Source organism: Aulonocara sp. 'chitande type north' Nkhata Bay, linkage group LG1 (assembly GCF_057382095.1).
Source record: "Aulonocara sp. 'chitande type north' Nkhata Bay isolate Kocher_YH1m ecotype deep benthic linkage group LG1, A_spYH_male_GT1.1, whole genome shotgun sequence".
Lineage (NCBI taxonomy): Eukaryota > Metazoa > Chordata > Actinopteri > Cichliformes > Cichlidae > Aulonocara > Aulonocara sp. 'chitande type north' Nkhata Bay.
The window spans coordinates 3,837,500-3,909,056 of record NC_141344.1 but is presented as its reverse complement, the minus strand read 5'-3'; the positions used below and the strand labels follow the sequence as shown (position 1 = coordinate 3,909,056).

The window sequence follows — 71,557 nt, the reverse complement described above, 5'->3', positions numbered from 1 at the left end:
ATTAACTAATTACATTAACTAACTGTGTAATACATTTTGAAAACGTATACTTTGAGTTTATTTGTCTTTTCTCAAAAAGAAAAATAACCCAACAGTGTGTGTAATCTGCTCAGTGTAACCCGAAGATGTATTTATACGTGAATCACTGAATTAAGAAGGACAAAGACCATAAAAAAGTTTTGCTTTTCTCCTGAACACAAAGGGTTAGAATTATCACTACTAATGACTTAGGTGCATTTTAAACTGAGCCAGACTATTTGTTATTCGCTGCTTCCAGGATTTATGTATGGCTAGGCCAACCTGATTCTGGCACTGAGGAACACCAGACAAGTCCAACGTGACAAAACTCTTCTCGAGTTCAACACATTTCATTCACCAAATGCTCGATGTCTCAAATGAAAATGAATAACAGGAGAAAATGACACCTTCACGAGTAGGTCAGAGTTTTTCAGATTTTCTGTGTTTTATTGAGGACTAGCTTGGTGCTGAAACCTCTCATATGTGACATGCTCAGTTGGCAGCGATGGTCTGGTCGATCCAGGCACGCAGCTTGGTGACACGGGCATAGACTGCAGGAGTGGAGGTAGAGCAAGTTGAGCTTCCCCAGGACACAATACCAACCAGAGTCCAGGCTCCAGATTTCTCACAGACCAGAGGACCACCAGAGTCACCCTGAGAAATAAGAATAAATAAGACATTATAAAAAGCTAAATGGTAAATGGACTGGTTTTCTACATTATCTGAGCACTCAAAGCACTTTACACAACTTGCCTCATTCACCCATTCGGCCACGCCCTTTTGTCAATGCTCTTTTGATGCATCGGAGCGCAGCTTTGTATGTTGCCGAAGGATATTTGGCATGCAGACTTTAGCAACCAGGGCTCAAATTGTAATTGTAATTGATGGAGGTCCCACTCACCATGCAGGAGGAGACTCCGGAGGCTCCAGCGCAGATCATCAGATCAGTGACTTGGCTGCCCCAGTAAGACTGGCAGTTAGTGTTGGTCAGCAGGGGCAGGGCAGCCTGCTGCAGACGGGGTGGTGTGTTGGCAGCTGCAACACACACACAAACACATCAGACATTAGAGACTTTTTTATCATGCTCTATCATTCCTCGTGTTTTAGCACAACTGTTAAAGCTCCACCTGGTGGTCTCATTACAGTCCAAACCCACTTACGGTATATGTGATTGTTTGGAATGAATCCCTATCTAATAATTGTTTAACCGATCAGTGTCTACGAGGACATAATAACAAAGAATAACAGGTGGGTGAGCTCTTACCGTTGTAGCGGGTCAGACCCCAGCCAGTGGTCACACACTTCAAGCCTCCGGGGAAGTTGTCGGAAGTCTCGGCCACACAAACTGGGGAAACACGTGTGCCCAGTTGGGCAGGGGTGGCCAGCTTGATGAGTGTGATGTCGTTGTTGATGGTGTAACTGTTGTAGTTGGGGTGCCTGAACACCTGTTGGGAAGTGACATCGTTATGAGCGGCCAACAAACCCTGACATGTAGCTATGCGATGAAAGCTGATGCAGTGTTTCACCCACCTTGCCGGGAGCCAGGGTCTGGATGTTCTCGGCATTGGAGGAACGGTCGTGCTCTCCGAGGATCACACGGTCGGAGGTCCTGCACAGAAAAGAACAGAAGCATGTGGGCATTTCTGAGATCACCACATTACCTGAAAACTGTTTTTACTTAGTTTTATTCTACCCCAGATACACAGCAATGCCCTCTAAACAAGGATTCTCCTCATCAAACATGACTCTACGTCTTAATTGGAGTTTTCAGTCAAAACCAGCTTAAAGTTACCTGATGGTGCAGTGAGCAGCTGTCACCACCCAGTTCTCATTGATGAGAGAACCACCACAGAAATGGAAGCCGGTGTAGTCCTGTTACAGCAAAATGAACATCAACGGTTAGACATTTCCATCTGATTGTGTGGTGAGCTGTGACAGCGTCTTTGTTTCTTCATTTACCTGGAGGGACACCTGCCAGGGCCAGGAGTGAGGCACTGCCTCCTCACCGTTCACAATGCGGGCGTAACCGGTGATGACAGGACGGATGGCGGGAACTCCGCACCCTGGTGACATCAGAACATCAGGATTATGCCATTAATGAAAATAAAATTAATGTAACTGTCACATTGGCACTAACTGTAAAATTAAACAACATGTTTCACCCAATGAGCTGTAACATTAGAGAGTTTGTCTCACCGTAGGCGGTGCCAATGAAGGCGAGACAGGAGAGGATCCACAGGAAGGCCATGGCTAGATCATGTCAGGGCAACCTATTGGAGGAGCTTTTATACAACAGGGATATGGTGTGATTGGATGGAACCAGGGCTGTTATAGGCAACATCTTATCAGTGGACAGTGGGAGTTTTAGCAGGTGATGCTGACAAGCTGCAAAGTTTGATTTTCCAATGTGAGGGACTAAGACTTTTACATGTGAACCATCTTGAGGTCTTCTTGAATTCTTCTCTCAGCCTTCAGTGCTTCTCCAGCTTTTCGTGTTACCTCTTTCTGATGGTGCTGTCATTCAGTATTGCTTTGTCTGTCACTACAACTGTCTTCCTCTGCTTGTCCATCACTACTATGTCTTCTTTGTTAACCATCACCTGTTTGTCTGCCTCTGTCTGGAAATCCCACAGGATCTTAGCTCGGTCATTCCCGACCACCCTAGTGGGTGTGTCCCATTTTGACCACTGGACTTTCATGCCATACTTGGCACACATGTTCCTGTATAATATGCCAGCAAGTTGATTATGGCGTTCCATGTATGCCCTGCCTGCTAGCATCTTGCACCCCACTGTTACGTGCTGGGTGGTCTCAAGGGCATCCTTAAGGCCCTTCACATAGGAGTGGATGGAATGGAATGGTCTGCGCTGACCACTAGTTGGAGCAAAGGACCCAAAATTTGTGTTGCACTGGCTGCTGCACTCTGCTTGCATGCCATGTTTTTTTGCAGCCACTCTACCAGATGAGCCTGCTCCTTGTCATTACCAAACATGCATCTCTCTGACTTTATATCCTCTATGAGAGATCGTGCCATGATTAGTGCCTCCATGCTGTGTAGAATTTCAGGATGTCAGCCACTTCCTTTATCTGCTGGTGCATCCTGTGCCGGGGCCTGTCCTTCTTTCTGGGGATCCTTCAGGTAGCCATAATGGGCGTCATAGATGCTCATGGAGTGCAGTCTGCTTCTTCAGCAAGTTGGCGTGCATCAGGCCTGGTGCTTTATACTGGAGACCCTTTCTTTGATGTCTGCCCCCGTGATGGTTGCTATGGTCTGCTCTTAGACCAGCCATTATGAGCATTGACTGGCCAAGAGGTTTTAGCTTGGCTTGCTGTATAGTTGGCTAACTTCCTTCCTTCTACTTTGATATTCTCCTTCTGCTTGTCTGTAATGCAGCATTCACATCCCTCACATTGTTTTGGTAACCGACTACAGGTTTCAGGTTTCCAGCTTCGCCACAATCTGTTGGGTCAGCCGCTCTCGCTCCGTACTTGGTGCTCAATCTTGGGTGGGGATGAAAGTATCTCCCCCCTGACCTACTAGTTGTTTTGCTGTCAGTCCGTAGCTCCTGTTTTTAGCTGTTTAACGTCTGTTGTTGCCTGACATTTACTTTTTCATGGGTTACATCAAACATTAGTCAGTGATTCCTGACAAATGTTAGTAAATGAGTAAAGGAAAATTTTAAAATAGTGTTAAAATAAAATAAAACTATTTAGAAAATCTAAATCCTCATATATATTTTTTGTTCCCACTCTTGATCTTCCTCCTCTTATTTTTGTGAAACTAATACATTTTTTGATTTATTTTTAACTCAATTCCAAATGTTTGAAATCAATTAACAAAATGTAAAAAAATGAGGGCATAAACACAACCCATACATTAATAGCTAAATTATTAATATTCACAAGACTAACTGCTGCACTTTTTACTTCTATTGAATTTATTTGTGAAATTTGAAAGCAGAGCTGCATGTTTAACAAAACTGTTTTTTTTTATATATAATTCACTTAAATGTAACATGTAGATTATTGCTGTTATTATTTGTAAATGCATCTGTAAGAGCTCTCAGTTGATTGATTTATTGAACTTTAATTTTTTTTTTTAAATTTGGGATTGAACTAATTCAAGTGTGTTGTGTTAACATTAAAAACAAACTGAAACAATTACTTTAGTTTCACCGCACTTCTTTAGTATTTTTGTCCACTCTCATGTTTCCAGTTGGTTCCTGCTGTTATCTGGGTATTGACCTCCATTTTTCTGAAACAGGTGTGCATTTCCCAGCATTGAGTGTTTATCAGCAGCAAGTTCTGACATCAACATTCTTATTATTCATTATTAGTATTTCTTAGTTAGTATTGTTAGGATCTGATCAGATGATGCAAAAAAACAAAACAAAGCAAGAAACAAAAAACAAGCAAATACACAAACATCTGCCCTAAGATGCACTAATGGGTTTTGAAGAGTTTGTGTAATCATTAACATGTTTAACCTATTTAAACAGCTCTGAGAACCTGGATAGTTTTATTGGCCTGAGTTAAAAATGAAAGAAAAAAAAGAAAAGTCATGTTTATGTGACAAATGAAATGAGTTCCAGCTCTGCAAGCTTTACGATGTCAATTGCTGTTTAGTTTTTACAATGAAAAATCGATGTGGAACACCTTTTAGCCTTTTCATGAGATGCCATTTTTTGTGTGTGTCTTGTGATGAGTATAAATAACTGAACTGGATAGATGTGAAGTGAATACTTCAGTTTGAAACATCCTTCAAAGGGAGTTTTTATCTGTTATTGAAATAAGTAAAACTGTTTGGAAAAGATGAATGTTGGTCCTCGTGTTTGTTTTCTGTCATCAAGAACAAACTGAACATCTAACTGGTAATCAGCAGAGGCGGCTAACACAGACACACTCACATTCACAACAATGGGCAATTTGAATCACCAACTGACCTAACCCCGCTGTAGCAAACTGTAGCTTATTTTGGTTTGTTGTTTGTTTTTGAAATGAAAAAATATTGTCACATCTATTCTTTATAGCCTGTAGCACATTTAAACAACAGACGCTCACCCAAAGTCCTCATTTACATTCCAGGTCTCTTAATAAACACAGAATCAATATATAAGAAAACTGTGTTGGTGTTCATTGGGCAAGATAACCCCGAGTTCGCCTCCAAAGCATCTGTCATATAAATGTTATGTAAAAAGCACCTATGTAGAAAAAAAGTGTTTGTATGAATGTGTGAATGACGCATGTTGCATAAAGTGCTTTGAGTGCTCAGAGTAGAAAAGTGCTGTATAAGAAACACTCCAATATCATTTAAATACAGATTGTGGTTTTTAAATGTAATTTTTTTATTTGGCCACTTACAGTGAGTCAGAGGCAACTTAAGCATATCTACATAATTACCGCAAGAAGACACAAAAGTGGTTGAGTAATTAAAAGTGATGAACTTGAGAATTACTGCTTTGGGAACCAAATGGTAGTGTGTCGAGGTTTCTCAGACCGGCAGCAGAAGCATGCTAGTATACTGTGTGACTCCTGTTCACAGCTCTGAGTGACTGCTACTGTTTCTGATGCAGTTTGGTTTTTGGTTTTTTGGGATGTTTTTTTATTGTTGTTGTTTTGAGGGGGTTTATTTGTTCCATTGTTTATTTTGTAACAAACTGGCACAGTGGACTCTAAACCAAATATTTAAAATGCGATCAAAGTCAGACTTTCAGCTTTAATTGTTTTACAAAAATTTACCATGAATGTTTTAAGAAACCAGCAAATAATCCCATTTTCAGAGGTATAGAATTAATGGAAAAACTGACTGACATTATGACTAAAGAAGCAGACAATATCTGAAGTGTTGAACTTGTCTTTTATAGCTTTTCACTATAATTTTAATGTAACCGTAAATATGAGATGTTAGTGCAAGAGAGGGAGGCCATCATTTTCCTGAAAACGGAAATAAAGCAATTTAAAAAGAGCAAGAACAAAATTTTAGTCGCTTGTCGTGGCAGGTGTAACACTATCAACAACTACAATCAAAATACGCCTGTGTTAACAACATGGTGTGAACTACTGTTTACACGTTTCAGTTATTAAACACAAAACTGAAGACAGAGAGACTCACAAAAAAGCAGCAGCTGACGGGAAGAAGCGCAGCATCGGTGATGTCCGTGGGTTCTACGCTTCACTCATCACAAAGGATTTTTTTATTCAAGTATTAAAAACAGTTCTTATGAAATTACTATTATTATTGGTTTGTTCAGTTAATTGTGAGGCTATTAAACTGGGGGACTACGTCTATATCTATCCACTCTTTGGTTTACTTAGGCGAAAGTATAAAATCTATGGCTCTGTTCAACAAATTATAGACTAACTGTATGTTTCCCGACAGTTTGAAGGGAGCCAAAGTTTATTAGAAATTAAATCAGGATTCTATTTTACTCTGGAGCTTAAATTTTATTTATACAGCACCAAATCACAACAACAGCCGTCTAAGGCGTTTTATATAGTCAGGTAGACCTTACAATGATACTTACAGAGAAAAACCCAACAATTATATGACCTTTGGCGACGGTGGGAAGGAAAAACTCCCTTTTAACAGGAAGAAACCTCCGGCAGATCCAGGCTCAGGGAGGGGCGGCCAGCTGCTGTGACTTACAACCCTCAGTAAGAGGTGGAAGCAGGGCTGAGTATACTTGCGTCTCCTTTAGAGTACCTGGCCTTCTTGGTGCTTGGAAGGTGCCCATCCAGACTCCATTACGGACATCGGGGGAGCATGCTTGGGACAAGCGTAGTCTGAACCCGAGTGATGTTCTATTACTCAGCTCCTGTGTTAATAACTCTTATTGATAAGGAAAACCATGTTCATGCTGCAGGTTGATTTTGTAATCAAACCATCAAATGTCTTGGACACTCAGCTAGAGAAAGGGACTGTGCTGTCAGCTGATCACCACCTAATGGTGACATGGAGCAGGCGCCAAGTTTTATTTTGCAGGCATTTTAATCTGTAATAAATATGTGAAACTGTAAACAAATACTTTGATTCCTTTGGAAAAGTCTGTGCATCTCTGGAAACTAAAGGTGAGCGCATTGTTGCTTTTCTTTGTAATGTTTTTTGTTGTTGTTGTTTGTGTGTTGTTTTTAAATGTGCTTATAAATAAATCAATTGATGTAAATATGAAAAGATGCTGATGTTCAGTCTTGTTCACATGTTTAACATACTACAGTTTATTAATAGTGGGGTTTTTCTCATGTTATTTCTTTTTAGGCCATTTACAAAAACACTTTCTTGTACAATGTCTTTGTTAAAGAGTGAAACAACTTACAAAGAAGACACACAAACATACGCAAGAAACACACACATGCACAGCCCTAATCTGCTTTTAAGACTGATGTAGCTAATTTTGTGGAAAAGTAATCAAGCTGACATGCTCACATGCTGTATGGTGTGGGCGTCTGAGAGAAGGGCGCCATGCTGTGCTGCCCTTTTAAGAAGTGATGAAATATGCTAAAGCAAACTCAGTAAGCAAAGTAGATTCAGGCTCTGCTGAAAGAAGTCAAAGTCTAACACAGTCTCTGATTTTCAGGTTTTTTATTGTCATCGATGACCTGGGTCCACACTCTGATGTCACACTTCTGGGGTCTTATGGGGTTTGTGGGTGTCCCTGGTGGAGGAGGTTTAGCTGTTTAGCTTTTAGTTGGAAGCCAGGATCTGGTCGACCCACCCACGGAGCTGGGTGACTCGGGCGTAGACAGCAGGAGTGGAGGTGGAGCAGCGGCTGCTTCCCCAAGATACGATACCAACCAGAGTCCACACGTTGTCCTTTTGACAGACCAGAGGTCCGCCAGAGTCACCCTGAGAAAGAGAGTAATGAACAACAAACAAGACCAACAGGTACGTGGAAGCGTCCAACACTAGAACGGGACAAAGCGTGTGTGAAGAAAATCTGGAATGGTTTCCAGGTGGGTGGGCGGGTCCTTACCATGCTGGAAGTGGCACCAGCTCCACCGGCACGGATCATGACGTCAGAGATGTTGCTGCCCCAGTGTTTCTTGCACTCCGCGTTGGACAGCAGAGGCAGGGCGGCCTGCTGTAGGTTATTGGGAGTACTGGGAGCTGTGGGACAGTAACCATGGAACATTTTTGTCATAAATGCCTGTCACACTGATAATACACAGTTTGTCTGATAATATTTCTGATGGAGAAATACGTGAACCACAACTTTTCCAACTTGACAATTTGAGCAGAATTAACTGTTAGCAGAACGTTTTTGTTGGCTAAAGAAAGAAACTGCAATAAACTGCACTGAGGGTTAAACTCAGACTGCCCTCTCCTCCTGTGCAAGACATCTCACTGTTGTAACGAGTCAGATCCCAGCCGGTAGTGACGCATTTCATGCCAGCAGCGAAGCTGTCGGTAGTGTCGGCAAGGCAGACGGGAGACACGTTGGTGCCCAGGCGAGCAGGGCTGGCCAGCTTGATCAGGGTGATATCATTGTTGATGGTTTGGGGGTTCCAGCTGGGGTGAGTGAAGACCTGTGAGAAGTATGGAGGGAGGGGTTAGATATGGGAAAAGTGCATGCTCTGAAAGCTCGTTGGTTGATGATTGGTTCTCACCTTGGCGGGCTTCAGCACCTGGATGTTTTCAGTGGAGCCATAACCCTTATTGTGCTCTCCAACAATCACATTGTGGTAGGTCCTAGCAGTAGGATAGGAATGCAACTTTTAAATGTCAAAACACACAATGAAAAAGTGTTATTATTCAGTCCACAGACACGCTATCCTCATACCACAAATACCTGTTGAAAGGGAATTTATCCATAGCAGTCCAACACAAAAGCAACGTTGTCTGTCTGTCAGACAAAAAGTCTACAATAATCAGCTGTTTTAGGAATTTAATAAGCCAACTGTAAACCTCGAGCTGTTTTTATGGGTTTGTATGTTTGTGCAGAACTGAGTCACACAAAGGAAGTCGCACTGTCGGTTTGAATAGATGCATGATATTTGTCTGACTCGTTTTTTAAACTTTTGCATCTTAAGCAGCAACCAGCCGCAGACAGATGTGTGAGCTGATGTGCTGAGGTTTTCTCGTGCTGACCTGACGTTACAGTGAGCAGCAGTCACCACCCACTGCTTGCTGATCAGAGATCCTCCACAGAAGTGGAAGCCGTTGGTTTGCTGTGAGGAAAACAAGAGCAAACTGAGATAATTGTCATGGTCCTGGGCCATGTTGGCCCAGTGTTCTTAGTTTCCTTGTATGTTTGTATTTTGTTCCTTGCTTAGGCCATGTTTTCTGAGTTGCCCTGTTGTGTTGTTCCCTAAGTGTTTTCCCTTCATGGCTTTTCCCCCTGTGTGCCCTCTATGTATTTATGAGCCCTCGTCTCCCTTTGTGGTTGTTTCATGTTTCCCCAGCCCGTTATGTCTGTGTTTTCCCCGTGCTCTCTCTCCTCCTGTCTGAACCTCTGTGCACTTCCTGTTTACTTTGTGACTCTCACGCCCGTACATGTCATGTTCAGTTCACCCCGCCCTGTCTCGTTATGATTATCAGTGTCACCTGTGTTCCCCGTGTGTTCCCACTTTCCTCGTTAACCCTCTGTGTATTTCTGTCTGCGTCTCCCTCTGTTCAGCGTGACGTCGTCCCTCATGCCGTGTGTGGATCTCCCTGTGTCTCTCTGTGAGTTCTTAGTTTGTGGTTTCCCAGTTTAGTTTAGTTTGTATATTTGTTCTGCCAGCAAATAAAGCTGAGTTTTGAGTTCATTCCCTCGTGCCTGTGAGTCCTGCATTTTGGGTCCTACTCCTGCCTGCCGCACGGCGATTCGTGACAATAATGAAGAAGAAGAAGGAGAAGAAGCTGCTTGCGATTGCTGAGGTCAGCTGACTCACCTGCAGAGACACCTGTCAGGGCCAGGAGTGAGGCACTGCCTCCTCACCGTTGACAATGCGGGCATAGCCAGTGACCCGGGGAGGGATGGCAGGGGTGCCACAGCCTGAGGTTTTGACACAAAGAGAACAAACCAGCAGAGTCACACTGACCGTTTGAAGTACTTCAATATCTAACTGCACAGTAATCTTTGCAACTGAGAGCTGGTCATCTCACATGCAGTTACTGTGGCCCGCCTAAACTAATAATCAACTTTTTATTAAAAAAATAAGTTTCACAGATCTTCTAATTCATGCAGCAGTTACACATTTAACTTTTAAAAAGTAATAAAAGTGCAGAAAACTTGAGTCAAACTCAAACTTTGAAAGAAAACTGAACCTGGCACTCTCACCGTAGGCAGCGCTGACAAAGGCGAGGCAGGAGACGATCCAGAGGAAGGCCATGGTGGTCATGGCGATGAAGGGTCAAGCTGCTGTTTTATCCCTGCAGCGTGTTGGACCGTAGCCAATCAGAAGTGTCTTACAGTTTCCTCCTCAAGTTATCAGAGCTCAGGCGATCGTGGGATTCTCACGACCCTGACGAGCAGCTCTGTGATTGGCTGAAAAACGTAAAAAACCAAAATGTTGACGACTGTTTTACTCGGGAACATCTATAGGTGCTCATGTAGTTTTATCAAAACCCAAGTTTGTTAAATTAAGCAGATGGAAAATTCAAGAAAACGATGAGAAACGAGGCTGAAAACAGGTTTAATTTCCTGCTGTTTAAATACAAACAATGTACTGCAATCAAACCAAGTATATGGAGTGTATATATGTTTAATCAAAACCAGATTATATACAGAAACGAGTCATATTCAGCAGTATCTTAACTGCATTTTAACTTGTCTTCATAGTATATAGTTATCTTTATTTGCTTTGCTTTGTGTTTTCCATCATGTTTCTGTATTTATCTCCTGTTTAAAATGCATACGTGCTCGCTCTGCGGTAATCTACCGCTGCTTATAAATGTAATCTCGGAATAAACGCGTCTCGATATGACATATTGTTTTTCTATTAGTGGAGCTTCAGTTTAGAGCTGGAACAACGCAGCTCAGTGTGAATGAATCAGCTTTTGATTTGAGTGTGTCGTGCTTGCTAAATCCACTTGGAGTAACAGATGAAATAAATAGAATTTCTATTGAATAACAGAGCACCAGATATCTGTGGTCTAATAAAACTATTAGGCACCCATCACTTTATTTATTGGGAAACAAAATGATTCATGTTTCTGTGAATCAGATACTACACAACATTTTTTTTTTGTATAAATTAAATGATAAAACCCTTTTTGTACCTTGATTAAGAGTGCAGTATTTATTTATTAGTCTCTTTTCCCCTGTCATGTCTATGTTATTCTACTAACACTGTTAATGCTTTGTTTAACCTTAAGGCTTAACCTTTTAATGGAGAATTGCAGGGATTAAAACATCATTTTTATGATGCTAAACAAGATAAATTCAATTATTTTAACCTTCAAATCACCACAAGTGGACATTTATGACTCAGCTGTATGTTAAAATGTGCTGTTGTGATCATTTAATGGGAAAATGCTCCCTGTCAGTTTCAGTTTTCACAGGTATTATATTTTATTATATTAGTGTAGCTAAAATTACAGGGAGTATCATAGGGTTTGTTTGTTGATTGATTTGCTTTGAATTTGTTTAACTATTTTAAAATTTGTCATTATTTCCACAGTTATGGTTTAATAAAGTGTGAAGTAACAAACTATGCAGAAAGAGTGGGACTAATTGTTGTTCATCAAACTTTTACCTGGTCACATATTCATATTATAAATACTAGCCAAAGGTAATGAATAATTTACTCAAACTTGCCATAGGTTTTATCATGTTTTCACTAGTGATACATATAATATTTGTTTTGTAAGAAGTAACTGACACAGACTGTTTAAATAAATGTAAATGTGTTTGAACAATTTGGTTTTTACCTCTTTTTTTTGCATAAATAAAATAAACTCCCCTCCTTTAGTTCATTAAAATATCTGGGTTGCTTAATGGTTGAGCAAACAGTCTATTTCCACCAGGCTGACGGTGCACGCTGCATATTTAGACAGTACAGTCGGGCAGCTGTGACTCTGACATGTTGCTTTTGTGAGATTATTAATAAGATGTGAACCAAGAAAAGTAACACATTTAAAATTAGCATTAAAAATATGAACATTTTAACTGCCAAAAGTTTCTGTTGTTTCAAGTTTTTCTAACACAAAAATGTGAATCACTTTCATACAGTATCTCAACTGACTGGCTTTGGTTTAAAATTCACTTGATTCAGTTCTGTTTATCTGGACCACAGTGTTTATTTGGATCTCTTTTTTTAATTCTGCCTGGGCTATTAAAGTGCTTCACCTCAGAATATCAGGATCCAGATCCAGCCTCTGCTGGTCCTGAAAGTGTTGCTGTGAAACGCTCGATTGTCAGCACCTGAAGATTGGGAAACCTTGTTTCCATGCACCAGGTTAATGATTGGTCAGAGTGAGGCAGGTGGAGGAAGATCACTCATTGGTTCATCTAATCTCAAAGGCTCTATGACAAACATTTTTCTCAGCTTTTTGTACTTTTTGTACTTTTGCCGAGGACTGCTGTATCACTTCTCCTGAAATCCACCACGATAACTGCAGTAAGACTTCTCTGACACCAGGGGGCAACACGGAGTCAACAAAGACTTCAGCCACGTTGGATCCTGCGCGCTGCGTGTGAGTCTTTTAAACTTTCTTAATGAATTTGTAATAAATGATGAACATTAACATTTTTTCCTTTTGTTGTTGCTCCAGAAAAAATGTCACTGCAGTTAAAATCTTTTCTTTTTCAAATAAAACCTGTCCCATAACCAATTATTGTTTTTATAAATGTATAAAAACAATAATTTATAATTTATAATGTATAATTAATTAAAATAATTAATGAAAGCAAAGAGAGAGACACACACAGAGACACACACACACACACACACACAGAGACATAGAGACACACACACACACACACACACACACGCACAGAGAGAGACATAGAGACACACACACACACACACACACACACACGCACACAGAGAGAGACATAGAGACACACACACACACACACACACACACACACACACACACACACGCACACAGAGAGAGACATAGAGACACACACACACACACACACACACACACACACAGAGAGAGACATAGAGACACACACACACACACACACACACACACACAGAGAGAGACATAGAGACACACACACACACACACACACACACACACACACACACACACGCACACACACACACACAGAGACATAGAGACACACACACACACACACACACACACACACGCACACACACACACACAGAGACATAGAGACACACACACACACACACACACACACACACACACACACACACACACACACACACACACACACACACACACACACACACACACACAGAGAGAGAGAGAGAGAGAGAGTCTGATTAAATCTCCTGAAACGTTTTCTAAGAAGCTCACATGCAGCAAATTCAGGAACTTCAAGATTAATTAAAACTTTAACAAAACAAAGTCAAAAGTTAATGATTAGTCTGGTTGTCCTCTAATTTAAGTCCCATTTATCCTCTTTAAGGCCTTTGAGGTGATTTCATGTCAGCCAGAATAGCGTTTTAAGGGCATTTATGTCCTGATTCCTTTTTTTTTTAGAGCTTATGACTCCTGGGTTCTCAGTTAAGAGTTTTCTTATTGGATAATGTGCTGAGTTTCAGGTAATGTTTATTTTCTATTATTTTTCTGCTTTGGGTCTTTTAGTTTTGTGTCTTGTTATCTTTGTTAGGCTGCGTATCTCATGTTAAATCTCCTTTAGTGTAGGTTTCATGTTTTGCTACTTCAGATCTTATTTTGCCAGTTTCTCATCTTGTGTGCCCTCGGTTCAAACTCAGGGCTTTCTTGACTGAGAAAAACAGAAGCTATAGATTCAGGAAAGCCAGACAAAAAAAAACCTTGGGGCTGGTTTATCTAATCTCTGTTTGGAGGATCCCTGCCTTTAAACTCCTGCAGGAAAAACTGAGCAGCAACCTCTGGATCTGAGAAATTAAGCCAAGTCAGAAATGTTAGTAACTGCAGTTCCTCCAGGGCCTACTTGAAGCTGCCTGCCGTCAGTCTCTCATAGATTCACTTGTCTACAGGAGGAATAGAGACTTTTACAGCGTGGTTCAAAACACTAAGTTTTATTGAACTTCTAAAATTGAAATAGGGGTTACATTAAGGTCAATTTAATGGTGACACACCCCCTCTGTGGCACAGCATTTTTGCACCTTGTTCCAAATATTAAGACATTCTATTGTACAAAAGCCAGCACCACTTACAGGGCACTTTCCTAAAGACTGGCTTTTATTCAGTGGCTGCAAAGAAACCAGAGAAGTGACAGCCAACCTTTTGCTGCCAACTCTTTCCCCAAATGGAAGAGAATGAAAAAAAAACCTCTAATAAATAACACATTCTTTAAAAATCTGCATGAGACATGATAATGAGACTCCTACAATGGCTTAAAATTGTTAGAATTGTCAAGTGTGACTCAGAAGAGATGTGCCTCTCTTAGGGTGAACGGGTGAACTGAGCTCAAAAGAAGCAGCGCAAGTAACAGTTAACAGCAGTTTTAAAGGTCAGAAATGGGGGATAAATAAATGTAAGACCATAACCGTAAGCTTTAGCTTTTTTCTGTGCTAAACTAAAACCGTCGTGATACTTCACACTCTGAGTTTGTCAGCAGCTGCTTGTCAACACCCACATTACTCTTTCAGTAATCTCATTTATTCTAGCTAGAATTTCCGTTGTTTCTGGAAATTTGTAGAAATTAATTTGAGAGAAGGCGGCTCAGTGAGCTGAAAAATGACATCGGCAGTTCGTCGGAAGTAAAAGCAAATGAGGAGAGTTCAAAGCACCGACTCAGCACTTTGTCTTGTTCATAGAAAATTGAATTTTGGGCTCACTGGTGATCTGACACGATGACTCTTGTCAGTAAACACAAAGTGGCACCAAACTTTACTGCAGACAGTTAAAAGATTTATTCTGTTCTCTGTTAGAACCAAAGTGAACCACAGGTGTGGGGTTTGAATGTGTTGGAGCATTTCTGGGTAGAGTCGGCACGTTCGCCTTGTGCCTACTTGCATCGTTAGATGAGTTGGTCATTTCAAATTGGCTTTAATATGAATGCAAAACATGAATGTCACTCCCTGTCCAGGGTGTACTCTGATTTTCTTCCTCCAAACCATCTGGGACAGGCTCCAGGCCCTCTGCAACCACCCTGAATTGAATGAGTATAAGAAAAATGGATGGATAGAGCAGTCTAAATGTTTTTCAACTTTGAATAAGGCACTGTATAGTATAATTTGATTCAATTAAACTATATAGATAGCACCAAATCACAGCTACAGTCACCTCAAGGCACTTTATATTTTTTTAAAATACAGAGAAAAACCCAACAATCAGGTGATACCCTATGAGCAAACACTTGGTGACAGTGGGAAGGAAAAACTCCCTTTTAACAGGAAGAAATCTCCTGCAAAACCAGGCACGGGGAGGGGCGGGGCCATCTGCTGCGACCGGTTGGGTGTGAAAGAAGGGAAACAGGACAAAGACACGCTGTGGAAGAGAGCCAGAGATTAATAATAACTAATTAAATTCAAAGTAGTGAATAAACACATAGTGAGTGAAGAAGAAACATCATGGGAATCCCCCAGTAGCCAAAGCCAATTGCACCATAACTATTCAGGGTCACCTGGTCCAGCCCTAACTATTATCAAAAAGGAAAGTTTGAAGCCTAATCTTGAAAGTAGAGATAGTGTCTGTCTCCTGAATCCAAACTGGAAGCTGGTTCCACAGAAGAGGGGCCTGAAAACTGAAGGCTCTGCCTCCCATTCTACTTTTAAATACTCTAGGAACAACAAGTAGGCCTGCAGAGTGAGAGCGAAGTGCTCTAATAGGGTGATATGGTACTACAAGGTCATTACGATAAGATGGGGCCTGATTATTTGAGATGTTTTTTTGTTTTTTTTTATGAGAAGGATTTTAAATTTGATTCTGAGAGCCAGTGAAGAGAAACCAGTATGGGTGGAATCTGCTCTCTCTTTCTAGTCCCTGTCAGAACTCTTGCTTAAGTGTTTCAGATTAACTGGAGTCTTTTCAGGGAGTTTTAGGGCTGATGATAATGAACTACAGTAGTCCAGCCTAGAAGTAATAAATGCATGCACTAGTAACTAGTGTCATGGGAGACCACGGCAATACCATCCAGAGTAGGGCTGGGTATCGTCACTGATTTCTAGAATCGATTCAATTCCAATTCACAAGGTCCTGAATCGATTCGATCCACGATTCGATTTAATTTGATTCGATTCAATTTGATTTGAATCTGGGAGATTTTGCCTCAGTCAGAAATATTATAATTCAGATCATTACATTTACATATTTTTGTATCTATAAAAAGGAAGCTGACACTTTCGAGACTTTATCAAAGCTGTGAGCATCACAGCAGAGGCCTTTGTGTCAAAGTAGCTGAAGATAAAACACAGAAAAACATGAAGCTGATTTTCCTGGCCTGGGATTTTATAAAAATATTCCACAGTACATCAAAAACGAAAGAAAACCATTAATCAGCATATGAACATTACCTCGGAAGTTACAACGGTTTTATTAGAGACACGGCATTTTGCATTTTGCATAATTTTAAAAAGTTTAAATTTGTTCAGAAGCCTGTTGAACGGCAGAAATTAGGTTTTCTTTTTGGAAGTAAGTAAAAGGAAAAAAAAGAGAGAGAGAGCTGTGCATGAAGTGTGGTGGAAGCAAAACAGCAAACGTAAGAGGGAATCCATGATGATGTTTATGTGAAGCGTAGTTTGGATCTTCTTTTGCTGCTGGTTCAGTCAATATTGTTTGGAGAGAGATAAAACTAAAAACGGCGTGAACACAAAGCGCGGACCCGCCGAAACATCAGAATCGGCGAGCTGTCGGCTTTCAGCCCCGACCGTGTCCGTGCCGTCGGTGAGAAAGGCGACATCTCACTGATTCTGATCGGCGGGTCGGTGCTTTGTGTTTACGTCTTTGTGCAGAATCCGTGTTCCTGCTCTCATTTACTGTTTTAAATGTTTGGTGGTTGTCGAAATTTTGTGACGTTTCACCTGAGATTCTGGAATTTCAGGCAAAATACATTTATATAAAAAAATCGATTCAGGATTTTAATGAATCGATATCACGTTATCCAAGCCCGAATCGATTTTAATCGATGAATTGATTATTAAAACCCACCCCTAATCCAGAGTATCCCAGAAAGTTGATTTTGTTCATTTGGGCCTTGCATTTTCAGTGGTAGTGGCTTTGTCACCCTTCCCAGTGGCTTCTTCAGTCGAGACACAAATGAAGATGAAGATTTAACTTTCTGGGATTTCAGCACGTTTCTATGATTTTTAGACCCGAGTACAATAACCTCAACAATCAGAGGTCATCCAGGTCTTTAGGTCTTTAAGACATTCCTGCAGTTTAGCTAATTTATGTGTCGAGTCATGGAATAATAAATCTGGGTATCATCTGCATAGCAATGAAAATTAGATTAGATTAGATTAGATTAGATAGAACTTTATTAATCCCTCGGGTGGGTTCCTCTGGGAAATTCGATTTCCAAAAAAGCACAGCACCGACAGAAGTTACAGAGTTACAGAATATTATATATATATATATATATATATATATATATATATATATATATATATACACACACACACACACATATATATAAATACAGAGACAATATAAATAAAATATACGAAGGGGATAAATAGAATAAATAGGAATAAAAAATAAAAATACAAGTGAATTGCACATTTCAAGTATTGAGTCTATTGCACTGTTGACTATTTACAAAAGTATTGCACAAAAGGTATTGCACAGTGAGGTGAAGAGGCACTACAGCTTAGTTGTTCCCCCCTCCTTTGTCCTCCTGTTTCCTGTTTCCCCTCCCTCTCCCCTCCAGGGAGGAGTTAAACAGTCTGATGGCGTGTGGGACAAAGGAGTTTTTAAGTCTGTTAGTTCTTGTCTTTGGGAGAAGCAACCTGTCACTGAACAGACTCTTCTGGTTGTTAATGGCCGTGTGCAGAGGATGCCCAGCATTGTTCATAATGTCCAGCAGTTTCTTTAATGTCCTTTTCTCTGCCACTGTCACCAGAGTGTCCAGCTTCATGCCGACCACAGAGCTAGCCTTCCTGATCAGTTTCTCCAGCCTGGATGAGTCCCTCTTTGCTGTGCTGCTCCCCCAGCACACCACAGCATAGAAAAGTACTCCAGCAACCACCGACTGGTAAAACATCCTCAGGAGCTTCCTGCAGATGTTAAAAGACCTCAGCCTCCTGAGGAAATACAGTCGGCTTTGGGCTTTTTTATACAGGTGCTCTGTGTTGCATGACCAGTCCAGTTTATTGTCCACCCACAGCCCGAGGTACTTGTACTTGTTGACCACCTCCACCTCCTCCCCCTCTATCTGAACCGGCAGTAGACCTTCTCTGGACCTCCCGAAGTCCACAACCAGTTCCTTAGTCTTTGAGGTGTTGAGTTGCAGGTGGTTTGTGTGACTCCATGCGACAAAGTTCCTCACCAGACTTCTGTACTCCTCTTCCTGATCATCCCAGATACACCCCATGATGGCCGTGTCATCTGCAAACTTCTGAATATGGCATAATTCAGAGTTGTAGCAGAAGTCAGAGGTGTACAGGGTGAAGAGAAGAGGGGACAGCACAGTTCCCTGTGGTGCTCCTGTGCTGCTGACCACTGTGTCAGACGTGATCAGCAGCACAGGAGCACCACAGGGAACTGCGCCTTCTAATTATACTGCTGAAGGGAAGCATGGATAATGTAAACAGAATTGCTTATTCGCTGCTGCTTTTAAATTAAAATTGATTAGGTAGTAGAAGAGATTTAAAGAGTGTAGCTGCTTTGTGTATGCCCATCTTCAGTTAAACTGTAGTCACATGCTGACCTCCTGACATATGTGGAGCTCTTAACGATGGAAAAGTCTGTCTTTAAGCCCTAGTCTAGTAGAAATCGCTCATATTCTGAGTCCTCTCTGAAGGGGTGTGAAGCAACAGGGTGTTGGCTTTCGGCTGTCGATGGTCCTGAAAATGAAAGCATCCACTGCCTGTTTTATTAGGAAAGTTATTATTATTTATTGATTTACTCATTCACAGCTGAAAAGGTACTCCAAAGTGAGCAGAGCTTAAAAACCAAAGGTAACATCACGCTCAAATGTTGCACACTATATCTTTATTAAATGTTTCCAGGAAATACACATGGCTGGACTGCTTCTGAGAATCCTGCCTGATCAATAATGATTATATTTGAAGTGGATAACAAATGGTGGCCGGGGGCTGGGGGGGCTTGTTTAAGCTCTTCTTTGTGCAGAGATGAAAATAAAATGTCAGAGTCAATCTGTAGATTTGTTGTTGGCTTGTTTTAACCGGAGTCAAATAAACAGATGATTCAGTTCAGACCGCAGGTCATCAGGGACTCAGCCTCTGTTTCCATGGTAACTGGTCTCCAGCTCTTGATGCTGACTGTAAGCAGGGGCCTACAGCACATTACCTATATGATTCATTTTGATTTCAGCATTATAAGACCTGTGATTTGTGTTTTCCCCAGTTTGCTGCTGCAGGCGTGAAGCTGCTGCGGCTCCTCTGATTGACTTCGTGACGTGAGAACAACATCAGAGTGAAGATAATGAAAGCTGGCAGGGGAAATGGCCCAAATCAGCGGTGTTCCTGCACTCAGAAAAAAAAAAAGAATTTCATGTTTTAATTCAGCAATGAAAGCTCTGAAAGTTTTACAGCATCAGAAAAGCAGAGTGTGGTAACAGAACAGCAAAAGAACAAACAAAACAAAAAAAAGATTTCATGTTTTAAACGGTAAAGACTAACAGAAGCGCCGGATTTTACTTTTATGTACCCCCCATTCTAGTAAAAACAGTCAAAGCTTGGACACATTGTGTTTGTTGGAGTCCTGGAACATGCAGCATTCAGAGACTGAACCAGTGCCGAGGCTGGTACTGGTTCCTGCTGCCATTTAAATGCTGTTGCTCTACTTCGCGCTGCCCCTTCAAAGGAGGAGACTGCTGCTGTGTTTTTGTCTCCACTGACGAATGGCGATGCCTGAAAAGACGCCTAATCTGTCAAATTTAATTTGCAAATGCAGCATATTATTAATATTCATCTGATGCTGCAGCCACCAGCATGGCTCTGTTTTATATTTCAGAAAGTCCAATCAACAACAGCTCCTGAACAGTCAGTGGTATCTAAAGAGATTTTAAAATTCTTTCTTCCTGTCTCACAGGCAGCAGGCTCTGCAGGAGCAGCGTCTCTCCAGGCCCCATCATTTGTTCTTTTGAATTAATTAATTCTTAATGCATGCAAAAATTTGGTTAATCACATTATGTTTCTTTTGAAATCCTATCCTTTCAGTTGTTGTACAGCGGCTTGAACAAGAATTTTCCTCCTTCTTGATTTATTAGTGTTTTACATATTTGTCATACTTGCATGCTTCAGATCAAACAAATTCTAACGTTAATCAAAGATAACCTGAGTAAATACAAAATGTAGGTTTGAAGAAATCTATTTCATTTATTAAGGATTTTTTTTACCAAACCTAGCTGGCCCTGTGCGAAAGTCACTGCCCCCTTATACCTAATAAGTGGTTGGCAACAAAAACTGCAACCAGACATGTGTGATAACTGGCACTGAGTCTTACACATTGCTGGTGAGGAATTTTGGCCCACTCTTCCTTGTAAATTGTTTAAATCTAGCCACACTGGAGGGATTTCAAGTATGAACGGCCTATTTAAGGCCAAAGCATCTAAAATGGTTCGGAGTCAGACTTTGACTAGGCCTCTCCAAAATCACAGGTGGATGTGCTGGTGTGTTTTGGGTCCGATGAAAAACCCAAGTGCACTTGAGCCAGACCTTCTCTGACGTTTTGAGGAGAGAGAACAGAATTCATGATTCCATCAGCTGGAGCAAGTGTCCAGGTCCTAAAGCAGCAAAGCAGTACCAGACCATCATGCTACCACCACCAAGTTTGACTGGTGGTATTATGGGTATGTTTATGAAATGCTGGATGTGTTTTTATGTGTGATTTGAACTCAAAAGGTTCAGCTTTTGTCACATCAGTCCAAATATTTTCCAAACTTGGAGATTTTTAAGATGTTTTTTGGCAAATGTGAGACAAACCTTTGTGTTCTTTTTTGTGAACAGTGTTCTTTTTTTTTACCAGGCTCTTTCTTATTGTTGAATCATGACCTCTGACCTTAACTGAGGCAAGTGAGGGCTGCAGTATTTTAGATGCGGTTCTGAGTTTTGTGACCTCCTGAATGAGTCGTTGATTTGCTCTTGGTGTAATTTTGGGAGGCTAGCTACTCGGGAATAAGTTCATCACTGTTACAAGTTTTCAACACTTTTTGATGATCAGATTGTTCAGAATGAACAACGGGCTGTGAGGTCAGTTCCTTGACATGATCCAGGAACTGACCTCACAGCCCGTTGTTCATTCGGTGGGCTGGTTTCCGATGTTGTGCAAATGTCCTGTTTATAAGGCTGGGGAAAGCTGCGGTCAGCTGAGAACAAAGAAGTCACTTGGATGAGTGACGAAACGTTTCTGCCACTGAAAACGCTGCGTCCAGATGAACAGAATCAACCTTTGGGGTCTTCACCATGGCTCACTGGAGTCTCACAGCCTTAGAAATGGCTTCGTAACCCTTTCCAGGCTGATAGATGTCACTGACTTTCTTTCTCAGTTGTTCTCGAGCTTCTTTAGATCAAGGAATGATGTTTCTTTTTGAGATCTTTTAACCTACAAAAATCAAAAGCTCTAAGATATCAGGACAAGGGTAAATATTTTTTTCATTCACATAATATGTTCATATGTTTGCATCTAATTATTTTGCTTACTCCAAGATATCAGTGCATTTATGATATGTTTACTTTCTTCATATGTGGTTTGTTTGTTGCACAGTGGTGTGAGTTATCTTTGAGGGAGCTGAGCTCACAGCTGGCTGCTTAGTTGAACTAATTTCTGAGTTATTGCATCTTTTTCTTCTTCTTCTTCCTTTGGGGGTATTCAAAAGTAAGGACACTAGTGTCATAATAAGCTGCAGAGAGGACCCAGCAGGCTGGTTGAACAATAATACGTAAGCTTTTTATTAACTAAAAACTAGAATTCCCAGAAGGCAATAAAAACAGGAATCCTAGAAAGGTTTGACGTAACAAGGGAGAAACAAGAGTAAGATACGTCAAGAACAAGCAGATAAATGTGCACACAAATGCACAGACAAACACAGACAAACACACCACTACCACCTCTCACTCACAGTCATGTTATTAAATGTCTGATGCCATAAATCAGACAGGAAATGAACCCTGTCATTGGTAAACATGTTGTCTGATCACCTTCTGCTTTGTTGATTACGTCAGGTTTTAATCACATTTACTCTTCATGAGAGTGCTGTCAGCTGCATGAAGAGAAAAATATAGTTATCAAGTGGAAAAAGCATCAGTGCATCTGCCCATCTCAGACTCCCAGTGACTGTCAGTCTGTCTGTGGCCTTCTCGGCCTTCAGCTCACTCATTACTACTGACAATACGTTTTTTAACTGGGTTGAAAATACACAATTTGATTGTTATTAAAGTTATTCCATTTCCTACAAATGTTTCCTATAATTGTATGTATCTCTGACAGATGAATAAAATTCTGTTTCCAGCAGCAGGATGGAGTGCATGGCCCTGACTCTGAATGAGCTGCACTGATGATGTGATGTTTAACAGGTCCTGCCTGAAGGTTGCAGGTTTGTTGGAAATACAAAAAGAAGAAGAAGTGTGTGTGTGTGTGTGTGTGTGTGTGTGTGTGTGTGTGTGTGTGTGTGTGTGTGTGTGTACACACTGGTCCTTTTTAATTACATGAACAATAATAATATTAATCATGGTGGCGCTTTCAGGCTCAGCTGGGTGAGCTGCTGCTTAAATTAATCTGTTATGCTAGCGCTGCCTCTCCCCGGTCTGTCACCTGTGACATGCGTCAACTTTATCAGGAAAGCATTACAGCTCTGCAGCAACTTCTCAAAGCTTCCACATTTTCAGTTTTAATTAGTGGAACAGTGACTCCAGGAAGTGGGATTTGCTGAATTTTAAAGCCCAGTTCATAAGTGATAGGCTCATTTAAATAAAACCAATTTTCCACTGCACACAAATGACACGTGATTTTTGATTTCATGTTACAGATTCAAGTTTATTTATCTGTTGCTGCAAAGTCACAACAAACAGGAGAAACATTTTCACCACACATTAGAACAGTTGATTATGACTGCAGAATATTTGTATTAGCAATTTTAGTAGCATTATTCTTTAAAACTAGCTGAACAAATTATGAATGAGCTCTTTTTAGTGTCAAAGAAACATGAGGGGTACTTCCCAAAGTGGGACCTGCACAGGTCCACATGTCCTCCTGAGTCATGCTGCTCACTGCGATAGCCAAAGATATGCTAAACTACTCTGAACCGAATAATTAATCTAAGCTTGCACTGCAAGAACTAATCTGGGGTATGTGTGTCGAAGGTTTTCATTATGAAATTGTATGAATTAATGTAAGTTATAGTTGAAGCACAGAATTCAGCTGAAGCTCACAGTGACTTTACTGGGCAGGCCTATCCTTAACCATAATTCGTAACCTATGAAAACACTTAGTTATATTTAGAGTGCACACTTTTAATTAAAGGTCCTGGTCTGTTAACCTACTTTCTTATTTTGTCTTAACTTCTTTCTCTTGTTTTCTTTGCACTGGGGGGTACAGCTGCCGAGGGAATGAAAGGAGCAGATCGGTACTGGCTGTTAAATACATGAAGTTATGAATGGATTGTACCAATTTTTGCGATATCATGGGTGGAAGAGATGATGAAACTAGTTACTTTAAATATGTTGTTCATATCATTTGACTTAGTTATTTAGATATTTTGGGTTTGATAACCATTAAGTGAAAGTAATAATTGAAAAGTAAGTTATTTTATTTCGTTTTTTGTAATCAGGTCATGTATTAGTGCGTGTCACCAATACGTGCTCAAGTTTATCTGATCAACACGTATTCAAGCTCCCATTCTTCTCTTGGATGTTAGGTGAGTTTATCTGAGCAGTTAGTTTATTACTCAGTTATATGTTAGCACTACAATGTAAGTTTTGTTTTGTTTATCTCCTTTAAAAGCTCCACCAAAACCAAAAATCTGACTTTTTTTGTTTAATTATTTTACATTTTCTGTAAAAAAATTTTTTTTAAACTACATGACTTTCCTCATGCTTGACCAGCTCAAGTAACAGTGACTGACTGATGTTGCACAACATTAAATTAAGTAAAGTTTTGTCCAAATATAATCTTATAAGCTGTATAAAAGTATAAGTATGAAAGCATAAAAAAAACCTTAATTACACAACAATATCTGTGTTCATTTAACATAAACAGCACTAGCGAGGCTGGTAAATATAAAATGGTAACTGACCCATTCAGAGCACCAGGTAGCAGAAACCAAACAGGTCCAAAAGTAATGAGGCAATGCGAGAGGAAGTGATATGTTGATTCATCAACAGGTTTTAACCTGGGTTACACGTTTATTATACTAGGAAAAAATATTAGGAACACTTTTCAATATGCAGTGAACCACCTCCTACTGCAACTTTAATGAGCATAAAAGAACAAAACTGGAATCTGTGCTGTTGTTTTGGGTTTCATTAGACTGCGTATGTGTTCTTAATAAAGTGGTTGGTTTAAAATATGGATTATTAACAGGCCACGGCTCCTACTTAGTTCTCCACAGCATCCTGAGCACAGGTGTGTTGCTCTGAAGCAGAACAGTACTTTTTCTCAGGCTTCTTGGTTCAGTAAAGACTGCAGGTTGAGAAGCACTCGTAGAAAATGTGTGATGTAATGTGTGATAATGTTATCTCACCAGATAAAACATAATCTGTGCGTGCAATGATCCACAGTTAGACTTATCAGCACGAGAGGATTTTAGTGTAACCGAGTTTAAAAGTTTAAAAGTGATCAGATATAGTCCGATTTTAGACTCACAGAAACTTCGTTTTTTAAACTAAATATTGACGTGAATGAAACGCTGTGGTGACTCATAGCAGACAGTAAAAGCTCAGCGTGTACGAAGTGCCATCGAAATCAATCGAACTTGAGACACGCCTCGAAACTTCTGAACGGGAAATGGCAAACAAATTGCTCAACAAAATAAAAGCCTCGTTGGTCAAGACAGCTGGGAGCGACACAGAAAGTTTTGAGGAGGAGAAACATCACGAAACCCAGGTCACTGATATTCTGTTAGTTATTAGGAGAGAAAAACAGATACGAATAAATAAAAAAGCACTTTAAACCTATCAAAGAACATAAACAGAATCTATATTGTATAAACATGAGTTGATACAAAAATGGACAAAAAATAATGAGGAAAAAGCACAAAATATCAAACCAACTCTTAGTAGTTCAGCTTCATTCCTGCTCATTTTTGCAAAAGGTCGAACTCTTACACTCCACACTCATAGCGTTTAACTATATAAAGTGACCAGAAACCTATTATACAAGAATATACAGTGACAACAACAAATGCCATGCACTTTAGTCTCTACATCACAACATGTTAAAAAGTGACATTATCTCTGGGACACAAATCTTTAAAAATATGCATCTGATGTAAATAATAACAGGTCCATAGTTTTTGTTTTAAAAAGTGTTGTTTGAGTTTCATAAAATGTTTGCACACACACTGCATTGGAGCTTTTTTATTTTTTTATTTGCATTACTCCCTAAAAAGTGAACTTTTTGTTTTATAAATAATTTCAATTAACTAAATATCTCCTGAGCTTTTAAAGGAATCTGTTGACATCTTTAAGATGTAAAATTTCACCTGCTTTTTGTGCCTTCACTCTAATACTGTTTTATGTGCTCTGGTTCTCAGTGACGTTTTGTTTTGTTCTTTCTCAAGATGAAATGAAGATGCTTTGTTCACTGCTGAACATCTAGGTTCTTTATTAGCACGAATAAAAGTAAGAAATAGAGGACTACCTTTTGAATAACATGGCTTTACTTTGAAGTCCCCGGACAGGAAACAGCCTTCAACGTTTCCCTAAACTTGCAGTGTTTCCAGGAGTCCTCAGAGTCTCAGAGCTGACTCCGCTGCTGGAGGTGTTTGATCGGGATCATGGAGCTGGTCTTTCTGTCAGCCTGTCCCTCTCTGCACCTCTAACCCTCCAGCTGCCCCACTATGGCGCTCCCGGTAAACGACTCCTGCTCCGTGCCTGACCTCCCCGAGTTCAATCGGTCAGAGGACGACGGACACACACCGGAGTCGGTGATTGTGCCGGTGGTGTTCGGGATCATTTTCGTGTTGGGGGTGGTGGGGAACATTTTAGTGCTAGTAGTGATAGGGAAGGTGGGGTACAGCGCAGGTGGGGGAGGCGGCGGTGGAAGTGGAGGAGGAGTTGGGAGGCGCTCGCTTAGCCCGACCAACATCTTCATCCTGAACCTGAGCGTGGCGGACCTCGGCTTCCTGCTCTTCTGCGTGCCCTTCCAAGCCACCATTTACACTCTGCCGGAGTGGGTGTTCGGGGCCTTCCTCTGTACGTTTGTACACTACATCTTCACCGTCAACATGCTTGTGAGCATCTTCACGCTCGTGGCCATGTCCGTGGACCGCTACATTGCCGTGGTGCGCTCCAACAAATCTCTGAGCGTCCGGAGCCCAAGGAACGCACTGGCAGGGCTGTGCGTCATCTGGACGATGTCTCTGGTGTGCTCGGTGCCGGTGGCCAAGCACCAGGGCCTCATTAGCTACTACAACGGAACTTTCTGCTGGGAGGACTGGGCCGGAGCCTCCAAAAACGCCTACAAAGTGATCCTCCTGGTGTTGGGGTACCTGCTACCGCTGCTCCTCATCAGCTGCTGTTACACTAAGGTCAGTTCAAAATAGGAGGCATTTAACGGGGTAATGTTTGACTCCCAGCTGCAGTAAAACAGGCATTAAGAACAGAGCAGAAGGTCCAAAGGCCGTGCACAAAGTCCTGCAGATCATAAAAGCTGTGCGTAAAAACGCGCGTGAGGCGCGCACTCACCAGCACCGGTGTGGCGCTTCAGAATAAAACCAATTCAATAGGTCAGCTTAATGTGGGTCACATGTGATAAACCGATATGACCAAACTATGATAACATCATACAAAATACCCAGCTGAAGTTTCAGAATAAACGCACCAGACGCAGGTAAGAAGCTTTTGCTTCATCGTAATGATTATCGAGACATTTCCCAGAGGTTAAATATTCGTTTCCCCAACTGTTTTATTTAAATGAAACTTAACATCAAATATGGTTCATTTTCTTTAAACCAGGCAGTAAAAACATCAGCATCCTAGACCCCTGATAACCGGTTTAATATCCATCCTCTGCATTTAAATTTATGATCAGACTGTCAGAGATCTGTGAGCGTCAAAGCTGATCTGTTATAAGTCAGTCATAAATAACCGTTCAGCGATACCTGTAGCAGTTATTATCAGTTTATGTGTAAAATATTTTCTGATTCATTCATTAATTGCTTTAAAACGCAATTAATCACATTTTCTGCTAATAAAAGTCTGGAATCCAGCCAAAGAAAAATCTCTGAACACGTTTGCACTGTTTAATAGACAAATAATACAAAAATATTAATTTTACATATAAATTCAGTTCTGATGGGTTAACCATTTGCTCTCACTTATTTAATAAACAAACAAAACTTACAAAATAATAAGTATTAAATGAGTACAAGTCCGTCCTTCCATCAGCTTATCCCCTTCAGGTTCACAGGGGGGCTGGAACCAATCCCAGCTTGCCACTGGAATGTGAAAAATGTATTTATTTTATTGGCGAAGTGCTTTTAATACCTACAGATTGTTGACTTGAACTACACATTGATTAGATTAAACAGATTTAAAATGAACATTTCTGTTGCTTCCTGAAAGTGGCTGTAATTCGGTTACCAGGGAACTAATTAATAAATAAATTCACAATAAATTCCAGGTTCATTTATTTGGATTTTTTTCACGGTTAAAGTCACTTATCAGATAAAAGTGTCAAGCTGAAGTAGCACAGAGTCAGTTTGTGTTTATGTAACAGCCGACTGTCACAATAAAAGTCCTCTGGTGTGGCCTGTGACTTCCTCCAGCTGGCATCTAACTGTGTAACTTTAACCTTCAGCTGCTGATATGAGTACAAGTTGACCAAGTTGATGCATTTGCTGTTTACAGACCAGTTGATCCGTTTTTGATAAATCATTAAGAAGTATTTCCTTCAAAATTAATCTGTCTGCTCTACTTTTTCTCTCCAGATTTTATTTCATCTCCATAAAAAAATGAAGAACATGTCCAAGAAGTCTGAGCGCTCCAAAAAAAAAGTAAGGGTCTCCTCTTCCTTCTGTGCTGCGCTGCATGCAGGGAGACCAAGCATACGATTACCTTCTGTGGAAGAATCACTCAGTTGTAAATGCATTACACATGGCTCGTGAATTAAAAAGGCTGCAGGTGTTCCAGCTTTTATTTTTAATGAGTTGTTGGAAAGACAGCTTGCTGTTTCCTGTAAGTAAACTTTCATCCAAACTGGTAGGGACTATGGGTCTGGTACTGGTACAGCAGCAAGCCAGTGCACAGTATTATCAAACCATACAGGAAAAAGAGAGAGTCAAAACTGAAAACGAGCACCAGCGGGCTGTTTGAACACTGTTACTGTTACGATGAAGAGATGCTGAGGAGGATTCCCTGTAACAGGATGATTGGCAGCTGTATTAACTGTAAGAAATGAGTTATTTTATATGAAACTTTTGGCTGCCAGGCTATGTTTTTTTTTTCTCCCAGAATATAAACAGGTTCTTTAATTAAAAAAAAAAGGAAACAGGTTCATTATGAAGAACTGGCTCATCTTAAAAGGTTTTGCCTGAAAAAGAAACTTATGAGCTCCTCTAAAACAATAGCAGCTGGCACTGAAGGTGGTCTTTTCTTCTTGGCGCTGTCCTCTCTGTCTTCTTTCTCTGTGAGCCACATGGAGAGAACAGTTACGTTTAAAGGAGAGATAAGAAAAGGAGCATTAGCAGAGCTTGAACGTTGATCTGTTTTTCTTGCAGGAAACACAGCTCAGTTCGGGAGATAAAGAAGCTGTAACAGGGATGACGTGGAGAGGGTAGTTTTAAAAAAACAAATAAGAAAAAAGTGGTGCCTACCTGAATGCACATGCAGCCATCTTGTTTTATCAGCAAATATTTTTTTGTTTTTGCATATATTTTGTTTTTTAGAAATGCATATGCTTATAACTCTGGTGCTTAGCATATAGAAGTGATTCACAAACTAGAATGTTTAGTGGTAAAAAGGAACCGCATTCATTTGAAATGTGGGGAAACATTGCCCATCTCGAGCATCTCTTCTGGAGCATGTTGCCGCCGTGTTTGCATGGGTTCTCTAGCTTTTTATCTTCTCTACAATAAGTTGTAATCCTTAATTGAAACAGCATCTGAGTTGTTAGAGCAAAGAGTCTGGTGTAAGACAGCACCTGTTTCTTTTAGGTCTGGTGGACCTCCCCCATGGCATTTCATACTACGGCAAAATAAATAAGTAATAGATAAACAATAAAATATCAGAAAATTTGTGTTTTTTCACTATGTACCATAAAAACGGATAATTTTCACATTAACAAAAAGCAAAACAAAATACAGATTCTGCCAGTTAAAAAATGTCTGATTGTGGATTACGGGACGGTCTGCGTAATGTGCTAATAGAACTGTTTCTGTAATTTTACACATTTATTTCTTAGAATTTAAGCCCAAATCAAATCAGCATTTCTTTATAGAAAAAAAGAGATGTATTTTTGAAATTGGACTTCTTTCCCTTGTATTAGAATATCAAACTGATTACATCTGTACTTGAACATCAGTTTTCTGTCACGCTGAGGAACTCTGAATGTCTTTTCTCTTTGCTGGGGGCGGGCCAGTTAGCGTCTTTACCAGGCATGGCTCTATGAGGGGGATATGTCTCCTTTTTCAGATTGCCGACACTTTGCTTTCAGAGACTATGCCAGGGGCAATTGTCACCAGCAATACTGATCTTGGGATTAATTGAGCAAGGACACCCCCATCACACCATGATAAGGGTGGAGAGGTATTTGAAACTAATGAAGTTGATTTTTGTTATTCTATTTAAAATGTATGCTTTGGTCTGCATAATATGGAACCTCAGGTTTAAAGCCACTGAGGGAACAAGAAAAAATCAATATAATATGATTAAACATCACCATCACAGTCAAACCTGTTCAGCCAGCAGCTCAGTTGTGTTAGCTCACCTGCCCCATCATGTAGGTCATAGTTTGCCCAGAGTGTGACAGCTGTGGAGCAGTAGAAGTTCAACATGACAGGTGTGGGCGACAAGCCTCAAAGATTGAGTTACTTGGTCCTAGCTGGCAGGCGACAGTGTGCAGATCTCCCGTACCAACAGATCAGAGAGACATTAGCTACAGGCAATTTACAACAAAATATCTGCTGCTTCTCGGGTCAGTGGAGCAGGAATAAACGCTACTGGGTAAATATTTAGACAACAGGACTAAGAATAGAGGAGATTCCCACAAAGTCTGAAGAGGAGAGAAATGTTGGGCCTTCATTCACACCAGTTCCATCCTCTGTGGAAACAAGAGACACCATAACACTGATAACAATTATGTAAGCGCTCACGTCAGATTGATGTTTCAGTGTCACGGAAACACCAGCCAGCTGAGTTCTTTGTGAGGACATACTGCTGTATATATAAATATATCCCAGCTCGCCCTGTGGACGGTCTTTATCCTTCAAGCTCGGATCCACCAGACCCAAGTCAACCAGAGGACTCGGGCCTTGAGGGTCCTGGGCTGTATCGTTCCCAGGACTGCGCTCTTCTGGACAGATTCCTTGGATGACGTTTCTGGGATCTGCTGGAGTCAACAGCCTAGTTTGAGGGTCACTGCCCCGAGTGCTCAGATCAGACCATTTTTTGCAATCACCCTCCACATCTCTCAAGCTCCTTTCTCAGTCCTTGGTACTTCTTGAACTTTTCACGTTCCTTCTTCCTGATGTTGTTATCCTGTCTTCCTCTGCTTGTCCACCACTATGTCCAACTGGTTAGCCCTCACCAGTTTGTCCCTCTGTATCTGGAAGTCCCACAGGATCTTGCCTTGGTCATTCTCAACAACCCAAGGATCACCTGCAGGGCGTAGGTCAGGGGTGGGCAATTCCAGGCCTCGAGGGCCGGTGTCCTGCAGGTTTTAGATCTCACCTTGGGTCAGCACACCTGAATCACATGATTAGTTCGATACCAGGCCTCTGGAGAACTTCAGGACATGTTGAGGAGCTAATTTAGCCATTTAAATCAGGTGTGTTGGTTCAAGGACACATATAAAACCTGCAAGGACACCGGCCCTCAAGGCCTGGAGTTGCCCACCCCTGGCGTAGGTGTTGATTGCCTGGGTCGTGTTCTTCCTCTACAGCTCACTCCTCAGAAGTTGCATTATTCTCTGCAGGATTTTGGTGGGTGTGACTTTCCTTGTGGCCTCTTCATGGTCTAGTGATGGCCAAATGAAGCTTTCCGAAGCACTGAAGCTTGTATTGAAAAACGGTTCATTACTCGAAGCTTTTCAACACAGTCCTCTCCGGTGACATCTGGTGGTGAAAATTTTGAAGAGCAGCTTGAATCTGCAAAATAAAACGGACTGCTCAATTATCACTGCTCACTCAAGAGTGGAGTTCTCTCTGATATTGGGCCACCGTTCCGTTGCTTTGAACATGTAATTGGTTTTGTTTTCTCGATTGGGGGGCTGAAAAAAAATGTAATGCGTATCTGCGTAATACATTTTGATCAATAAACTTTCCCTATTTAAACATGCACTATGGTGTGGCCTTTCTTTGCTCATAACTCCTTGATGTTGGTAAATACAATAAGTGAGCAATATATATAATATACATATGATAACACACAGCACATTATGGAGTATGCCCCTGCTGTGAAGTCCTGCCTCCATCTACTTGTCGTTTAATCACTGGACAGCTGGACAGGTTCATACAAAATATTAGATTAGGCCAATTCCTATACATATTTTTGACCTAGGGGTGGGATTGATTGTGAACTGGAAAGGGAAAATGCTTAGGAAGCTGAGTACGGCTGCATCGTCACTGATTTGTAGAATCCTTTTGATTCGATACAGGATCCGATTCAATTTGATTGGAATCTGGAAAGTTTTGCCTCAGTCAGAAATATTACAGTTCTGATCATTTAACAGTATATATCCATAATTTCGTATCTATTAAAAGAAAGCTGACACATGTGAGACTTAATTAGAGATGTAAACAGAGAGTTATGAAACCTGCAGCTGCAGAAGCCAGCGAAAAAAAAAAGAGGCAAACACAGCGCGGACCCGACGACGCACCAAAATCTGACTCTGACGCGTCGGGTCCGCGCTCTGTGTTCACGTTTGTATGCAGACTCCGTAAACCTGCTCCCAGTTACTGTTTTAGCTGCATGGTGTTTGACGACATGTTGTGAGGTTTAACCTGAGATGCTGGCGTTTCAGGCATAATAACGTTAATTTACAAATCGACACGGGATTTTAATGAATCAATATCACTTTATTCAATTTAGCATGGATTGTAATCAGAAAAGCGATAATCAAAACCCACCCCTAATCAAGAACTTGCAAAGTAAAAACATGATCTATGTAAGGTAGCCCTTTTGTTATTTACAGTTAACAAGAGGATTAGTGTTACTGTGCGCTGGCTGAGTCTGTTTCTTTTCTTAGAAATAGTTTCTCCTGCCCTGGAGAAAATCCACTTGCATGGAACAGAAGAGGCTGTGGAGTGCAGGAACTACACTGCAAGTTGGTAGATATGCAGGTATTCCTGGGTCCTGCAGACTATCACCTAAAAACAATAAACAAAATGATTTTCTAAACTGTAGCAATGTAATGTACGTATAGTGTCAAATACATTGTTGTAGTCTTCATTAGCTTTAATTCACATGGAAGTGTTCCTAAAGTCATATGCTGTAATGATATTTACATTATGAAAACATGATTTTGGACATTTCAAGTTTTTCACTTCGGCAGATAAAATGAATTGAGCAAAATCAACTCAAAATATTTCCACACGCCATAACGTCCTCTCTTCCTCGCTGGCTCCATATCTGTCAGTGGAATGATCACCTCGTCGCTATCTGTCACCATCAACACACTCCACGAATCCCGTGGATGATTCACTTCCTTATATCCGTTTGAATCAGGTACCGAAGCAGTTACGTGCGTAATGAAGCTTCGGACGTCACTGGTCACGTGACTTTTGCCAAACGAAGCAAGCCTCGACACAGTGCTTCTGAACCAGTGTGTTGTTTTTTTTGACACACGCTCCGGAGCGTCAGCTTCAAGCGGGCCATCACTATCATGGTCTTCATTTTCCTATTCCCAGGCACTTGCAGCTGCCCTCGATGTCTGTGTAAATTTCTGGTAGTGCAATCCCCTCAGTTCTGGCTACCTTCCTTCTCTCTGTTACCATCTGACTACACATCTGTAGTCCGAATGACATTCTGATGTGATTGCTGTACCTCCTTGTGGTGTGTATCAGTGAATTGATTTCTCGTTCATGTTGGGTTGCGTCCTCATCCCAGATGCTCTTAAAGTATTGCTCTGTCTCCAGCTGTAGTGGGGCTGTTCTCATACTGTTCCCCTACCTTGGATGGTTCAGTGGAGAACATCTGGTTTATTGTCCTAGATTCTATCTCTATGGTATACCAGAGGGATAGAAGCTTCTAAGGCCTCAGATATAGATAGCTTTCAGTACTACTTTTTAGGCACCCCTTAGAGAGGGGGTGCACAGTTGCCCCATCCATCCTCTCCAATGCCTGGGTCTGGCTCTTGGCTGGGTACTGAAGTTTGTCAATCTCTGCTCTCTGCATCTTTATGCATCGCCATGATCTCCGCAAGCATCTGGCCCAGCAGCTGGACCGGCTGTGCGGGCTGCGGGTCTGCCCGTGCACTGCTGGCTCTGGGTCCATTGTGTAACTGACCCATTTAAAAAAAAGGGCCATGGGTCATACTCGAACCCGGGCTTGCTACTCTCAGGCATGTGATATATGACCGTATGCTCATCTAACTGAGCTAAACCACAATTGGAGAAGGCATAGAGAGGGCTTAAGCTAACACATTAAACCGGAGATGGCCGCCGTGTATTCAATTTATTTCAACAAAGTAACTGTATTCTGATTACCACCTTTTTAAATGGTAAGTGTAACAGAATACAGTTACTCATATTTTGTATTTTAAATACGTAACGCCGGTACATGTATTCCGTTACTCCCTAACACTACACACACACACACACACACACACACACACACACACACACACACACACACATATATATACAATATGTGGTCAGAAATATGCAAAACACCCAAAATAGGCATAAATAAACCAAGAAATGTTTCATCAGTTCTTTCCTGTTACAATATTTGTGCAAGGTTTTATGCTGGTGTGACATGGTTAGATAACACACTTGATTAAAGTGTGAGAGCAGAAACATCATATGAATTCACACAAACAAGAAAGACAATAAAACCATGTAATAAAATATAACAACGCATCGTATGACTAAACAACACCTGTGAATTTATTATGTTTGAAATTAAATAAGGGGCTGGAAACTTGGCACCTTTCAGTGCTTTCCATCCGGACTACATTAGTTTGTTTGAATTTACAAATATTTGCATCAACTTATGAAATAAGAGGACCTGTGGAACAGAATCCATCCGTCCATCCTCTTCCGCTTGTCCGATTCAGGGTCGCGGGGGCGCTGGAGCCTATCCCAGCTGTCTTTGGGTACACACTGGACAGGTCACCAGTCTGTGCATTCACATTCACACCTATGGGCAATTTAGATGTGAACCCCACTAACTGCATTTCTTTGGACTGTGGGAGGAAGCCAGAGTACCAGAGAGACCTCCCGCAAACACGGGGAAAACATGCAACCTCCACACAGAAAGATCCTGACCTGATGGTGAACTCAGGGCCTTCTTGCTGTGAGGCAAGCATGCTGCAGTGGTTAGCACACCAAACAACCTTTTCAAAATATTTCTTGGAAAAGTCCTCAACTCCATATTAAGCAATCAGCTGAGATTTTCCATCTGGGCACTGTTTAGTGCAGTTTTGTCTGTCGGTGGCATTAGTGAGTCTGTTGCTCTTAACTTGCCAGGGTTACTGTTATAAAGAAAAACACATTAGTCCAACAGCTCTTTAAAATAGAATCCAGTGTGTCCATATTCAGACGCTGAGCATGCAGTGGACATGTGGCTCTGTACAACCTTTTAGAAAGGTCGTGGAATCTTTAATGCAGCTGAAAACAGAGAGATTGTTTCCATATAAACAGTATAATGTTTCAGCAGATGTTCGGGTTGAGTGCTGAGTCTCATCTCTTCACGTAAGACTGCAATAAAATTTTACGACGCAGATTTAGCTGCAAAAAACAATGATTTCAACACAAGAGTTCAAAAAACAAGAAGACCCGGCATGATTACTTTGGAACTGAGATCATCTCGGAGGACATGCTTTTTTCCATTTCCAGCCTCGCTGTCAGACACGCAGTCAGCTGTTATCTTCAGTCTCATACAATGAAACGCAGACGTCTCGGTCGCTGGTCAGTTTCATCTGCCCACAGTCCTGAGGATGAATAGTTTTATTGATCTTTGTGCAGTAAAGAGAGAAAAAACTAAATCGAATCAGTGTTCGCTGTGTGAACTTTTAAATCAACAACAGATCCCCACAGTACACCTTCATCAGCTGTCTCCTACTTCTTGTAAGGGTCTCGCAGCCTCTATGGAGTTACTCTGTCTCCATGTCTTCAAGAGATTTTCAGGTTTAGCGCTGGCTTTGATTCAGTGATATTCAAATCAGGACTCTGCTTGGTTTGTTGGGCTCAGATGCCTCCTGATGGTGATGGAGGAGAAGTTAAATATACGAGTGAATACATCTTGTAATGCTCAAATATAAAATTAGTTGATGTTTGAAGATGTTTGAAACCCAGGATTCAGCCGAGCACCGTCCTTCACCTGAGAGAAATTTTATTTTTGTGAGACTCAGTTGTGGAAAATGTAAAAGTGAGCGTAGCTGGATTGCTTTCAGCGCTCAGAGTCTGTTTGTACGTCTGAAGTGGACAGACTGTCATCTATCACCTGTCGGCCGCTCTGTTTGGATATATTATAAAGCCCTGCGTATTTTATCATTGTCCATCAGCTAACACACTCACCTGCTTTTGCATCAGACTAGTCTTAAACCCACAAAAGTCGCAAAGGCTCCACAGTTTTAGTCTTGGCTACATCAGCTTTGCTTGATTTACAGTTCAAAGTAATCCTTGAATGTTACACTGGGCCTTAATTCAGGCTTTCAGGTCATCTTCTGTCTGAAAAAAGATGCTTTAGCTCCCTTTAACTGGTGCTTCTTTCAAACAAAAAAAAAGGAACAGCTGTGTGCCTGAGATGATCATATTAGAGATATCCGCCCTCATTGACAGCAGGTGGGAGTGGAAACAAAGCAGTCTGAAGCCTGAGCTTCTGGCTCTCAGGGAGTACTTTGGCCATGTTTGTTATGATCATCTTCAAATGTAATAGTATATATACAGTATGACAGACGTTAAAAACAAGCATAACAAATATTTTTGGGTCTCTCAGACAGAGATTACAACGTGAGAATATTTTAGGACATGTGGGAGTTTTTCTGGAGAGAAGATGACACTTTAACGAATGTTTGTTTTTTTGCAACTTGAAATTTGCAACATTTTCTGAAAGTGTAGCCATGTAAACATTAGTGGTGTGCTTTAGTTTGGAGGATGAATGAAGTGCTGTCTGTAACAGGATTAGACTTTGTGAGAGCAAACAAGAACAAAACAACCCTTTTATGGAAAAGAGCATGGAAACTGTGAACAGTCAGGACACTTGTAGAAATCAAGTGAAGTGAACATTTTCATGAGAGCATAATGAAAGAATCTTTGCAGACGGGATACTAAGTGAGTGTGAACAGATTTTAAAAAAATCAGACATAACTGGGACAAAGCAGTGAGGACTTTTGGGAGAGCGAAAGCTTAATAAATGAGAGCTGAGAAGCTTTTGTTGCCGAGTTGAAGTGTGAAATGGCAGCTGCCTGTGTGGGAGAAGAGGCTTTTTAATTAGATTAAATATTGACATGAACTGAGTATGGATAAATGTGCGGTTCCAGGGTTGTGGGCGGAAATGTGATGTGCTGACTTTGGAGATGAGTCACGGTAAAAATATGACAACAAAAAAATAGGTTTGAAGCTGTTAAGACAAACACTGAACTCATATATATTTCAGGATGTAGTGTCTGGGGATGGGTTATTACTTTCTCTGTTATTACTTTCATTTTTTTAAAGTCAGTTCTTCATTGCCAAAGATTTACAAGAAATGCAGATATTCTTTGAGAACAGCTTGTTAAAGCTCCATCTATAATCAGGCCTATGTTCAGTTTCTGCTGTGAAGTATTTCAGCAGTAAAACAGCGACACACTGTTAAGTGATGTGTTTACCGAGTGCAGGTGAAGTGGAGCAGGATCGGTGTCTGCATTATTGGCCGAGTCTTTGAAGTCCAGACCTGCCTTCTGACAGTTAATAATTAATAGTTATCATCTCCTTGCCCCAAGTTTGGAGATTTTTATTTAAAAAAAACAAAGAAACAAACTTTTGTTTAGGATTTTTTGGTCGCTAGAAGATGCATTTACTGTCCAGTGATTGCCAAGACTTGCGATAGCTTACGGTTTTGTAATGTGGACCTTACACAGTTAATTCACACTTAACCCTGTGACCCTTGGAAACATCACGCGGTTTGAATCTTGCTTCTCAAAAAAGGACAAACTCTGATCTCCATTAGTTTCCAAGTGACTACAGTAACAAGAGATAACATAAAACATGAAAGGTAAAATAAATAGCCATTACCATCTTACGGGTAAAGTACAGATTAAGAAATAGTTCATGAAACAATATTTAGGTCTTTGGTATGTTTCAAAAATATATTTTAAATAAACTATCACAGCGGAGGAAACTCAAAGTCCCAAAACAGACTGGGATGATAAGAGAAGGGCTGACGATGACTTAGCGGTCTAAAAAAGTACCGAAAAAAACTCTAGGCAGATAACTGTGACAAACACACAAAAACAGTCTGACAAAGAGTGATCGTGGACTACTGGAATATAAGCTGGGGAGCCAGCAGGATGAGTGGTGACAGGTGAGTTTGAGTGTAATGCGCTCATGATGATGCAGAGGGATATTTGATCTATCTTGGGTTACTTTTTCGCTGGTTATGGTCATATGGAGCCTAAATTTCTGTTTTATATTGTAACGTAGAGATCCTACGATAATACAGAGAAACCGCCAACAATCAGACAAGTTCTTGGTGACAGTTGGAAGGAAAAACTCCCTTTCACAGCACGTCTTTCATCCTGTCTTCCTTCTCTCACCCCAACCGGTCGCAGCAGATGGCCCCGCCCCTCCCTGAGCCTGGTTCTGCCGGAGGTTTCTTCCTGTTAAAAGGGAGTTTTTTCCTCCCACTGTCGCCAAAGTGCTTGCTCATAGGGGGTCATATGATTGTTGGGTTTTTTTCTCTGTATGTATTATTGTAGGGTCTACCTTACAATATAAAGCGCCTTGAGGCGACTGTTGTTGTGATTTGGTGCTGTGTAAATAAAATTGAACTGAATTGAATTTTAACAGGAAAAAACAGGCTCAGGGAGGTGCAGTTGGAGTGGTTATTGTTTGCTTTGCAATAATCGCACCAAAAATAAGATTTCTGAGAACTGAAAAGAATAAACTAAGAGAGAAAAGCTCTGTATTAAAATAAAGACAAAAATATGGAAAATAATGTGATTCTAGTGATTCACAGATATAATGGTAACATACTGTAGTTAATGAGCATTTAAAAGGGGACCAATTATTCTAATTTCTAGCACATTCATTCATTTATTCATGGACTCTGATAGATTTGCTTTTGTTATTTTATTCTGCAATTATGCTGCCCTGCTCTTGCAGTTTATCATTCACTTTAAGTCAAAATTCCTCTGATTGGCTGCACCTCACAAAGGGTTTTGAACCACAGGTGAGTCAGCCTGCCGTGGTCACAGTCAGAGGCATGTGCCCGAGATGGCATTTTAACAATATTCTCCCTCTAGGACATCACGCAGATCCAATAGAAGAAAAACCTGTCTGAAAGTGAGTGTGCAGAGCAGTCTGAAGCCTGAGCTGCAAGTGGCGGGTTGACGATGGCTGACTCCTCCAGTCCTCAAGTTGAAGCATCAATGGGAAAAATGCCAAACTCCAAATTACCGCTGATGGATCCATTGGAGTGTGTGATAATAAGAAAGTGCTGTCTGAATATTTGTGTAAATGGGTGAAGTGGCTTGTTATTGGCTCAGAGTAGAACAATGCTATATAAGTCCATTTACCTCCTGGCTCGCGGAGATTAGTTGTACATATTTTGGCCTCATCATTCAAATATTTTTCCATGTTTAATATGAACATCCGCCACTGAAAAAGTATATACAGAAAATAAGGAAAGAATAACAGGATTACTTTGAGTGGTGGCGGTGGTGGACTTTAGAGGATAATATTGAGGAATATTAATGGAGATTTGAGGAATCTTTGAGGAGTGTTTGGTCAATATTTGTCGGGCATATTTCTAAGAGTTTGGAAAGTGAATTCACATTGTTTATGGAGTTTTGGTTTAGTATGTGTGGGGAGCTCGGAGAGTATTTGTAAAGTGATTAGGGAGTGTTTGTGGACTATGTGGAGTGTTGGAGAAGTCACTGGCTGAGTGATGGTGATGGTGGAGCACTGGTGAAGTATTTAGACGTTTAGGAGATTACTGCCGGAGTATACAGGGGCGTGCTGATATACTGTACGACTACATCCTGTAGATTCACACATATGTTATCTCTCCCTGCAGACGGCTCAGACGGTCCTCCTGGTCGTCACTGTCTTCACTATCTGCTGGATGCCCCACCACATCATCGTCATGTGGGCGGAGTTCGGCACTTTCCCCCTGACCCAGGCGACCTATGTCTTCCGCCTCGTGTCCCACTGCCTGTCCTATGGAAACTCCTGTGTTAACCCCATCCTGTACGCCTTCCTGTCTGAGAACTTCCGCAAAGCTTGTCGCAAGGTCTTTACCTGCTACTTCCTGTACCCGCCGCCTCCCACAGAAAACGTGGTTCGTTTTCGCATGGAAAACTTCTCCACCACACACTCCACCACCAACATATGAAGGGCCAAGATAAATGACGCTCAGGGTGCTTATCTAGCAGTAAATGAGGGAAAGCTTTTTCTGAGTGGATCTGCTGCAGGCAGGTCACATGAAAATAAGACGGCACGTGATTGGAGGATTTATTCACAAGAAAACAAGAGACTCATCAGAAACTTGCAGAGCCTGCTGGACTGCTTTAAGTTTTGTGTAAAGATATTTCAGATATTGTTTTTAAGCTTTAAACTTAATATTAAAAAAACATTTTGTGATGTGTTGGTTTTTTTATCGAAAATTTTGAAACTTTCATACTTTTATGGTTTTTTTTGTTGTTGCTTTTTTTTTAAATAAGAAGAATTTTTTTCAGACCATTAACGCAACCTGAAATCTTTCAGTTTGAAAATGTAAACTGTCATCATATCATACGGTATACAAACGAAATATACATAAACGTTTACATTTTTCATATTTTTATTCATTTTGTTTGGACTGACCGAGAGTCTAAAAGAAAGACATGCGAGTTTAAAGTAACCAGATCAGTTAAAAAATGTAATTATATTTAAAATATAATAAATAATTCTGCAATTTGTTTTTACAAAAATTAATTAATTACTTAAAAAAAACCTTTAAATCTGTATTTCAGTTTTAATGGTGTAAAATTATTTATCTATTTATAATAATTGTGCTGGTTCAGATTATAATTTCAGTTTTTTATAATTCAGTGTTTTTTATTCATTGGCAACCTTTTCGAACCTTTGAAAACATGAAATCTGAATATTTATCCCGATTCAAATGACATTTATAACATCTGGAGTTTGTTTGTGTCTCACGTTATGAAATTAGGTCTGATTCATTAAAAATGTATTAATAATTAATGAAGCTCGTTCAGCTTTGGTCCACAGTCAAACTTTGTGTTTCCTTTCTTTTAGGGGACAGAGAACAGAAATGACCATTTGGATGTGATGAATGTGTGTGCATGAAAGACAATAACACATGTTTATGGACAATTACTCCACATTAGCAACGTACTACCAATGATTTGACTTAACTAGGCAGTGAGCAAGGTCTGTATTTGATGATCTGTGTAATATTTATAGTGTGTGTAATCACAGGTGTTTGACCACAGTTTCTTTGTGTGTAAATAAAGTATGAACTGACTTCAACAAGCGTTGGACTCTCATGTCTATGTGAAGGGCATTGTCCGACATTTAGTGCCAGTATATGTGCAGAGCGAAGAAGAAAAGAAGAAACATATATATGGCATCAAATGAAAACCCGGCAAATAAAAGTGAATAAAACTACCATCTTTATTAAAACGTAAAAGCATAACAAAGGGAAGCAATTGTAATATTCTGTACTCTCGTACTGTTTGGTTAAACATGGTGATGTCAAGTATATCGCTGTATTCTATTATACTATACTGTGTATACTATACAACAGCGGTCCCCAACCCCCGGGCCTCGGACCGGTACCTGTCCGTGAGTCGTTTGGTACCGGGCCGCGAGAGTTGAGGCTCAGGTTTGAAATGTCTGGTTTTCAGGGTTTTATCGGTTTTCAGCATTAGTTTGTTACCGTTTTTATCGTTAACTCGGTTTTCCTGGGTCTTTTCATGTGTGTTATGAATAAATCTTCTTTTTTTCGGTACTGGTACTAGTTTTATTTTGTTGTATTTATCCGCGACACCTTAAAGGCCGGTCCGTGAAAATATTGTCGGGCATAAACCGGTCCGTGGCGCCAAAAAGGTTGGAGACCGCTGCATTAGACTACACGTATGACCAAACATAACGACATATTCATATAGTGCTTTATTCAATACGCTTTCTATACCTGCCAGCCAATGTGGAATCACCAGTTAACCTAATATAAAGCATTTCTGTAAGTTCAGTAAGGAAGATCTGTAATCAATCATCTGACTACTTTCCTGGGTGTTAGTTCTGTTCTTTACATCACTACCTCTTTCTCATGCTGTCAGCCTCAGTACCGTCATCATTAATCTAGTCAAATCATCGTCTTCTTGCCCACCTTCTTTGAGCCACTCTGCCTCCAATTCACGTAGTTTAAATCTGTGCTCTCCATCTGCAGGGGAGGGGTGGAGATGTGCGTTTAGGGTGTGGTGTCAGGTGAGGCTGACTCACAAACCTGACCCCAATCATCTGATCATGTCTCCCCACTTGCGTATGTCGCTAGGAACTGAAGAGAGAACTGCACGTGGTGTGAAGCTGAAGGAGGGCAGCTTGAAAGCTCCTGCAGAAAGCGATCGAAATTTAAAAACAAACACTGAGTGTGTAACGCTGTGTGAATACGTCCTTTATTATCACATTCTCCTTTTTACACTCGTGGAACCCACCCTCCTTCCCATCTCCACCAGACAGTCGCCTCAATCAGTCAGACCTCAGTCCTCATCTTCACCTCCGTCAGCATCCAGACTCCAGGGGCTCATGTCCTAAATCCTATCACTGCTGCGATTCCTTCATGCCATGATGGGTCATAGGAGTCAAATCACCAGATACATTAATTTCTCCTTCTCAATAAATCAAATTCTTACAAGTGATCTCGCCTTATTGAAATGCATATATGTATAATATGCTGGAGGAAATCTGTGCAGGCACAGAGATCTGATGTTCAAACCAGAACTCTTCTTCCTGTAAGGTGACAGGGCTAAGCACTGCACCACTGTGCCACCCACAGGACATAATGCATATGTCACGTGGGTGACAACAGGAAGAAAAAAGTTAAGAATGTTCAGCATTTGTAAGGGTGATAAAATTGCCATATAAAGCTGTTCATTCCACTCTCTCAGCAGTGCCTGTGGTGACCATGAAACATGAAGCAGTCTCCAGTCCAGAGCCGTACTGGGATAGAAGAAATGCTTTGACACAAAGTTCAAACTAAAACATTTTCTTAAATTGTTCATTACTCAGTGAGAGGTGGTCAGGGATTAAATGAAACAATGTTACAAAACAGGTAAGATTCTTATGATAATGAAGGCAAACGATAAACAGTGAAAATTTCAAGTCTACAGCAAGATTTTATGTTAATTAATCTTATTATTCTAGACAGTTTTATATTTATTTTACTGCAGATTTAATGAAGCACTTTAGTGCATAGCAAGAAAGAACACACGTGGCTTCTGTATGAAACAAAAAATCAGTCAGGTTTCGTTGTGTTTTGGCTTCAGTCCTGCACAGTTGCTATAAACTAATAAAGTAGAAGATTTCGCTGTGCTGCTGAGTTTAAAGACAAATATGTTTTTAATGCAGACACAAAGGAAAGCACCTGATCGTCTCATCATTGAGCTTCTCACTGAGGTAAGACTGTAATGTGTTTCCCTTAAAGTATGAGTTGCCTTTGTGATATATGTTGTTGTGAATAAAACTGAATTCATTTCAAGGAAATTGTTGTAGTTTATAAAATATGATCAATACAGGAGTAAAAAAAGTAGTGTTATTCAGGGAATGCTCATTGGCTAACGACGGGTCACAAGCCCGTAGCCAATGAGCATGCGATCTCTTCAGTTTTCCTTTCTTGTGCTGCTGTCTGTCAAGATCGTGACAGAGGAAACGATCAGTTAGGTTAAGGATACTATGTTTGTTGCAACTGGTTACATTTACTTTTTCTTCTGGAATTTAACAAACCAAATGCAGGAGCTTTGTGTTGGGCAGGAGGGGGGGCTGCAGCTTCAGGTTTAGCAGTTATTTCAGAGTTATTATTGGTTCAGGAATACTGAAGCATCATGCTTGCTTTATTCATCTCCCGTGAGTTCAGAGCAGGGTTCAGTCCTTCAGGATAAACAGTCGTCTGAAGAGTTCTTGGACCTGGTCCTTCCCCGTGTCCTCATGGCCCCCCACTGAACGCTGAAACCAGATCTTTGACGCTGCTGGCTGTACGTGGTGTTTCCTCGTCCTCCTTCTTCTTCTTCCTCATCTTTCTTGGGTTGGCATTGAGACTCTTGGAGCGCAGCGTTGGATACATCTGGTCCTCCCCTACCAGCAGCTCCTCCTCCTCTGCATTATTATTCTGACCCTCCTGTTCATGGCTTTGCAGCTTGGTCTCATCTAGTTCCTCTTTGGATTCCTTGCTGGTCAATTCAGTGGCCCAATTCTGGTCCTGCTGGCCGGGGCTATAGATGATGTTGCTGACATACTTCTTATTGGAGGATGGAGAGCTGCTGAGGGTTGGAGAGGATAAATACTGTGTGACCTTTGACCTCTCCAGAGGGAAGGACACAGCCGCCTCCAGTCGGCCCTTCTCTATGGGTTTATCTTTGTTAGTGTCAGCCGAGTCACGTTGAGGTGAAATGGAGCAGATCTTGGGGGATTTGATGTCTGGGTCACAGGGAGAGATCAGAATGTCCACGTTTGAAAGAGACTGAGTGTCCTTAAGTCCTTGTACCTCCAGAGCTGAGCAGAACTCTTTCAATTCACCTAAAAAGAGAAGTTCAAACAGAGGATAACTGTTTACCTTCATTCTTCTGATATAATGCGTCCAATAAAGACTCATCTCCTGTCCTACCTGTTTTGGTTCTTCCCTCGCTGTTCCCACCTTGCCTCTCTGGACTCTGCTGGACCCTCTTGTCGTTTCCCTCCATGTCTCCAAAAACCGACGTCCTGTCGTCGTGCTCCAGCTGGTATCTGTACAGACTGTACCCGTCAGCGCTGTTGATGCTGCCTTGGCGCAGCAGAGTGCCCGGCTCACACACGGACGATCCTCTGGAGTGCGTGCGGACGAGCTCAGCTCGGTCGACGCCCGCCAGCTTCTCCAGAGCGTTCATCATTCGGTTGGAGAACTCCTCCAGCTGAGCCAGGCGGAGGTCGACCGTCTGCAGGGATGCCTTCATCGAGTGTTCCCTTTCATTTACCTCCTCCAGACGCATGAACATGTTCTCCACCCTGAACACACGACATGAGTACTCAGGGCTGTGATGGCAACAAGTTGTAAGTTATGCTGTCTCACTTAAGTTTCAGTTGCCGGGTAAATCATTACATTTTTGTTTGTTTTTTTTCACATTTAACAGCATTTTAAGTTTTATTCAGTTCTTAACGTATGTATTTTTGATTCTGGCAGTTTTGGTCCTCCACAGATTGCACGCTGAGATGAACACGAACCTTTCAGACGTGACTCTTATTCGCTCGTTGTTAGACGACTGCTTCTCATCATCCTTCTCTCTGAAGTATTCCTCCACACACTGTTCCTCAAACTCATGCAGACTCTTCAGCTCATCTGCATTCAGCACCAGCTCTGAGGGAACACAGCATTTTAAACTCGGCACACAAACACACGTGACTGCAATGTGTGCCTCAGACTGGTAGAGGTGGTTCTGATAGCTCGAGAAATACCAGGATTATGCTGTATTCATACTGAGCCTTTAACCTACTTTAGCTTCTGTTAGTGATGTGCTTAAACATATTACATTTTTAGATATCAGATACTGAAAAAAACTGAACAGGATCCAGAGTTTAAGTTCAGGTTCTGATTATGGCGGTCTCTGTCTTACGCAGTCGTCTTTCGCGGTCGTCGTACTCTCCACCCTCTGCTCTCCGTCTGCAGTGGCAGCACAGCCTCTTCAGTACAATGTAGATGTGGGGGAAGACGATTAGCGGCGGGGGCAAGATGGGGCGGTCATGGAAGGTCATGATCAGCTGATATCGCTGGAACTTCCACACCTGGTTAGAGATGGACTTCACCTCAAAAAAGGTGTTGCTGTGGAGCAAGTGGAGAAAATCTCTTAACTCATTCACTGCCATTGACGTCTATAGCCGTCAATTGCAGTGTATGAGTCAATGGGTTTAACTCATTCACTGCCAATGGCTGGCAGTGAATGAGTTAATTATCACTTTATCATTATATAATCAGGTTTTCAAAGTTCAAGGTGAAGTTATCAACTGGAACCGTGAGCTAACTAGAAAATGGTTTCTAGGTATTTTTCCTTCCCACCAGTTAATAGATTATGGTGACATCTACACAGGAAGTGACATTCCCAGCCCGGGCTATTGTTTTCAGTGCATCTCTACTGTACCTCTGTAGAGCAATTGAGGGGACACACTGCAGATCTAAGCAGTTTGTCCTCAGATGTTTCCTTGGATAGAAAATTTTCCAACAAAATGATTTCCTCTCAAGGTCTTGATATAGACACAGTATAGCACCAATAACATCAACTCGTGTTCCTGCTGCCAGATGGATACTTTGTTTCTATTGATCACACAGCCCTTTGTATCAGAGCAGAGAAGCTAAAAGGTCAAAGTTCATTTAAAAGCTTTGTTAAATTGGAAGTGTGCAAAAGTCTGCTTGGGTCTGAGTGATGAAAAATTTGTCATCAATGGGGTGAACATGAGGCTTCTTTTGGATGTCAGCATGCTCTACAGTCTGTCGCGACACTAATGTTACAGAGTTTGAACTATAAGGGCACAAACAGTGTGTTCATCCTCCAGCTCCGAGCAAATGAGTGAGTATAAGGCCGGGATTATACATGCTTGTGGACATGAACAGCTGTGTACTTGGGCAGTCACCACTTGATAATGAACCTCACGTCACATACTAAGTATGTACGTACGGCAAAGTAAACACTGCCATAATCAGCAGCCAAATGGTTTTTAGGACACATACGGATCATTCTCAGTATTTTGTCCACATATTTTTCTGTTTCCCCCATTTCCCCTTTTTCGACACTGAAACTAAACTCAACTCTTCTTCACTGCATTTAACTTGAAAAATATGACAAGTGTTTTTAAAGTGGGTTTTGTCTGAGTCAGCGTCTGCAACCCCTAATTTCCTTGTCTGCAGTGCAAGTGTCAAAGCTTAATTGACAGTTGTCTACACCTTACAAGGTGTGGATAAAGGCATGCCTGAGGCTGGCTTTGGGGGATGCCAGTTTTTGTCTTTGTGCTCTCTGGGCTGTCATGTGTAGCTCGGGTTACTAACGGATTTAAAATTAAATGTTGTTTCCTCTTTATGTTGTGACTTTTAAGCCACGACGGAACATATGTTACAGCTCGTGTCTGCAACGACTGCTCGGTGTACTGACTTGAAGACGGCAATGAGCAGGTTGACCAGAAGGATGTTGGCTACCAGCAGGTAACAAGCCATGATGGCGGGCGTGAGCCAGGCTCCAGGGATGCAGGGAGGAAGCTTCTTCCCATCTTCATCATATAAGTTTTCTCCACAAGGAGCTGAAACCCAAATACACACACACACACACACACGCATAGACTTGCAGCACTCATTAAATCTGACATAAAGAGTAAACTATAACAATGCAAAAGACAACATCAGGCAACAGCATTTATGAGCAACTGAGTTTTTATGAGTGTTACCAAAGAAATTTTAAATAGGGTCTGTAACACCCACCCTCAGAACCTCCTTGTTTCATAGACAGCACTTATGAAATGACACATTTTTGTGAGGGTAGCTTAGTTATTTCAGCTGCTAAACTCATTTCAGCCTCTTCTGGTTCAATGAGACTGAACCGAAGGGAGTTAAAAGAAAATCAGTGAGTTTAAAAGCATAAATTCAACAAATGATGGTCAGTAGATAATACAACTGAGATTTCACAACACTATGAGATTAGCCTTGTATGACCTCAAATGCACAGATGAGCACATTGACTGTTTGGTTTGAGTGGGTTAGTGCTTTTAGATGCTTACGGTTGATTTCCATCGCGTAAACTGTCCAGGAGCAGCGGAAGGAAAGAAGGAAGAAAAATAATCAGCTGAAAATCCTCAAAAAGTGAAGAAGACTTCATGTTGGAACCACTGAAGGAGATAATGTCTAACAAAGGAGAGGATGACAATCACAGTCACAATGAACACAACAAATCAACTGCAGGGGAAAAAATAAAATTCGTTTGTAGTATCCAAATGATTAATAAAAAGCATAAGTACAGTGAAAGTAAATACAGAGATCAATTGTTTTTGGAGGGAGAGGACAGCAGGGTGTGTGGACTAACTGATAGTTTACAGCATGGAGGGAGGACGGGGTAAGGACAGCATGAGGACAGGGGACTAACAGCTGTCTTACTATGGATTCTAGTCTTACGGTCTATGGAGTCGGCAAACACCTCTCCGTAGATCATCCAGTAGGGCATGTAGAAGATGTTGCGGGCCAAACGCCACGTCGGCTCCTCATCTGGGTGGAGGATGGCCTGCCGAGCTACACCAAAACTCATCAGCACCACCAGCATGATAACCACGAAGTACAACATGTCGATCATCTGGAGACATGTGGGAACACGAGACATTTAACCCAATCAATGTGGACTCTGTGACGATATCAATATTATACCACACGTATAAACAATAACCTGTGTGCACTGCTGGTACCCCACATAAATCTGATAATACAGTGTACATGTAGCTGTGTACTGTGAGGTACCAGTACATCACAGTCCTTTTAAATGTAAGACTATGATTTCCTGGTGCCTTTACAAAAGGTTGTGTAACATTGCGTTGGCCTGACTGTAAGTGCGGTTTCCTAAATGAAAACGTAAGAAGAAACCCACACCAGGGGTCCTACCATTTTGCCGATCATCATGACATAGGGCCCCAGGTATTTGTTTACTCCGAAGATGTCAAGAACTCGGATGTACCAGAAGATGATGTCGACGCAATAGATGACGCGGCCATATCCCATGTAGGGCTCAGGCTCCAGCCGCAGCAGGAACCCAAAGATGAAGACCGAGATAGCCACCAGGTCTGTGATGTTCCAGTAGTCCTCCAACCACACGTTGATCTTCTGCTTCAGCTTCCCAGGCTCGGACATCAGGATCTGACCAAGCAAGTGTTTTCATCCAGGTCAGAAGAAAAGGTCAGAAGTTCATTTTTCAGAGACTGTAAACACGTTACTGTACAACCCGCTTGAACTGTAATGATTTGAAAAGTTTCCTAAAGTATCAATATTGCTAATGTAATTCAGTCTAATGCATTTCTAATGGAACAAAACAATTAAGGATCAAATGTTGTGTTAAAAGTGTAATTCAAGAAGAGACCCTTTAATATGAGATCACCTTTCAACCTGTCAGCTCAGAGGATTAAACCTTTAGGTTCCGCCATTGAGCATAATTTCAGTTGCATTTGGTTACATTTTTTCATGTAGTTTCTTCAGTAAAGTGTAAAATTCTAATTAGGCAAAAATAAAACTTTCTTTTTCTGTTATTAGCTGTTCAGATCTCACCCTGCACCCCGATCAGATTTCATTTTGTCCTCACACCTACTGAGCTCATGCTAACTGTTAATGGCTGTTTTGTTTGTTTGTTTTTCAGGCACAAACTTTGCTTTGCCTTCAAAATTTTAATGACCTTCAGAGCAGAATCCAGAGTTCATAACAAGCTCACACTCAGTCTGAAAATGTAAAAAATAGACTTGTCAGACAAGAGCAGTGTCTGTGTTATATAACACAGTACTGGCATACCAGTATAAATTGCAACTTGGAGCAGCAGAGATAATGTTGTTCTTGCACACCTTCACAGACTGGAAGAGAACCTGATGTGGATCGATTTAACCACCTGGGCCAGTTCTTGTGTAGTTAGGGACTAAAATCTGCTGCTGAGTGAGTGTCACAGAAGCAGGCGGGGGTTAAACAGCCAAGGTGTGTTTGACCTTCACCTGTCTGAATTTCTCCAGGCCCAGAGTGACGATGTAAGAGACGACGATCCACTCTTGCAAAGACGGCCACCGCTCCATCTTCACCAGGATTATGTAGTTATACAACATCAGATACACCAGGTATGAGATCTGGCATGGACAAAAAACACAAGGATCATAGAATCTAAAAGTAAAAATTCAGCTTCTGGATTTATGATGGACAGCTAGAATTGGGAACGTTTCAGACTCTTAGACCTCTGAGTCTTGATGTGCCAATTTATTTAAGCACATAACATTGTCCTTCAGAGTTACGACTCCTGGGAGACCCGGGCAACCCTTGGATAGTAAGTTCATTAAAGATATGGGAAAGAGTACTTAAAAAGTATCAATTAAACCAGAGGGCCGGATTCCTTAAGTGGTTTGCATATGACCCAGAATTTTTGCCTAGTAAGATCGACTCAACATTCAAAACATGGGCAAATAAAGGTCTCACCACATACAGTACGTTGTTGAAAAATGGAAAAGTGATGAGTTTCCAGGACCTTAAGAAAAAGTTTGGGTTGCAAAATCAAGATTTTTTTTAGATATTTGCAACTGAGGGACTTTCTGAATAAAAAGTTAAAAAATCCTCAGTTATCAACTGGGAATGAAGAGATTATATATATATTCGAGAATGTATATAGAGACGGACCCTATTACAAAATTTTTTCCAAATTATATTGTTCACTGATCAATCTACGGGGTGATGATACAAGATATGTTAAAGCAAGATGGGAAACAGAGAGCAACCTATCCCTAACAGGAGAGGAATGGGATGGGATCTGTAGACAGCAGTGGTCAGTAACAAGCTCCCCCTCATGGAGGGAATTCAGTTGGAAGAATGTAATTCGTTATTTTATTACCCCAGCTCGAAAATCCAATTATTCTCAGAATACAACATGCTGGAAGCATTGTGGACATGCAACAGCAAATCATTTCCGCATTTTTTGGGAATGTCCCCATGTGGTTCCATTTTGGAAGGAAATACATAAGGTCATGGAAACAATCTTCCAAAAGAAAATACAATTTCATTTTGCATTATTGTACCTAGGTAACCTAGAGAGTCTTAATCTATGCAAACCGGATAAATATTTGTTCAGTGTGCTGTCGGTAGCTTCCAAAAAGGCCATAACTCGCCTTTGGCTTAAAGAGGATACTCCTACTATAGATGAATGGATTGATGTGATATATAATATTTTTGTTATGGAAAGAATAACTTTTAGGCGAAAGTGGCAGGTGGACTCATTTGACAAATATTGGTTGAAATATGTACAAAATGGGAGGCCCGATTTTGTATAATGTCATTGTATTTCTTGGTTTGTTTCGTTTGTTTTTGTGTTTTGTTTGGTTTTGTTTTGGTCCGTTTGTCTCTTTTGTTGTTGTTTTGTTTTGCCTTGCTTTCCCCCCCACGGTGATTAAGTTGAATTTGTTGTACATGTTGTATAAATAAGAAAACTAATAAAACATAAATTTTAAAAAAACAAAAAAAAACATTGTCTGTTGCAGTTCTGTCAAACACGAAGTTTCAGGGAAAATATTCATAAATGTTCAGTCTTTTTATATCTACCAGATACTTATTTTTATTATCTGAAATGCCCTTTTATATATTTCTCATTTTAAATATTGAAATGTGCACTTGCCGTGTTGAACCAGAACTTGGTGAATGGGGCATTGTAGAACTCATAGATTTTCCTCCCGATAGGAACCCTCTTCCCGTGCTTCTTGTCACTCTCATTTTCTTCTTCATCTCCTTTCTTTGAAGTAGCGTCAACATTAGATGCTGCATCCTGAAACAAAGTCTTAGTTACTCAAACAGCCTGATTTTATGCCGATGTTAACGACACGAGAGTTTTATACCTTGTTTGACTTCTTGTCATCTTTAGTTTTTCCATCATTGCTTCCTTTGGATGAATGATGAGGAGCTTCATCCCCAAGACGAAAGTCCAGGAGCATGATGGCAGGAGGGAAAATAATCCCTAAAATGACCTGGAGACAGGGTGAGGAGGGGACAAAGGTCAAGCTTAACAGAATTATGTTAACATATAGATGCCTCTACTGCTGGGATCCCTCAGGGTTCTATCCTTGGGCCCATTTAATTTAAAAATTATATTTTAACTTGTGAAGTTCTGAAAAGCAAACAAACTCTTAACCTTTTCTGTCTATCCAGTTTCTTTATTCTACCCTTTTCCTGAGAAAACCTTGCTGCTGTATTCTGCTGGTACCTTGAGGCTGTTGCTTTTGCCCATCCTCAGACAGCCCATCCACATGTCGGTCAGCAGCATCTGGCTGCAGGTGTGGGCAATGAAGTCTCTGTGTTTGGCAGCTACAGCCAGCTTCAGGCAGGTGGAGTTGCTCCAGTTTTTTAGCTCGTAGGTCAGGAGCTTCATGGCCACCTGCTCATCGTGTTTGTAGGATTGATCCAACAGCTCATAGGCCAGCTGACCAAAGTCCCTGCAAAGAAAAAGGCCAACACCCTCCTTAGGCTGCCTCACAGTGGATACTTTAAAGCTGGAAAACCAGCATGTGGCTTTAACAAACACAACTGAGAAGGTTTAAAAGATAACAAGGGCCTTAAGAGTATAAACAGAAGCTGGACACGATGTCCAGGATTGTGTGTGGGACTCACTTGGAGTTGTTCTCCAGGTCCTGGTAGATGTCATCCACCAGCTCGCTTTGGGAAGACTCGTGAGCCATGGCCTTGTAGAGCTTGCAGGCTACTAGAGCCTTTGCCATGGCCTCCTCCCCTCGCTGCCACAGGAACAATGCCATCTTTTGGCGCTTCATCAACACCGCCCACACCATCAGTTCATGGAAGGGGTATTGGAACCTGCTGACTTCAGGGTCATCTACATCAATGTCTACTTCCTCCTCCTTTTTCTTGTTCTTCTTTCCTTTCCCCTTTGGACGGGGTTCATCATCCTGCAGAAACCAAGCAGGTCAGCAAGTCTTCCTCTCAGAGCAGATCACCTTTAGTTTTCAGATCTACATGTACATACCTCCATGCCAAGAAGCTTCAGCGCTTTGGGCTGTAAGACACAAGATGAAAATGTGAGTAAATATTAGTGTATTGATGCTACAGCAGATGCAAGGTCATTTCTATCGCAGCTCCACCAACTTTACTCACTCTTTTGAGGCCATACAGGTTGTTATACAGAGTCCTGAAACTCTTCCTTGTGTACTTGCAGCGGTACGCTCCACCCATCAGGAACTCCAGGACCAGTCCAATATCGATCAGTGTGATCTGGTAATCTGGAGGAAGATTCCCCTGAAACACATGTCATTGGATTATGCATCTTTTGTTCAGTCATTCCTCATATTTTCTTTGATTTGCTAGTTTTCTTTCTGCAGATGCAGTGTAGAAGAGCCGATTTCCTTCAGTGAACAGGACACTTATACCTCGTTTTTAAAGGTCGTGAACATATTTTCTATGATGTGCAGCTGCGGTTCTGCCCTGGTACCTTCTGGGGACAAGCAGCCTGAGCTCAAAGCATATACTGCAGTTTAAATATTTCATGAACTCGGTGAATCCAGAGCACGGTACTCACCTTTTTGACATCTCGGACCAAAAAGTGCAGAGTGTTGGCTGGTCCCAGTTTCTGCAGAAACCAACCACAAAACAAGGTGATGCGAATAAAAACAGTGGTGGCTTCTCTGCTTAATACAATTTATACAAATTAACAGATTCACTTAGAGACCAGAGGACGTGATGAGCGGGATGCACGCAGACAGCAGCAGAGAGCTGTTTTGTAATCTGACAATAATGTGGTTAAACCATTGTTTTAAGAGCTTTTATGTCTGTGGATCAGAGCTAGATTAGAGACAGCAGCAGTGATATAACAGAAGAAGGACATTAAGCTGCAGAGCAACGTGTCAGCGAGAGTAAAGTGGTTAGAGCAGAGCTTTTGTTTTGTTAACAGATGTCCAAATTTTATTGAGATCAAACAAGCATGAAGGTATTATATTACAAGGGAAGAGTAACAAATGGTGAAGTACCAAGAAATTGGAGCATTTTCTGCCTGATGTATATGAGCAGTGTCCCTGAGAGAATTAAGATTTTTCAATGCATCATATAAAACCAAAACTTTTTTTAAGGTTTCTGCTGATTCAAACAGTGCAGTTTAATCTTACTCTCATATTCAACAAACCAGCCCTCATTACTGCATCAATAACAAACAGGCAGACTGGGAAAAACATTTGAAAGGTGACATAACATGTATTACCAGCAGGGTGTGCTCAAGCTCCACTGCAGCTCAGTTCAATGCTCTTCCAGCCCCCATTGAAGATAAGATAAAATAACTCTTTATTGTATTTTGAATGAACCTGAGGTTTATGTGTGTGTTACCAGCCTGCTGTGAGCACCAAATAATCAGGGCTCTCACCCTGCTACGTCTAACATCTTGATTCAGGATAATCACACCCAGTTTAACACCACCATAAATCGGTTACCCAGTTTCATTACCCCGTCATAAAATGATGCTTTGTACTGGGTTTAAAATGGGTTATTTCTTTCTGCTGCTGATGGATTTTTATGCTGATTTCATTCAAGGTCATTTTTAATTTTTATTTATCATATAATTCTTGCAAAGAGCACTTTTTCCGTTGTAAATCAACTATGACTCTGCACACGGGAGGTGTCATGGAGTAGGTCCTCCTCTCACCGTGTTGTACAGCTCCTCCAGACGGGGGATGGTGAGGAAGTGGTGGATGTTGACGCCGTTCTCAATCAGAAGTTTAACGAAGTCAACCCTGTCCAACACCAGAGCGTCCAGCATGGCCTGTTCCAGTGAGTTCACCTGTCCCACACAAAAACACCATCATGACAATCATCCCCTGCCACCTGCTTCTGGATCACAGATTTGCCTCGATGTGTCAGTCACTGAGCGGATGCTGGTGGCGGCTATTCAAGATGATAACATCACTTTTAGTCCAGTCTCCTACCCAGTTGAGCAGCTCCAGTTTCCGAGGGTCCGTCTCTTCAGGAGGTTCAGGTTTGCTTTTTCCTCCTTTCCCCTTCTTCCCCCGGGGTTTCCCTTTAGCCCCTCCTGCTGATGGTCGCTGGGCTACCGGGCTCTTTGGACGGTCAGAAGGTGAAGTTCGCACAGGCTGAAACAGAAAGCAAACGCAAGTGGGGAATCAATAATCCACAAACACATAAGTAAAAGACACCTAGGCTGAGGAAGCAGACAAATGGATGACAGAACGCTGATGTCAAAGAAAAAAGTTTCTCTTGAAAGAAAAACAAAGTTTACGGAGTGACTGAAGCTGTTGTATCTGTGAACTCACAGGCCAGTGGAGTCCATACACAAAGATCTGACTGCGAGCAATGTCCACTCTGTTCCAGGCCAGAGCCAAGCTCAGCTGATCAGACGCAGATGCATTTGTACCTGAAACCAGGAAAAAAGATCTCACCCTCAGTTCCGTCCCTACACAGACATGTTTTTGGAATAAATATTAGAAATATGAATGTGTTGCTGTTACATTGACCAATTAAACCATGTGAAATCACTGCGACTCCATATGCTTGAAGAAATTATCTGTATTGCCAGCAACATGTGGCTTTCATGACACTCATTACACCAAATGTCCCAATTTAAGTGGAGAAAAGCATAATTTGCTTTGATGTACTCAGACCTATCAGAGAAATGATCCTGAACTGAAACACAGGCCAACATTTCTCTTAGGCAGTCGCCTGTCTAAAATGTTACCTAACACAACAGCATTAACATTGTTGTGCGCTTCCTTCTTAAAACCCTTTCACACACCAACCTTTGAGCAGAGCTGTGAGGATGGACATCTCAATGTCCTGCTGTCCCTCTGAGCCCATCCTGAACACTGTAATCTACACAATCAACAAAGAAACAGCACAGTGAGCGACACAAACCGCACCAGACACCCAGAGCCTGAGAGGCAAAGCTCAGGGCAGAGAACCGGTCCCATTATAGGTCATCCGTCTCAAATCAATGTGCATCTTCTGCTTTGCTGGCTCCAACTTACTTATAAATCTTATGGTGCAAAGCTTGGACACATATAGACTGATTACTGTGACAATTTAGTTTCATTTATCTAATATTTTTCAAGATTCTTTCTTTGAGTCAACATAAATTAATTTAATGTCAGAAAGAATTGTGCATGCTTTATTTTGCATTTTATTTAGCATCAAATATTAGACAAGAGACCTTAATGTTTTCATAGTACTCATTCATTCACACAGTGACATTTTTAGCCTTTTTGAGATGTTCATGAAAAGTGGATCAGCTGATCATTTAAAGGATTCAAAAAGATCTTTAAAGGATTAAAAATATATGAAGCTAAAATTTCACAGGAATCATCATTTATCTTCAAACTATCTACAATAACAATTTTATGCAAATTGGAGACGATAAAGCAGGTCGTAAAAATGTGATTGAGATGGAATAAGGCATACGTAATCTGGTAAATCTGTACCTGTTATCTCTGAGCCTCCAAGGATCTATTTCCTTTGATCAGATATAAAAGTTGGATGCAGACATTAGATGTAAATGTGATGAAACTGTCAGAATTCCAGATCTAACAGACGTTGGTCTTGATTTATGCAGCAGACCAGGGTCTGAGCAGCTCTCCTGCAGAGGTGGTGTCCAATGCAGCAACCTGAACACAAATGTCTTGTGACATTTGCCAATAATGTTATTTGTATTTATTTTTAGATGCAGGCTGTATCACATTCAACTCTTAATCAACACCGATTGTGCATCTATTTTTTATTTTATTTAAAAAGACCTTAAATGAAAGAATAGGTCATCTGATGACGTCCTCTAATATATTCCAGCAGCATCAATCCAGCCTACTCATGAGGAAACCGTTTGGTTTTTAAACCCCCTTATCTGGCGATCTCAGCTAGACCATTGAGTGTCACTGAAAATGACATTGAAGGCTTCCCAGTGTGGTAAAATATGAAGGACCCTCAGTAAGTGTCAGTAAAGGATGAATCTGGAGTGAGAATCTGTTGTTTGGACATGTGCGGCAGGTTTTCAGATTCGTTGCACTGCTGGTTTCCCCCCCCAATCCCATCTGTATTCTGTTGATTTGGTCTTTGTGCTTATTTACTAATTGATTTACATTCAAAAGGCAGGTTCTTCTCTGGAAGAGATTAATGGATAATGATATCATCACTGGAAGTCAAAATCTGAACAGGCATTTTCACGTGTGTGATTTACATGAGCTTTATTTTCCTCATGTTTCTGACTTCAGGTCATGTCTGCAGACGAACATGTGAACCTGCAGCAAAGCAATTTTAATCTGACAGCAGATCAGTTTAAGTGAATTGATGTTCAGATTTTTACATTTATGGGCAGCCTGCTGTTGCAGCTGTTCTCTGGAAGAAGCAGAGGATTGTGGGATTAAATAAATGGTGAAGGGTCACAGAACAATCTCCACTAAGTGCTGCAGTGTCAGTTCAAAGGGAAACCCTTCATTGTGCAAATGTCACAGTGAACAGGTTTGTATAACATGAATCTGTAATCTGCAGAAACTGTGCCCAACCAGTAGTGTAGGTTAACTTACCACAGTTACACATGTGAGGTTTAAAAGAACTTAAACAATGTTTAAATTGTTTAAGTTCCCCCCCACACACACACCTGAGCTTTTGTCATTACAATCAAGTGTTTGCTCAGTGCTGGTTCAGAGACTTAAGCCATTGTTCTCAAATTGGCACCAACACTTGTGCACCCTGGCATGTAAGGTAGCTCCCCCTGGTTGCGTTCGGTCATCAGGCCTCTACATGGCTTTAATTCTTTTGCAGGGTTGGACTGTTACAGGACACCCTGCCCTACACAGTACAAAAGAAAAAATGGTGCATAGCCAAGACGAAGGAAAAATAAAAACCAAAATCTGGCGCAGACAGTTTAATTTTGAGAAAAATTAATGCGTTTCATTGTGAACTCAAATCACAGTTTGACATTCGGTTGTTGTCTTTAGTAAGTCTGCAGCATATTCATGCACTCCTGAACCACTCCGATCCAGGCAGGGATTATTTCGTCCCCAACAGTAACACAGTGTATGAAGGCAGTAGGGCTGGTTTGTGATAAATGACTGAGACGAGATGGGTTGGGGATGGAGATCAGGTTTATTAATGAACTGATGAGGACATACGTGACAGACAAATGCAGTTATGAAACCCCCCCCCCAAAAAAACCCCACACACCTTAATTTCAATTTGCCCCCAACCTACCAGAGCTCTCTTCTTCATGCACTCCATCACCATGAGGAAGATCTGCTGTGCCTGGCTGCGGCTGTAGTTGAAGGTCTTCTGGATGGTGACCAGCAGCTGGTCTTTGACACTCTCACTAACCAACCTGCGCAAGAGAAACATCCAGGTAGCCACATTAACATTAAACTGAGGAACGCAGAGGGGTATAACGATAAAGATATTCCATATTAAAACTGGAAAACTATGAGCGTCTCACATGATCTGATAAATTGAATTATTAGTAATTGTGCATTTTAGAAGCAAATGTGATTTTCTACATGACATTGTAGTCTGGCTATTTAACTTCAATCTGTCGATGACAATCCTCAGTGATTGTATCAATACCATAACTGCCACCAGGTGTGATCGTCTAGTTAAGCCTGGCTTTTACGTTCGTTCAGCTCACCCATCTTCCTCGCAGTATCTGTGAGCAAACGAAAGGATGTCTGAAGCTCGACCACTGCCATCACAGACCACCACTGGGACAGGGGGCTCCTCCTTCAAGCTCTCCAGTGTGATTGAGATAACATTTGGACCACCTTCTACGATTAGACAGACCACTGGGACCCCCTGACCAAGACCTGAAACCACCATACACAAAAATAAGTTCTAAGGCCAACTTCTATCAGCATCTGCAATTCAAAATAATGACCTTTAGCATTCAGTGATTAGCTTCACTTGCACCAATTTGGTTTTCCTTTTCTGAAGAGTCACTCATTCACACAGAGTGCTGTGCAGCTTTAGCATTGCTGAGCCACCCACCAGAAAACTGCTCTCATGCATGGTCTTCCACCTTTATGCAGGACCACGTACCCAAACCCAGCACCCCTTTCACTCTGGAACTGCTTTCTAGCCATGCATTGTGCTCAAACTAAAAATGGTTTGTTAAAGACAACATTTCTGCCACAAGTAGTGTGAAACAGCCGCCTCACTTAGACTTACCTGACTCGATACAGTTAAGGTTTGATAGAAAAAAAAAAAGTCTTGATTTTCTGGTCATTTATGGTGGCCTCATGAAGTGAGAGGTGACAGCTGAGCTCCCCTTTGCTGTCCCTGCCTTACAGACAGCTCCAGGCATAGGATGACAAAGGGAAACCCACAGGTCACACAGATTGATGGACTGATAAGCTTCAGACTGACACTAAAAGCAATTGTGCATTTTGGGTAGGTCACATGTTTGACTCACGTGTGTTGATTTTCTGCAGAGAGATATGCTTCTCCAGCTGCCGGCGGAGGCGAACCTCAGCGCCGTACTTTCCACACGTCCCGTTATCAGCAAGGATGAAGTGGGAGTGGCTGCTGTTCAGGACTGACAGCTTGCTGAGCGGGTTGGACATTGTCTGATAAGGCCGGGTCACCTAAAACATGAAACCCCATGTTTCACCCAAGTGAGGAACAGCACATTCTGCTGCCAGGTGTTTTACTACATAAATATCTGCAAACACTGTCGGCTTAGACTCCGTCTGGTTTGTCTTACATCTCTCCCAATCAGGTCTTCTTTGTTCTCCACAATCCCCCATGGTGCAATCCCGATAGCACAAACTTTCCCTCTGGACTTTGAAGAATGGTCTTTCAGAGCATCGCCAACATGGCGGATGACTCCTGGGGAAAAAAAAAAGAAAAAAAAAAGAAAAAAAAAAAAGAGAAAAGTCATGATATACAAAATGACTCTTTTTGATGTCAAAGAACAGCAATGGCATCAAGTCATCTTTGCATAAAGAATGAAGGCTGTACCTGTACTGACTCCTCCAGTGAAGATCCAGGCTCCAGTGGTGACAGCAGCTTTGATCAGCCCTTTACCAAAGACCTGCTTCAGCTTGGGAGGCAGGTCAAAGTTCTGGAGGCCTCCATGAACAGAGATGAGTAGTGTGGGAAGCTCCAGCTGCCAGTCCTTCACCATCAGGTGGAGCAGGGAATCTGGTTTGGAGTCAAAGGAGACCCTGATGTACTGCAGGAGGAGGAAGAGGTGTCAGTGCTAGAACGCTACAGAAGCAGTGAAGCTGGCGTGTCACTCCTCAGGCACACTACCATGGCCTTGTTGACATGTCCTCCTCCCTGAAACTCCAGCACCCCGTAGGCATCAGTGGGGGAGACCTGGGTGTGTTTGAGGGCACTCCATCTCTCCGTAGATTGGACTTCCAGCTGGACCAGTGGGGCCCCGTCCTCTTTGGCCCCCAGAGGGATGGCGGTGTGCTGTGCCACCAGCTGACCACAGCTGCACCTGAACAAAAACAGCAGTACAAACAGGTTACAGGCACTGATGTTCATTTACCACCTCACTGTGTAAGGTAACTGTTGCACTGAGCAGAGGGGGAACTGTCGTTTCTACTATAATATGACGAGATGAGAAACTATCATTTCCACTTTAACCATTTTTGCTTTTATAGGATATCAACTCTGCAGACGGGCTTTCATTAAATTGCAGGAACTGAATGTTTTGTGCAACATTACCGCAAATAAAATTTCTGAACCTGAAGTTAAACACTAATAGTACAGGTTCTCCAAGAATTCTTCATAGCAGCAGAACTCACATTATAAACCGGTGGTCAACTCGTTTTTACCATCAAGCTCGTCTCGTTTGTCATTTAACAGACATGAGGTCATATGACTAAAGCACATAATCAACAGCGAGTGACCAGTCACATTACACTGAATGAAGCGATCAGTGTAGAAGAGAAGCAGCTAATAAAGACAGAAAGACTCCAGTCACTGGAAAGCTTTTTGGCTCCTCTGGAACTTGAGTTGCTTGTAACAAAAACAAGTTAGAAAGCCACACTCATGGCCTCAAGTACGACACAATTACAACAGACGGGAGCGATTCCAGAAAACCAGCCTTAATTTACATTACACTCAAAAACCCGAACACCAACGAGCACAAGCTCAGAGCCAAGAACACACAGAGGCTAAGGTGAAAGACTGGTCTGTTTATACAGATGAGTTCATCAGGGAAGTGGAGACAGCTTGGGGAAAAGGGACACGGGTGAAGACAATAAGGACAATCATTAAGGATTAGCTCAAAGACACAAAAGAAAAAGGAAAAAGGAAATAAACTAAACACAAAGGCAAGAAAACAGAGGCTGGAACAATAGACCAAAACACAAAAAATACGAAGAGCTAACTGAAATATCAAACTCCAAAAATGAAAATGAGGGTTAAAAAATTTAAAAGAAAAGAAATAACACAACAAACCCCAGAGGAAGCTGTAATTATAGCTGCATGAGGAGGACCAGCTGATAAAGATCACTTGAAAGTGACTGAACGCAGCTCGTCTCCTCGTTCATAATCATTCTGTCCGGTGAGAGAAATTAAAAAGAAGAGAAAATTCTCTCTCTGAGGTTCTGCACTCGATTGTGTCGTTACCTGCTGGCGTCTTTGCTGGGAATGATCTGGATACATTCCCTCTTCTGGAAGGTTCTGTCGATCCAAGCTCTCTGGATCTGAAAATATGTGATTACGAAGAAACATGAGGATGACTCTGCTTCTCCTTCTTCACAGTAACAAAGTAACAGGTTAACTGTCATCAAGAAAAACATGAAACCGAATGTCCGAGAAACACCTGCTTCCTTTCATCTTCAAAGGAACTTTAATTATTAATTTATCAAATTAAACTTCACTCATCCAACACAGTGATGTTTTTAATTTAAGGACTATATTTTTCCAACTCTACTGATAAATTCACATCATCTGCACAAAGAAGGTAACAAAAGGCAAAGAGACAGAATCATTGTTTTGTCAGTTTGATCATAGAAAATGATTTATTCCACTTTTCCTGCTGTTAATAATAAATAAATAAATAACTATTTGGTGGTGTATCCTAAGGTGGATATTATGGATTAAATATGTCTCACATCAGCAAGATTACAAGATAAACTTAGTCGTGGATCAGAGTAAGTTTTTATAATAAAAACAAAAACTTTATTCAGTCACTAATATAGAAAACTATAAACAGGAAGTCAGCTGAGCGTGTCGGTGCTCTCTGTGGTTCATTCTTGTTTCTGTGTTCAGCTGCAGAATGACTCAAATGAAACACCAAACTGCTCATGTCTGAATATATCTGGCTAATTTCTGGGAGAGTGGAGCTTTCCATTTCTTTATGCACCCAATCCTCTTACCCTCCGTCCTAATCCTGGAGCTGCACAGAAAAACACACGGAACTCCCCTTTAAAGCTCTATTTCCTGTGTGTTTAAATCCAAACAGCACCAATGACTGGTTGTTATTGTGTGTCTGCACTTTGTAAAATTCCTGCACTCTGGATGATGGAGGATTAACGTCCGAACGGCACATGAGCCTCAGCGTCATTGTCTATTTCACGTGAGCGATAACCCTCCACCATCATCATCATCATTATCTTTCCCTCCCCATCCTCCTGACAGCTGAGGAAGAAGAGGAAGAGAATCAGGTAAATTCAGTGATTCATCAGGCAGCAAACGTTCTGTAGAGAAGGAAACCAAAGTTACTGTTCTGGGTTTAACTTTAAACGAAACAAAGACGTGTCAGAGAAAATACTTCAGATGTGAAGAAGTCACAATTAAAGGGCATGATTTTCACATCAGGATGTGTGTGAGAATTCAAATGTAGCCCTCAGTACAAATCCGTCTGATATCCAGTAAGGCCAACATTAGAAATTAGAAAATAACTTTCTAATGTATGCTGCTTTATGTATGCTTGAGCCAGGCAGTGCCCACACCTGCAGCAAACTGAGTGTTTCCAGTAGTAAAAATGCTTTTCAGAGAGCTCCATGTGGGAAAAGTTGACTTTGTTCCCATCAGGATTCTCCCCAAATTGTCCAGAGTTTCCTGTGTGACAACAGCTAGAGGGAGAAATGGTTAAATGAAAGTGGGTGAGCCATTGCCTCTAGCTAGGATTCTGCAGTTGTTTTAGCCTGCAGAATAAAAACCCAGGAACGGAACCAATCCCAAAAAGTTCTGTTCATTTGGACGTAATGATTCAGTGGGAGAAACGTTTCCTTACTTATCCAAGTGTCAGCTGACTGCAGGTTTCCCCAACCTTATAAACAGTACCTTTGCACAATGACTGAAGCCAGCACCACTAACGATGGACTGCAACTGATTCGTGACAACTGTCTGATTTTGTTTTTTCAAACCCAGAAAGCAGCTCGAAATTATCTAGTGGCAATGAAGGATGTCAACCTCAAGAATAGCCAAATTTTATGGTGGACAAAATCTTGCTTCTTGTTCGTTTCTCTTCAGTTTTTTCAGTGTGTCGAGGTCGTAAACACATTGACAGGGATAAACCTAAAAAAGTACTTTTTAGACATTTTTTAAAATTAATCTTTGAACAGATAAAATAGATTTGTTGTACATTCGCTCTATTTCTAACCACTATGAATATCATTCTTACAGAATCTTTCAGAAACCAACAAACCTCTCAGATGCTTCATGTTCAGATCGGGCGAAGAAGAGTCAGAAGTTTGTGTGGACACCAGCAGCAGCCTGCACATCTACTCCAACGTCCAAACATCTCACTCAGTGCTAAACCTGAAGTGAACTGCAGACCCAGCAGCTCTGTGAGCTCCCACTGGCTTCCAGCTCCGCGAGGACCCTGTGAGGACTGGGTCTGGGTGCAGCTCAGCAGATAAGAAAGGAGTTGACTTTATGCAGCTGAGCAAGTTCATGTGACAAGCATGTGAGGCAGCAGGGCTCTTTGTTCGACCTGGTCTCATGACTCCAGGCCGAGGTAATCCTTCTGGGAGTCTCATGACCCATCAAGCTTCAACACAAGAGCATTTTCATGAGCTGCTGGGACCAGACTCAATAAATCTGCTTTTAAAAATCCCCCAAAAACATAACCTCCCAAAACCTCCCAAACCCTGATCCTCCATGTGCTCAGCTTTAAACTGAAACCTGTTGAACCTGCTCCCCCTCAAGATTTCAGTTTGTCTTCATGGAAACTGAGTCCATCTTCTTTGGTTTGAATCGTTTTGCTTCTTTACTCCAGTTTTTACATTTGGTTGCTTTTCCACCGCATCTCAGAGAGGAATTCTGTGCTCTTTTCTTCACTACGGTCACCTCCACACAGGAGTTTAGAAATGCAGAGCCCACTTTAATTCAGGACGGCCTCACCTGTGGACCAACCAGACTTTCTAACATTTTATCATGGCACGAAAAGCACCGCTGATATAACTGCATCTGGATTCTGGGAAACACTCGTGAAAACAAAGTTTGCCTGCACAACAGACCGAACACACATTCAGTTCATATGACAGTTTAATCGATCAGAACATGTACTTTTACTTCTGATACTGTAAATAATACTGATGGACCTCTTCACAGGGATTTTATTGCAGTACTTATACTTGAAAATTTAGTGGAGTATTTGTTCCGTTCTTCTGTGCAATAATATTCTGCTAAAGTACTTTTAAAGTGAATAAAATAAAATCAAGGAGTGTTTTCTCAACGAAAACAGAAAAAAGGAAGGACTCAGCAACAATGCACAGGGTGTGTGAGAGAGGCCTGGAGATTTGGATTATCAGGGGTTTAAATGAGATTAATGCTGTTCAGAGGAACTACTTGTTTGCATAATGAGCTGTTGTATTATGCTCTATTTTATTTCATTCAGAGACAGGAAGTGGACCGCAGCTCTGAACCAATCAGAGAATAACAAGGTAGGAATAAACAGCAAATCTCTTCAGTCGGCACAACAGCAGCACAATGCATTGATGGGGAGGAATCAGCAAAAATCAAACACTTATTCTTTGTTTTTGAACAGATTTAGTGCATGTCACATATGTAGTACCAACACCAGTTGGGGTTGTACAACAATCCCTGGTGGTCTCTAGTTTGCATGTGTGTTTCCATGTGAACTGGAGCCTATTTCAATTTATTTCTATAAATATTGTATGAAAACATATTAAAAATATATACTGATGATAATTCGTTCAACGGTGAAAGCAATATTTAGGAAACTGATAAACCTGTGCCAGAAGTAAATGTGTAAAGTTCTTCTTTTGGACTTGCATCAACACTTAACTGAGGTTCATCGGGGCAGTTGTTACACAATCTTTCTGACAGACACACAAACAGCAACAAAAATATTTCTGTAAGATCTCAAAAAGTAGCATCAAAAAGCTAAAATAAAAACCTCAATGAAAAAATGCTGGAAGAATTTAAAAAGAAAAGAAAAGAAAAATCAAGCATTTGTGCCAAAAATACAAAAAAACCTGCAGTTCCCACGATCGCCACGGGCTTCCGTTTTTTTAAAATGTCCAACTTTACAGCAGAAATTTAAAAAATAATGTTTACAGCCTGCGATGTGAAACAGTTTTGGGTTCTCTTTATATAATACCTACTTCGTATTTCAGTTGCATTAAGGCTCAAAATTGGCATTATTAAGTCTGAGCTGGATGCTTATAAAGGTGGTTTTAGCTGAAATGTTTAACTGGTTACCACTAATTTGATTTACTGAATTGGGTCCCATGCAGGTTTACTATGATGATGCCTTTTGAAAGTTTTCATACAATTATGAATCCATTTTATTAATTTTATCAAACTCATTTTATATATGAGTATAATCTGTGATAAATATCAATATCAAAAATTCTTTGCTCCAGTTTGGGAGAAGGATATTCTAGGATTTTTTTCTAATTTAATTATGTTGTTCTATGAATGAATGTTCTTTCTGCCTTTCTGGCACTTTATCTTACAAAAGGCTTTGTGCAATCCTTTTCTTCCTATAGGAAAAGTGCCTGTCTTAGTTTTTATAAACAAGTATAACCCTCGATGACATTCAGTCAATTTAATTTGTTCCTTTTCTTCATAACTTCTAAAAACTTTTCACAATATGCAACGTTTTTTCCCATTTTTTTCATTCATCAAATTAACGGGAAACTGATTAACTGAGGAGATACAGGTGAAGCTTGCGTCTGACAGAAAGGATCTGGTTCGAGTGTTAAGACGAGCGTGTTACTCATCTGTGCGACGTTGGCGTCTCTGTTTTATTAATTAGACCCTTTGCTGTTCGCACTTTAATGTGTCTGATTTCACAGTCACATGTTTTCCAGGGAAAATAAACAGATGATTGTGTTCATTGAGCAAAATCACATGAAGCCAATGAACCGTGAAGTGAGCGGGCCACATGATCTGAGGAGGAAGAGGAGGGGAGAAGGGCATGAGTAGGTCACATGGTCTGAGAGAAGGTGCTGCTGCTTCCTCCCTGAACCTAAAAACAAAAATCTGATTTCTTTGTTTTGTTCAGATATTTGTCTTTTTGTTTTTTTAATGCTACTAAATGTGAAGTTGCAGTAGCACTTTATTTAAACCAGTTTAACTGTCCTCTAACTGACCTCCAAACCCAGCTTCCTGTTCTGACCCGGGGGGGGCCTTGCACTGTTACAGCCCTCGGTCATAAAAGAGTGCAAAGAGTGATTTCTGTGTTCATGCTGTTGTTGATTGGCTGTCTCCCTGTGGATTCAGTGTCTGCAGATAATTTTCTGTGGAGTTTTTCAAACATTTCTCAGAACAAAACCTCAGAGTCAGATGGAGGCGGTGGTGGTGATGATGATCTGGGGCCCGTTCTTCGTACCTCGCTAAGTAGGTTAGCCGGATTAGATTGTTGACGATTTCGCGTGATCCTGGATCAGTCGGTTCCCCGAAGCTCATCCGGGACTTGCTGTCATAGCAACAGAGCCGTAAGCGTAAACCTGCTCGGGAGCAGGTTTACTTTATGTAAACAGGATTAGATCGCGGCCACGCAGGTATGTCCGCTTCATTTATACGAAAGCAACAGCGATATTTTACCACTGTTTCACCATAAATAAATAACATCAATGTAACTAAAGATAATGCAGCACTTGATCCTTTTATTAATGTCACACAGATACATACAGGTCATTTCCTAAAAAAGGGAAATGTACTATTAACATTCTATTACATGTATGTGATTATTACAGATGTAATTCATATTTCAGAGTAGCAATTGTAAATTACTTCGTGTAATCAAGATGAGAGACCACGGCTATAAAAGCGAAGGTGGATTTGGGAAGCCTGTTGCAGCCATGTCCTGTCCGTATACGCGACCAACCCATTGCGGAAGGTGCAAGATTGATAAGGAGAGTCCTCAGAATTCAGCGTATATTGCGGGATAGACAGGATCCTTTAGCTCAGCGCGACAGTGTGCTCATAGAGAGATATCGATTTTCCCGTGAGGGTATTATTCACTTAACCAACTTGTTGACGAGGGGGTGCAGGACCACCACCTGTCTTTTTTTCCTCTGCCCTTTTCTTGGTTGCTGTTATGAACAAACTAACAGAGTATTACAGGCCAGTATTACCTTGCCAAGAGACGCAAAGCAATCTAAGAGATAAATATTACCATTCTGTAGAATACTCCTGTATTCCACTTTTACTTGTTCCCATGTTCTTGTGGGTCCTGTTGTGGCTCTAATGTGAAAGGGGATATAATATAACATATTATAATATAATATAATGCCATATGATATTGGACAATATAGTGTCATATGATAGATCTACCCTACCGCCTACTGGTGTTGGCCAGAGGGGCCGATGGCGCGATATGGCAGCCTGGCTACAACCGTAGCTGCCTCCACCAGTGTGTGAATGTGGGAGTGAATGAATAGTGGTATCGTAAAGCGCTTTGGGTGCCTTGGAAAGCGCTATATAAATCCAATCCATTATTATTATTATTATTAAATTACCTACGAGTTTGATTTGTCAGCAACTTTCTGCCAGCCCTCTCTCCTTGCTTTTGCAGCCTTTGCAGTGTTCTCTTGCGTTTTAATTAAACTCTGAAACTCCTGTAATCCCTCACTCATGAGTTCTTGCTCTGCTGCCGGAAAATACCGAGCACGCCCCTTCGATATTTTCGCCGACCAATCAGCGGGTTGCCGATCAATGTTTCTACTATCGATGCGTAGCCCCTTTTACGACACCCAGTGATGTCACATTCCTGCGTCCAGCTGTAGTAATCGTCAACAGCAGGTGTGTTCGGGGAACCGGATTAGCGAGCTCACGGTTAGCGCGATGATTTGATCTTGGATGTGTCATTTGATCTTGGATGTAGTAAGCGACGTACGAAGAACGGGCCCCAGAACAAAGATATATAAGAAAATGCAAGACTGAAAGAAAAATGATTAAAACAGCACAATGGCACCAGTGAGAGAAAACCGCAAACCACAAACAAGGACCAAACCAGCACGAGGAGGCCTTCAGATATTCAGTGAGTGTTTTCAGAACTGCAAATGAGTTTCAGAACGTTTGCTGAAAAACACTGACACCAAAAAAAGTCCAGAAAAAAATCAAACAGGCTTCACAGAGTTCATCTTAACATCTTAACTGAGAGACCAGGAAACGTTTCTCCAAGAGCTCACTCTGGTTCACACCCACCAGCTAATTTTAACTTACACTCAAAACATCTGTAAGAGGCAGCATTATGCTAAACAATCTCAAGGGGAATGATTGCAGGATATTCAAGTTCTGAGAGTTAAGGTAAGTCTGAGGTGCAGGGGTGGAGCCAAATAGTGGCCAGGTGGGTCCAGTGACAGAACAGAAGTCTTGCAGCATGCATGCATCCTATAGAAGGCTGTGCATGTGTACAGCTGATGTTACCTGCAGTGACTACTAAAGAGCTTTTTCTCTTAATGCTTGTTTAACCACCTGCTTTAATTGCAGTTATGGATGAGCTTCTTTAACAGTTCAAAAAGAGGAACTATAGGTAACATTTCAGGTACTTTTTGACCATTTGATGCTGTAAGTAACGATCTCATCCTGGCCACCGCAGTAAATATTGCCACCTTCCCAGGTGAGTTTTCCATCCTACCTTCTGTGATGCAGAGGATGCGCTGCGTTTTATGGATGAGCGTTTGAAAGACCCATCAGTTCCTCTCCTCCCTCTGCTGTCCATGTTGGTAAAGTTTAGCTTTCCTCCACCTTCATCGTCCCATCTCCCCTTCTGTACGCGTGTCCTCTGTCTCTTCTCTGTCTCCCGTGTCCTCTTGTGGTCGTCGCAATCCCGTCCTCAGTCTGTGATGCGTTCATCTCTGGGTGGGGTGTGGTGGGTGGAGACCCCATCCTGTCTCTCCATGTGTAATCAGGATTAGTGGATGCTACAGACGGCCAAGGGTGGTGCTCTACGAGGGATGCAGATTTAATAAATGATGATTGGAGGTAAATCTACTTTAAACCTTGCCTAACTCAGTGCAGACAGGATAAAGTTCTGTCTTTTATTCTTTCATAAAACTGAAGTACCACTCCAACATATTTGGATGTGCAGCTCCACCTCAGCACTTTCACTGCTGTGAAATTTTAAATGAGAGTGAGTTGGGTCAGATTCCCCACTGCTGTTTGCATTGATAGCATTAATGAGAGGTAAAGGCTCCATCTGCAGGTTGACTTGAACATGACAAATTTATTCATGACAAGAACATATCAGTTGCTCCAATTAATCATTTTTCTGCAGCATAAGGCAGGATCAGGTGACCCTGCAAGAGGCTCAGACTGCAGGAGGACTTCCCCTGATGCACTGAGAACTTCTCCTCCATGTGCCTTAAGTGCTGCTTTCTCCCATACTATTTGCCTATACGCTGTTTTTCTTCTCTGTCCTCTCACGCCCCAACCATTTGCGGCAGTTCGCGCAAGCATCGTTCTGCAGAAGGTCTCTTCCTGTTTTAAGGGTGTTCTTCCTTCACACAGTCAACAAGTGCTTAACAAATTAGGACTAAAAATAAAACATTAAAACATATTTAATAAAACTTCTATAAAATAGAGTGGCTGTCACGGGTTGCCGGGGCAAGCCGTGTGGGAGTTATTTAGGACCAAAATGCGGCAGCTCTAGTGCAAGTGAGTTTATTAAACAGAAGTAGATACAAACAGAAATGGCAAAGGTGAGTATGGAACTACGAAAACCTAAACTAGGCAAAACTAACAAAACCAACCAGAAACGAAGATGCAGGGAGGCACAGGAAAATACACAGGAAACCGGACAGCGAGAAGCAGACGAACGAGGACGAGGTAACACACACTATAAATACACACACCAGGAATCAAGGGATGGGAAACAGGAGGGGAACACACCTGGAAGACATCACAGCTGACGAGGCAGGGGAACGTAAACAGAACACACTGACATAAGACAGAGCCCTTCAGAGTAAAACAGGAAACACATACGCGTAATGACACAGACTCAGAGACGCGGACTAAACACAGAGACCTAATACACTAAGGAGATACACAAGCAGGGAAGACACCAAACAGAGGAAACACAACTAAACCCTAGGAAACCCAAAACAACAGTCATAATACAAAACTATCAAAAGTAAAAGCACAAAACCAAAAACACTGGGTCACCGACCCAGGACCATGACAGTGGCAGCAGAATAAAAAATAGTCTTTGCTGAATCTTTGTTACGGAAACATCGGCATGGAGTTTGGGGTGCGATTCATCCCGTGTGAAGCGATGTTGAATTTCAGTGGAAGGGAAAAACAAGGATCTGCATTTTGTCCCAAGTGGTATGACATCAGTGACTCTGCACTGAATCTTGATTATGATTATGAGTCACTTTGGCAAAACCATCTTGGTGTTTTGCAACTAAATGTCATGGATGAAGCGTGCAAAAAGCAAAGGGACCAAAGTAGCCACGCCTTAAACCATCCCCTGCTTTATCATCTATTTCACTCTAACTGGAAAAATAATTTACAAAGTGAACTTTAACGTTTTGTTCAGTAAGACCCAAAACTGGTGACTGAGATCACAAATGTCTGAGGAAAATGTTTATTGAGGTCATAAGTCAAGTAAAAAGTTCTGTCATTTTTTGATACACTTCTATGCAATCAGACTTCTTTTGAGGATTTTCCTCCAGCTGATCATTAATAAGAAAATTTAAGGCTTTACTTTTCATAACTAAAGCTGCTTCCACCTTGCATACACAGTCTATCATTCAAATCACTTTTTATTTGACGACTGAATTTAATTTGAAAAAAATGTTATTGAATGCTTGACCATAACCTGGAGTCGCTCTGGGCTATAATCCAGCAACACACACATAAATAAAACCTGATTCAGTAAAAGGTTTTACATGATTTATATTACAGAGATTCAGGATTAATGTTACACTCTCACACCGGATTATTGATGAGGGTGTTTCTCTCTTATCATATATATTAGCATCTTCTATCAGAGGCGTCATTAGAAGTGATTTTGCTGGTATTATGCTTCAGATACACAGTGCATGGCGTATCCATGGAGGTTCAGCTATGGACACAAAATACTCCGTGACAGCTAGTTTGCTCTGTGTGATTTTATTATTTGTCATTTAATGTTTTTAGGCTTTTATTCTAAATAAATTGTCAATCTGGATCTTTGGTTGTCATCTGATTGAAAAGGTCCTCTGTCTTTTACAAATACGGTCAGATTGTCCAGAAACACCGCAGACCACGGCCTCTCTGT

The 71,557-nt window shown here is 41.3% G+C and overlaps 4 protein-coding genes across 4 annotated transcripts; 1 reads left to right on the top strand and 3 right to left on the bottom strand.

Moving 5' to 3' along the window:
- Positions 1-438: 438 nt before the first annotated feature.
- On the bottom strand, positions 439-2,321 carry LOC147338531 (chymotrypsin A-like). Its single transcript, XM_086299508.1, has 7 exons — positions 2,215-2,321; positions 1,978-2,081; positions 1,811-1,890; positions 1,549-1,627; positions 1,283-1,463; positions 920-1,053; positions 439-672 (listed from the first exon to the last, which is right to left on the bottom strand). Exons 1-7 carry the CDS (start codon positions 2,264-2,266, stop codon positions 511-513), a joined length of 792 nt encoding a protein of 263 aa, XP_086155634.1. The 5' UTR covers positions 2,267-2,321; the 3' UTR covers positions 439-510.
- A 5,378-nt stretch (positions 2,322-7,699) lies between these two features.
- On the bottom strand, positions 7,700-10,329 carry LOC147338530 (chymotrypsin B-like). Its single transcript, XM_086298209.1, is given in 7 exon segments — positions 7,700-7,861; positions 7,989-8,122; positions 8,361-8,541; positions 8,623-8,704; positions 9,104-9,183; positions 9,889-9,992; positions 10,278-10,329. Coding segments are annotated over 7 exon segments (795 nt in total).
- Positions 10,330-26,124: 15,795 nt separating this feature from the next.
- galr1b (galanin receptor 1b) lies at positions 26,125-41,451 on the top strand. The gene is made up of 3 exons (XM_086299268.1): positions 26,125-26,936; positions 28,338-28,403; positions 40,006-41,451. The coding sequence occupies exons 1-3, from the start codon at positions 26,247-26,249 to the stop codon at positions 40,321-40,323; spliced, it is 1,074 nt and encodes a 357-aa protein (XP_086155394.1). The 5' UTR covers positions 26,125-26,246; the 3' UTR covers positions 40,324-41,451.
- Positions 41,452-41,676: 225 nt separating this feature from the next.
- LOC147338528 (transient receptor potential cation channel subfamily M member 1-like) lies at positions 41,677-63,509 on the bottom strand. The gene is made up of 27 exons (XM_086299138.1): positions 61,498-63,509; positions 60,166-60,358; positions 59,872-60,085; positions 59,615-59,739; positions 59,324-59,495; positions 58,544-58,718; positions 58,120-58,243; positions 55,680-55,752; positions 55,197-55,297; positions 54,852-55,016; positions 54,572-54,706; positions 53,459-53,509; positions 53,038-53,178; positions 52,910-52,939; positions 52,540-52,832; positions 52,136-52,364; positions 51,771-51,899; positions 51,554-51,700; positions 49,896-50,024; positions 48,808-49,059; positions 48,331-48,505; positions 47,940-47,960; positions 47,321-47,465; positions 45,794-45,999; positions 45,405-45,537; positions 44,812-45,188; positions 41,677-44,723 (listed from the first exon to the last, which is right to left on the bottom strand). The coding sequence occupies exons 1-27, from the start codon at positions 61,668-61,670 to the stop codon at positions 44,134-44,136; spliced, it is 4,698 nt and encodes a 1,565-aa protein (XP_086155264.1). The 5' UTR covers positions 61,671-63,509; the 3' UTR covers positions 41,677-44,133.
- Between the last annotated feature and the right edge of the window lie 8,048 nt (positions 63,510-71,557).

Excerpts from the sequence above, each read along its gene's own strand:
- LOC147338531 (XM_086299508.1), bottom strand. The coding sequence starts at position 2,266 with ATGGCCTTCCTGTGGATCCTCTCCTGTCTCGCCTTCATTGGCACCGCC. Across the intron at positions 1,464-1,548 it reads AGACCCTGGCTCCCGGCAAG|GTGTTCAGGCACCCCAACTA; the intron begins GTGGGTGAAACA and ends ACTTCCCAACAG. Across the intron at positions 1,054-1,282 it reads GGGTCTGACCCGCTACAACG|CTGCCAACACACCACCCCGT; the intron begins GTAAGAGCTCAC and ends TGTGTGTTGCAG.
- LOC147338528 (XM_086299138.1), bottom strand. The coding sequence starts at position 61,670 with ATGTTTTTCTTGATGACAGTTAACCTGTTACTTTGTTACTGTGAAGAA. Across the intron at positions 59,740-59,871 it reads CACTGGAGGAGTCAGTACAG|GAGTCATCCGCCATGTTGGC; the intron begins GTACAGCCTTCA and ends TTTTTTCCCCAG. Across the intron at positions 52,365-52,539 it reads GACCTGGAGAACAACTCCAA|GGACTTTGGTCAGCTGGCCT; the intron begins GTGAGTCCCACA and ends TTTTCTTTGCAG.
- galr1b (XM_086299268.1), top strand. The coding sequence starts at position 26,247 with ATGGCGCTCCCGGTAAACGACTCCTGCTCCGTGCCTGACCTCCCCGAG. Across the intron at positions 26,937-28,337 it reads TCAGCTGCTGTTACACTAAG|ATTTTATTTCATCTCCATAA; the intron begins GTCAGTTCAAAA and ends TTTTCTCTCCAG. Across the intron at positions 28,404-40,005 it reads CTGAGCGCTCCAAAAAAAAA|ACGGCTCAGACGGTCCTCCT; the intron begins GTAAGGGTCTCC and ends CTCTCCCTGCAG.